The sequence below is a fragment of the Pseudophryne corroboree genome, chromosome 8 (assembly GCF_028390025.1).
Source record: "Pseudophryne corroboree isolate aPseCor3 chromosome 8, aPseCor3.hap2, whole genome shotgun sequence".
Lineage (NCBI taxonomy): Eukaryota > Metazoa > Chordata > Amphibia > Anura > Myobatrachidae > Pseudophryne > Pseudophryne corroboree.
In genome coordinates this window covers 444,725,485-444,797,573 of record NC_086451.1, presented here as the reverse complement: position 1 = coordinate 444,797,573, position 72,089 = coordinate 444,725,485, and the positions used below count along the sequence as shown (strand labels likewise).

General features: G+C 48.1%; 2 protein-coding genes across 2 annotated transcripts; both read right to left on the bottom strand.

Moving 5' to 3' along the window:
* Positions 1-4,329: 4,329 nt before the first annotated feature.
* Positions 4,330-21,804, bottom strand: PRRT1 (proline rich transmembrane protein 1). Its single transcript, XM_063938150.1, has 4 exons — positions 21,602-21,804; positions 20,442-20,761; positions 19,897-20,073; positions 4,330-6,331 (listed from the first exon to the last, which is right to left on the bottom strand). Exons 1-4 carry the CDS (start codon positions 21,618-21,620, stop codon positions 6,155-6,157), a joined length of 693 nt encoding a protein of 230 aa, XP_063794220.1. The 5' UTR covers positions 21,621-21,804; the 3' UTR covers positions 4,330-6,154.
* A 10,926-nt stretch (positions 21,805-32,730) lies between these two features.
* On the bottom strand, positions 32,731-61,453 carry LOC134949524 (carnitine O-acetyltransferase-like). The gene is made up of 14 exons (XM_063938149.1): positions 61,259-61,453; positions 59,446-59,676; positions 59,167-59,285; positions 58,840-58,893; positions 58,028-58,193; positions 57,292-57,466; positions 57,032-57,210; positions 56,682-56,782; positions 55,687-55,815; positions 42,746-42,868; positions 42,516-42,651; positions 36,548-36,610; positions 34,181-34,318; positions 32,731-33,650 (listed from the first exon to the last, which is right to left on the bottom strand). The coding sequence occupies exons 1-14, from the start codon at positions 61,301-61,303 to the stop codon at positions 33,435-33,437; spliced, it is 1,875 nt and encodes a 624-aa protein (XP_063794219.1). The 5' UTR covers positions 61,304-61,453; the 3' UTR covers positions 32,731-33,434.
* Positions 61,454-72,089: the final 10,636 nt, after the last annotated feature.

Sequence of the window (72,089 nt, the reverse complement as noted above, 5' to 3'; positions counted from 1 at the left end):
TGCCACGTGTGTGTCCCTCCTTCTTCCTGAAGAAAGCTGGGAGGTATGCACCCCTGCCTGTGCCATGCCCACACTATCTGCTTCTGCTCCTAGTCTCCTATAGATTTGGCCAGATCTGTGACTCATTTGACTAACTCCGCCCAGTGTTGTGACTCCGCCCAGCGTTAGCAAATGAGTCACAAAGTCACAGATCTGGGCTATTATATAGGAGATATTGAACCCCAGAAAGGCATGCAAGGGCTAAGGGGGCATAGCCCCTTGCGACGCTGTGAAGAGCGCCCGTGGGGCGCGATGAAGCACCTAGTAGTATTAATATTGGCTGAGCTACATACAGTACAGGCAGTTAGCAAATCATTGTTTTTATTTTTTATAGTGCAGGATCTTGGACGGTAAATCTATTGTCTAAGGGTGTGTACACACGGTGAGATATTTTCTTTCGATTTTGACTATATAGTAAAAATCGCAAGAAAAGTTAGTGCAGATCGCAAGGTGAAAGTCACCTTGCGATCCTGATTCGATCCCGATGCGCGGTCCCGCCAGGTCGGCATCGCAAGAAAAGATAGACTGTGCAGGCAAGTCAATCCTTGCTAGATCGGTGTACTATCTAGTTCATCTCACATGTCAATGACATCTCACATAAGCCAAAATCTCACATAAGCCAAAATCGTAAGCACACATAGTCCATATCTCAAGAAAAGTTAGTCAAAATCTGTCCTATCTGGGCTCCAGGGAGTTCAAGGGAAATCGCAAGTAAAAATCGGGCATAGCAAGGATCTCCGTGTGTACACACCCTTAGTGTGTCCATAAGTATCACACTGGTGCTGAGCATTAACCCTTGGTACAACTGAACACTGGTGTATTTATTTGTCACTGCCCGCAGTGCAGCTGCAGCCTATACCTCCAAATAGGGCAGCATTAACCCTTGGCGCACAGCACACTGGTGTATTTGTCACTGCCCGCGGTGCAGCTGCAGCCCATAGCTTCATATAGGGTAGCATTAACCCTTGGTGCAACTGCACACAGGTGTATTTATTTGTCACTGTCCACAGTGCAGCTGCAGCCCATAGCTCCATATAGGGCAGCGTTATCCCTTGGTGCACAGCACACTGGTGGTTTTATTGAGTTTTCATTTGTGAAAAAGTTTTAAAAAATAGTTTTGTATTTTACAACTTGCGTGTGTGCTGTAGTTGCCGTACCCCACTACATTCATAAATATAAGCACTGTGACTCCGCAATGTGAGTAGTCATTTGCAAAAAGAGGAAAAAAAGTTTTTTATAACTTGTGTGTTCAATAAAGCTCAATAGGTGCCGCACCCCACTGAGTTCACATAAATATAAGCACTCTACAACCCAGGGGGGAGAAAGTTTAGGGAAGGGCACTTGAAATCGAAATCTTTCATTATGTAATAAAAAAAAGGGGAAGAGGTGTCACATTAAAAACGGATGAATCAGTGCCCCAAAAAAAGAACACTAAGGCTGAAGAACAAACATATCCCTGAGGAGAGTCTAGGGCAGGCATGTCCAAACTGCGGCCCTCCAGCTGTTGAGAAACTACACATCCCAGCATGCCCTGACAGCTTTAGCATTCTCTGACAGCAAAACTGTGTCAGGGCATGCTGGGATATGTAGTTTCACAACAGCTGGAGGGCCGCAGTTTGGACATGCCTGGTCTAGGGGAACACCAGAATGATTGATTGATTGATTGATTGACTGATTGATTGACTGATTGATTAAAATTAACATGTGAGGTCTAGATCAATAGCTGTCATCTGTTTTACAGCAAATGAAGAGAGAATAGGCAATAAAAGAAGAATTTTCGATACCGTCCCCAATGCCCCCATTGATTAAAGTTTTCTGAATCAAAGAATGAAAGCACAACTCAATCCTTCCTTCTGATCTAGTTATTGATTAATGAAAACATTCTTGGTTACTGTCTATGGGGTTGTATACTTTATTAAACTGCCACCCTGTCTGCCACTGCAGTGCCACTCTGTTTCCTAGATGTGCCATGCTGCAAGTTGAAGTGCCACATGTGTGTGCCGCCCACTCCTGCCGCTTAGCTTAGTCATCCAGCTAGCTCGGTGCAACCTTTTGGCCTATACTGGATGAAATAATAATGTGAGGTGGTTTAAACTGACTGGAAAGTAATGTTGTTTTGGTTAATAATACTGTAGGAACAAAAAAAAAAAAGGCCCAAATTATGTGATTTTAGCTGTTTTTATAAATTTTTGAAGAAAATACAGACCCAAAACCAAAACCAGTGATGGCAGTTTTGGCAAAACCAAAACCCAACGACGCATTAGAACCAAAACCAAAATACGGGGCGCCCATCTTTACACGTTACGTATGTTATCCGTTTTGTTTTTTCATTTATGTACTTGGGCGCTGCGAATCCCTTGTGGTGCCATATAAATAAATGATAATAATAATAATAATATGGTGCTAGAGCCAATCAGCCTTACTGTAATTTTTTTCAAACTCATGACAGGTAGCAGCTGATTGGCTGGAGCACCATTTATCATACGTAACGAGTTAAACGCTAAAACTCATAAAAAATGGGCCACTTGATTAGTTGCTGTGGGTTACAGCACTGTACACTTTGTACCACTGCACTAAGTGATCTCCAGGGAGACACAAATGATCATAAATCACAGCAACGACGCAGCTATAAATTTGGAAGAAAATAGGAACAGAAGGATTTATAATATAATTTAGCCTTTTGCTACACACAGTATGGAGAAGTGTCACAGCGGCACTTACACTGAGCCTGTTCTACCCTCCCTGGCTGTTCAGCAGATGGAGCATTAATCAATATGTCTGTATGAATGAGAGACTTCCCCTCACACTGCCTGAGCTCTGTACTGATTTCATTGTGCTGAAAAATGCTTGTGTGGGAGTGGAGCGGCGGGCAGCAACTCCGCACCACATGGGGTACTGTCAAATGTTTTCCTAATTCACTTTAGTTATGAGAAGTAAAAGAACGTTGGCACAGCTGGGCTCCGTGTCCATGATGCAGTGGCCATTTTGATAGAGGCCGTTTGATAGGCCTGGTGAGAAGAAATTCGGTAGCTAGAGTCAGCTTCCACAAAGCACAGCTTATAATTCCGGGGGAACCGCAACACGCTTAGGTAACCGGCGGTTTTCCAGCTCTTGTGAAACTACAAGTCCCAGCATGCAAGCTGAAACTTGAGGTTAGACAGCAGTTGCTAGGACACCGGACGCTAAAGCTTGCTTTAAAAGCATCATCAAACACCCCATGCGGGCCCTAGAACCAAAATCACTTTCTCCAGAGTTTGCGTCCAATTAAATTCTGAGTAGAACGTTGAGATATAATTATTTTGATTATTTTCTACATTCAGGTTTTCAGAATGGCACTGCCAGAGGAATCTGCTGTAAAAAGATGCCCACTGGTGCCTTTTCTGATCCGCTGTCTGCATCCGAAGATGTAGCATTGGATCACCATTGTGCACATAGGCCGACCCTAAGGTTTCTTAGACAAGGGGCTTATTAAAAGAGGAGGGGGCCCGTGTGGCATCTCCATCTGGACCCCCTCCTCTTTAACTGGCAGCAAATTACAGACTCTGAGCACTAGGGTCTCTCGGAGACCCTAGTGCTGTGCCAGTCTAGTGCACATGCGCAGGTCTCCATGTAAATAGTGGCAGCCATTTTCCCAGTGATTTTCCTACTGAGCATACGTGAAATGCCGGAAAATGGCCACCACACCATTTTCCAGGCGATTTCTGCAGTGCTGCTGCTGCTGGCACAAAATTCCGGAGGGGTAAGTATTCAACAAATAGGTGCAGGGTGTGCAGTGTGTGGGCTGGTGTGCTCCACACACTTTGGACCCATTATAGATACCCCCACTGTCTCAGGCTGTCTGGGAATCTGCGTCAGAAGATGCATACACTGGCTTCGGCACGCCCCCAAAATGGAGATGAAACGCCTCAATTTTTGAGGACCACTCGTGTATCCTACCCCGTGATTGACATACTGCAGCGTGCAGGGCACTGCGACCTACTTGTAGTAGCATCGCAGCAAATGAGCAGTCCCAAAACCGTTGGTCACTTGCGACTGAAGAGGGACTTTGTGTGGTTGTGAATCAGGCTCTCTGAGAGGGAGGCTACAGCTTGTGTTGGTCATCGACCATCAATGGTTTGCTAATAAAGTTTTCAAAAATGTCCCCAGAGGATCATCTTACCTCAGTGCAGTATATAACCTCAACAAAGCCTTTAATAAATATTTGGTTAAAACTTGTGCCATTTCCTCCCCAAAAATGTTGCACCCTGTCTTTTAGTAGACATTTTTCAGTAAAGGTTTGACAGAGGCCAATGAAATAGATTTTGGATTTTATTATAGATAATGCAGCTAATTAACCATTCCAAATGCTAATGAATAAATACCCACAATGCAGCCCTCAAATAAATAAATAAATAAATAAATAAATAATAATAATATTAAAGAATATTAATCAGAACCAGAACCATTAATATATTTTTTTATCACAGAAATAACCCCCACCCCCCTATAATACTGTTCTTAAATATAGCAGCTGTCTCTTTATTACGCACTCAGACTTCCACTGTCTCTCGCTTTCATGCTCCTATATCCTCGTATGGGTTTCCCATGCAGGTGGGATAACCATATCATGTGACACTCAGGCTGCAGGGCATGCTGGGATTTGTTGTTCAAAGCGAGCTGGGCCCCCCATGTACTAATTGTGAAATACAGTTTAATATTGCAAACTGGATTGTAAGGACCCTGCACCCCTAAAACATGTTATGATGTGTGTTAGGTCGCAGGGGTGGCTACGGATCTCACCCCCCTTTTCTAGGTGCCCGGAAACAAGCTCTGTATAATGCAATTATAAGCTGAACAAGACTATGAAACCACACTGATGGTAAATATGGTCGCCTCTCACGCACGGGTGGCTGTCTCACCATCTCCCGCATCTTCTCTGACCTAGATGTTTCAAGCGCTGATAAAAAGGCTCTAAAAATATCTCCATATTAGAGTTATGAGAAAAGCCAGTTGATCAAATTGTCAAGAAGATGTCTCTGCTAAAATAAGGGAATGGGTCAGCCATGGAGCCTGTCAAGTCCATCTGTCTGACCAGATGTACGTACAATGCACACAGCACGGCACCACTAATGGTTCGCGTCTCAGCATAAGCCTGCATATGAGGGTCACCACCTGCTTTCCACCGAATGGCTTCACCGTAGACATGTCTATCCAGGGCCGGTGCAAGGTTTCCCGGCACCCAAGGCAAAGCTTCAACCTACTGAAATTCCCCCCCCAACCACCTCCCCACACACCAATACACACTTTCCAGCTCCTCAGGTGGAAGTGTGGAGGAGGCGTCTTAGAAGTTCCACACCTGCATTATGTTTAACAAAGATGTCTATCTCAGAGACATCCTTGATTTTGAGACGCTGTAGGCAGACTCAGTGGAGCCCCCAGATCCCGGTGCCCTAGGCAGCTGCCCTGTGTCTATCCCGCCGTATCTAAGAGCTGCCCACCTTCTCACATCACGCATTCACTCCAAAAGTCTTCTCCACTCACTCCACGTGTCTTATTACATTTGCATGGCGTCCACGCCGTGTCTGTCTATAGGACTGACTGTCTCCTAGGCCACTTATTTTCCTGTATTCGTTGCCGTCTCTTCGTCTGTCTCTCACAGCTATCTCCTAGAGTCTAGATTCTCTGCCCACTGGTCTCCTGCACCCTTGAAACATAGCTGTAAAATACCCCAATGAAACTCTTACACCCCGCAACACCCCTAGATGGCACCTGTATTACGTATAACAAGGGAGGTGGAATGGGGAGTTGAGTGGACGGGTAAGAGTAGGGGAGATAGAGATCACTGGGGTAGGTAAGAAAAATGGGAGACGAGAGAGGCAACATGGTCAACAGAGGGAAACATGGTAACTAGAAGATGGAACCTAAGAAGGAAGAATGCAGAAATTATACATACGGGTAGATGGAGAGAACAGAAGAAAATGAAAAGGAAGACGTTCAACAACAAAAAAATGAAAAAGGATTAAAAAAAAAAAGAATCCAAAAAATGGACTGAAGAGAGAAGAGTTAAGAAAGTGCTGGGAGAGATCTTGGTGGCTTGGCCTGTCCTCCAGTTGCCCCCAAGTCCCGGAGGAATAACTCAGTTACCCCAGTCATTTTCATGATGCTGAGCTGCGATGATAATGACCACTGTGAGGATGGTGCACAGGACCATGGCGGCTATGCCCACTGCCAGGCTGATGAAGGAGAAGTTCCGAGCCTCGCGGGAGGCTATTTCTGCAGACATCAGGTCCCCACGGGCCAAGGCTGTTCGAACCTGCGCGGACAAAAGGAAAAGCATACTGTAAATAAGCAGTGGAAAAGAGGGCGTGATTCAAGAATGTATGATATTTGAGTGATTATTGGCTAACTGCACATGTGTGTGCACTCGCACTGCACATAAGCCAAGGTGCCTTAGTGATGCTGCTCGCAAAGAGGACTTATTCACAAAGTTATTGACAGTTAGGCTTATTGCAACCATTTTCGGGGAGTATCTCAGCCTACAACTGCGATCCAGTACACAGAAAACATGGAGCCAGCGTCTCATTTCCAGCAGCCATTCTGCATGACCTTAGGGATAGATGGTTATCGGAGGATCTGCAAGCACCACTGCGTGTTTGTATGCAGTTGCTTGGCTCTGCAGGGCCGCCAGTGGGTGTCTCAATCCATTTCCAGGCGGCTGCAGCATTAGTATATTTTTGCACATCAGCCACGTACAGGATTGCAGCTGCAAATGCTTTAACCTCCATCAATGAATCAGGCCTTCTGCTCACAATCAGTGCAGAAGACAGATGTCTATAGGGAGATAGAGAGTCTGGTGCAGGATATATGTGCCTCCACCTGTCCAATTACAGTACAGTTCAATCTCAGACTGTTTATGAACACTGAATTTAGGTGCAAAATTTGCTTTGAACCAATCAGCTTTTCAGCTGTCTGGTACAAGCTAGGCAACAAAGTGTTTGGCCATTTGCTGGGGTTCACTGAAAGCTTGGCACCTAAATGCAACGTTGGCAAAAGTGGCACTTCTGAGGTATCTGGATGAATGCAGGTCAGCAGTGCTTAATGTCGACAGGTACAAAAGATCGACGTGACAGTGGTCGACAGTGACACACAAATGTTCGACACATGCTTTTGGCAGTTTTCACATGTTTTCCCACCATTTGCTTGATTTACTATCCAGGTGAAAATGTTTTGGGAATAGTAACCTGTGGCAAGCGAAGCAAGCCCACAAGAGTCTATGGGGGTCATTCCGAGTTGTTCGCTCGTTATTTTTTTGTCGCAACGGAACGAATAGTCGCTAATGTGCATGCGCAATGTCCGCAATGCGACTGCGCCAAGTAAATTTGCTATGCAGTTTGGTATTTTACTCACGGCATTACGAGGTTTTTTCTTCGTTCTGGTGATCGTAATGTGATTGACAGGAAGTGGGTGTTTCTGAGCGGAAACTGGCCGTTTTATGGGAGTGTGTGAAAAAACACTACCGTTTCTGGGAAAAACGCGGGAGTGGCTGGAGAAACGGAGGAGTGTCTGGGCGAACGCTGGGTGTGTTTGTGACGTCAAACCAGGAACGAAACTGACTGAACTGATCACAGATGCCGAGTAACTCTGGAGCTACTCAGAAACTGCGAAGAAGTGTCTATTCGCAATTCTGCTAATCTTTCGTTCGCAATTTTGATATGCTAAGATTCACTCCCAGTAGGCGGCGGCTTAGCGTGTGCAAAGCTGCTAAAAGCAGCTTGCGAGCGAACAACTCGGAATGACCCCCTATGTTTGTACTGATGATGGTGACATAACATGGAATATACAAGATTTGGCCTAAAAAACAAAAACAAAAAACTTGTGTCGACCATTTTTGTGTTGACCATTATCTCAACAACCTTTTCACCATGTCGACCCTTTGTACTTGTCGACCTTAACCAGTGTCGACCTTTCATCAGTTGACCTTTGTACCTGTTAACCGAATACATGTAGAACATCTGTTGTCTAGTGTTCACTCTAGGCTGTTTTAGCAGGGCGCCGCGCCCTGCCCGTTTTTTAGAAGGCAAAGCCCGCCCTGCCCCTTTTGCAGCACCCTGCTAGAACAGCCGCCCGCTTCCTGCCCTCCCAGCGTGTAAAGATGCCGTGCGCATGCGCGCGGCATCCATTCACGCATTGGGAGAGAGCTGGGGGAAGCCCAGCACTGACGGAGGTGCTGGGCACGCCCCCAAAAGTGACGTCGACGGCCACAGACGCCCTCTATAGTAGCGTCTGTGGGCCGCACCGCCCACTAAAATGATGGTACGTGGCCACGTCCCCTAATTTGCATGGCCGCACCCCCGTTCCGGGTGCACGCACGGCGAAGCTGCGCGCGCGCCAATGTGCCCCCGTACTTCGGCACCCTGCCCCTGCCTCATCCTAGAAGGAACACTATTGTCAATCTACTGACTGTCTACCTAGACATTGTAGATCTGTTATACCATACCCCACTTCTAACACCATAATGTTAAAATATTGAAAACAGTCTCCTCCCACTCCAACAGGGTCACAGAGTGGTTCATTTGGAAAACCTCAGTAGTGTGGACACACAGTGCCTGCGCTCGCTGACTACTGATTGGTGTGTCTGTATACGCAACCATCGTCGCATCATCGCAACTTGCACCAGCGCTATGACAGGAGCAGTTTCTCCATTTGACCATGGCTCTCGTGCGTCTTTGAATACAGTTCAGTCATTTTGCATTGATCAGCCAGTGACACTACCATAATATGTCCATTGAATGGACTATGTTTGCGTGCAATACTAGCCATCGCCCAGGAACGCACACCACTTTTCCAACACCTATCTGTTTTTGCCTTGAAATGATTGTCGATTTAAAAATATGGGCATTCTCACACAAACTCCTGCACCTCCAGCTTCTCGCACCCTATAACTTTTACCCCATGGGGTGGAAAAGCGTTCCTTACTCTCTAAAACCATTCATATATGCAAATCAAATACATATGGTCAGCAAGATCAAACCTCCCTTAGAGCGACAAGCTGGATAACAAATTCCTTGTGGGTATGTGGAAAAAGGTTAAAAAAAAGCACACTAGTGCAATCCTGTATACACACTGACATTAAATTGTGCACAAACACAGAAATGTACACACAATTGCACTCACAAAATGAAAAAGGGGTGTGTCCTCATGTCTGTTAGGCCATGCCCCCTGTTTTGTGACACTTCAAGGGGTGTGGCATGCGGTCGTCACGATGGGGTTGAGCCTGGCACTCCGGCAGCTGTTGGGATGCCCCCAGCCTCTTCCTGGCACTGAATGGACCATTCACCGCTGCTCTGAAGCTAGACACTATAGAGCAGTGCCAATGACTCCCACCCTTCATGCCGCTCTTGGGACACTGTGGCCTACGGGTAGGACAGCAGGACTGTGCCCAAAAAACAGGATTGTCCTGCTGAAATCTGGACTTTTGGGAGGTATACTCAAAATATATAAAAAAATAAAAGGTATTGGCTGCCTACTGGATGTGTAGATGAATAATCACATCAAACAAACCCTTACGTCATAGTTCCGTCTGGTTCACGGATGTTTTATTCAGACACAATCCATGGGGAGGCACAAGTCCTTCAGGTCAACTCAACCCGTTTTGAATGAACGTTCACACTTTTCAGAAAGAACATCCATGCGAAATGCGTTAAGCTGAAAGAGGAGGAGGCCACTCCTGTCCATGACGCACGAACAGTGTGCACAGCGTTGAATGGATAAGGACATTTTTTGACCTTCACAATATTTTTGGAAACAATGATTTAATGTCCCTGGAGCTGATTCTCCAGATTGTTTAATATGATCAATTCATGAACTGGTTATATTTGTTTGAGAAACCCAAGGTAAATAACATTTCCTCAGCCAAATGCTGTTTTGTTAGGATAAAAACAACCATTATATACAGTACATATAATAATAATAATAATAATAATAATACTGATATTAACTGTTTCTTTGCCTCCTAAATACGTCCTTGTGGTAGTGAAACTGGAAGATTCATAGTAAAAAAAAAAAGCCAGGCCCACTTTGCCGGGAAAAACAACCCTGGTCGGGATCCGGTCATGTGACCGGCACTCGGGATCCCGACTGTCACCATGCCGACGCAGGGATTACGAGCAATCAAAATGCCTGCGAACACAATGCCGACCCACAGGCACTATTCCCACTAGTGGGCGTTCACGACACTCATAGAGTGGGAACAGAATCTGTGGTGAGCGCAGCGATCCACCGTGCCCATTGCGTGGCGAGTGCAGCAAGCACCCACCAGCTCCCGCCGGCATTCTGCAGCCGGGATCCCGCGGTCGGTATGCTGACCGCTGTGGATACCCATCGCCAGTCTCCCAGCCCCAACCCGCTCCTGAAAATGCTCCATCTCACCCTCTTATCTATTTAAATAATCCTGTCCAGCAAAACTAACATGATTTTTCCATTTCAGTATAAACCAATTGCCCCTACAAAACCTACTCTTCTCATTGGCTGGGACATTTTGTATATTTGCAGAAATTACCTTGACTTAACATAAACACAGAAGAGCTGTAGAGTCTTAACGCAGCGAGTAACAAAATGTCCAGTGGTGGATTTCCCACAAGGCACTTGAGGCACATGCCTAGGGGCACCACTTGCTAGGGGCGGCACAGTAGATACCCCAGTATCAGAGTCCCGGTAGGACGGTGGCTTTATGGGGCCAGCTAAAGGCTAGGTGATTCCTTTTGTTTGTTTCTGTGTTATTGCAACTTTTTGTTTCTTATTTCTCATCTGGCGGGGGACACGGGTGGTGAATTGTGCTGCGGGATTTGGATGGGAGGGTGAGTTTGGAGCTGCCTTGGCTGCCCTGAGGCAGCCGGACCGGCAAAAACATAAAGGAGCTAAGCCTGCAGTGACGTGATGTGTGGGCAGCGGCCAATAATGCTGTGCCTAGGGGTGGCCTGGCCCCTAAATTCGCCCCTGAAAACGGGATCCGGTCTGAAAATCGACAGTCTAGGTCGACAATGTTTAGGTCGACCACTATAGGTCGACAGTCACTAGGTCGACATGTTTTCAAGGTCGACAGGGTTTCTAGGTTGACATGTTCTAGGTCGACAGGTCAAAACGTCGACAAGTTTTTTTTTTTTTTAAACTTCTTTTTTTGAACTTTTTCATACTTACGATCCACGCGGACTACGATTGGGAATAGTAACCTTGCCCGAAGCATGGCGAGCGAAGCGAGCCATGCGAGGGGACACGGTGCACTAATTGGGCTTCCCGATCACTGTACGGAGAAAACGACACCAAAAAAACATGAAAAACTCATGCCGACCTTTTGACCTGTCGACCTGGAACATGTCGACCTAGAAACCCTGTCGACCTTCAAACCATGTCGACCTAATGACTGTCGACCTATAGTGGTCGACCTAAACATTGTCGACCTAGACACTGTCGATCTAATGATCCACGCCCCCTGAAAACGTCAGCTATGTGCACAATAGGGCAGCGATAAAAAATGCAAGGAGCCTGTAACTCCACCCATGCAGTAAGAACATACCACACACGCACCTGGGATAATTGTTTGGTCGGGAGAGACTATAGGAAAAATGAAGCAGGAATATTTTGTGCAATATTCGTGGCTATGTGGCACTCTTAAATAAAAAGTGAAGATCTGAGTAGGCTTAAGCACTCCATCCAAGTGCACGGGAGACAGGAGCGTTTCTGAGCACAGACAGGTTGCATTGCTATATATGGTCCTGATGTCTTAGGGGTCTATTTACTAAGCTTTAGATGGAGATAAAGTGGATGGAGATAAATGACCAAACAATCAGCTCCTAACTGCCATGTCACAGGCTGGGTTTGAAAAATGACAGTTAGGAGCCGATTAGCTGGTACTTTATCTTCAACTAGGGCTTAGTAAATAGACAGCTTGGATTTTGAAAGTAAACATCTCACACTTGCTCTGGAACGCTGTGTAAACATGAACAATGACTGTCATACAGCCCTTTATCCTGTAACTTCCCGGTACTATGAAACTGCTGTATGCTTGTGAAACGAGCAATAAAATATCAGTACTTTCAACAAGATGTAATAATGTGGGAGCGAGAGAGACTGACACGTCAGGGAATAAGTTTATATCACTGTGCACCCATAATGAACGGGCAGTGCCGATATGTGAGATATTGCGTTCGCATGTTTGAGCTAAGCAAACCACGTACACAGGATAAATCTGTGTCTTAGGCGTCTGTCTCTCTACACAGAATGTTGCAGTGACACAAACAGAACAGTGCTAGGTGTCTCTTCTCCCAGAAAGGAGGACCCAGTGATATACAGAAGAGTTCTAGGTGTCTCTTCTCACAGAAAGGAGGACCCAATGATATACAGAAGAGTGCTAAATGTCTCTTCTCCCAGAGAGGAGGACCCAGTGATATACAGAAGAGTTCTAGGTGTCTCTTCTCCCAAAGAGGAGGAACCAGTGAAATACAGAAGAGTGCTAGGTATCTCTTCTCCCAGAAAGGAGGACCCAGTAATATACAGAAGAGTGCTAGATGTCTCTTCTCCCAGAAAGGAGGACCCAGTGATATACAGAAGAGTGCTAGGTGTCTCTTCTCCCAGAAAGGAGGACCCAGTGATATACAGTAGAAAGCTAGATGTCTCTTCTCCCAGAGAGGAGGACCCAGTGATATACAGAAGAGTGCTAGGTGTCTCTTCTCCCAGAAAGGAGGACCCAGTGATACACAGAAGAGTGCTAGGTGTCTCTTCTCCCAAAGAGGAGGAACCAGTTATATACAGAAGAGTGCTATGTGTCTCTTCTCCCAAAGAGGAGGAACCAGTGATATACAGAAGAGTGCTAGGTGTCTCTTCTCCCAGAAAGGAGGACCCAGTGACATACAGAAGAGTGCTAGGTGTCTCTTCTCCCAAAGAGGAGGAACCAGTGATATACAGAAGAGTGCTAGGTGTCTCTTCTCCCAGAAAGGAGGACCCAGTGATATACAGAAGAAAGCTAGATCTCTCTTCTCCCAGAGAGGAGGAACCAGTGATATACAGAAGAGTGCTAGGTGTCTCTTCTCCCAGAGAGGAGGACCCAGTGATATACAGAAGAGTTCTAGGTGTCTCTTCTCCCAGAAAGGAGGACCCAGTGATATACAGAAGAGTGCTAGATGTCTCTTCTCCCAGAAAGTAGGAACAAGTGATATACAGAAGAGTGCTAGATGTCTCTTCTCCCAGAGAGGAGGACCCAGTGATATACAGAAGAGTGCTAGATGTCTCTTCTCCCAGAAAGGAGGACCCAGTGATCTACAAAAGAGTGCTCGATGTCTCTTCTCCCAGAGAGGAGGACCCAGTGATATACAGACGAGTGCTAGATGTCTCTTCTCCAAGAAAGGAGGACCCAGTGATATACAGAAGAGTGCTAGGTGTTTCTTCTCCCAGAAAGGAGGACCCAGTGATATACAGAAGAGTGCTAGGTGTCTCTTCTCCCAGAGAAGATGACCCAGTGTTATACAGAAGAGTACTAGATGTCTCTTCTCCCAGAAAGGAGGTCCCAGTGATATACAGAAGAGTGCGAGATGTCTCTTCTCCCAGAGAGGAGGACCCAGTGATATAAAGAAGAATGCTAGGTGTCTCTTCTCCCAGAAAGGAGGACCCAGTGATATACAGAAGAGTGCTAGGGACCTGTCCTCCCAGAAAAGAGGACTCGTGGGGAGATGTAACAAACCTTCAAGAGAGGTAAAGTTGAGTAGCAACCAACTTATACCTGACATTTATCTAGCACAGCCTGTAAAATTACAGAAGCTGGTTGGTATGGGCAATTTCTCAACTTTCTTGAAGACTTGATACATCTCCCTCCAGTAATTCATAGAAGGGTGCTAGAGGTCTTCCCCCCAGAAAGAAGAGTGCTGGAGGTCTGCCCTCCCGGAAAGGAGAGTGTTAGGGACCTGTCTTTAAAAATAGAGAGTGCTAGGGGCCTGTCTTTCCAGAAAGGAGAGTGAAAGGAGATTGTCCTCCCAGAAAGGAGAGTGCTAGAGGCCTGTCCTTCCAGAAAGAAGAGTGCTAAGGGCCTGTCCTCCCAGAAAGGAGAGTGCCTGAGATCTGTCCTCCCGGAAAGGAGTGTGCTAGAGGCCTGTCCTCCCAGAAAAAAGAGTGCTAGGGCCTAGGGTCCTGTCCTCCCAGAAAGGAGAGTATCTGAGGTCTGTCCTCCCAGAAAGGAGAGTGCTAGGGTTCTGTCCTCCCATGAAGGAGATGTTAGAGGCCTGTCTTCCCACAAAGGAGGGTGTTAGAGGCCTGTCCTCCGAGGCAGGGGCGTATCTACCCATTGGCTAGGATGGCACTCCCCAGGGGCGCCGGACAAGAAGTGGGTGCCATCCGGTGGTGCCACTGGCAGCCAGGGGGTACAATTACATAGTGGTTTTCAGTATAGACAAAACCAAGGACCACCCCTTAGCAGTTGCCAGTTACAAGCTTCTGCAGTCTGCACGCCCAGGCAGTGGGCGATGCCAGTCAGATGCTTACGCTGGCCACAGTCACAATGGCGGATTTAGCCGGGGATGAAGCACTGCATCCCTTCCCAGCAGTACCACATGGTCTGCCAAATGCAAGCTGCCCTATATAGCATACGATCCTTGCTGTAGCTGTACTGCACGGTCTCACCTTTCAACATAATCCACTGGAGCTCTGTATGGAGAGGTACGAAGTCTGGGGGACATATGGGTAGCTAGACTACTGACTGCCCGTCCAGCTGTGTTAAGATTACAAGTCTCAGTTTCCCGCACCCTCCCTGTATTTCCTGTTCAGTGTCCCTGCCCTCAGCCTCTCTGTAACTCCCTCCCAGTTTCCCTTCCCTCACCTTCCCTGTAACTCCCTGAAGTGTCCCTGCCCTTAGCCTCCTTGTTGCTCCCCCAGTGTCCCTGTTGTTAGCCTCCCTATAACTCCCCCTCAGTGTCCCTGCCCTCACCTTCCCTGTAACCCCCCCTTCCCCCCCCCCCCAGTGTCCCTACCCTCAGCCTCCATGTAACTCCCCCTAAGTGTCACTGCCCTCAGCCTCCCTGTAACTCCCTCCTTGGTGTCCCTGCCATCAGCCTCCCTTTAACTCACCCTCAGTGTCCTGCCCTCAGACTCCCTGTAACTCCCTCCTTGGTGTTATTGCCCTCACTGTCTGCGTATCTCCCCCTCATTGTCCCTGCCCTCACCCTCTCTGTAACGCCCTCCCAGTATTCATGCCATCAGCCTCCCTGTAACTCCCTCCTTGGTGTCCCTGCCCTCAGCCCCCCTTCGGTATCCCTGTAACTACCTCCAAGTGTCCCTGCACTCAGCCTCCCTGTAACTTCCCCCCAGTGTCCCTTCCCGCAGACTCCCTGTAACTCCCTTCTTGGTGTTCTTGCCTTCACTGTCTGTGTATCTCACCCTCAGTTTCCCTGCCCTCATCCTCTCTGTAACTCCCTCCCAGTATTCCTGCCCTCAGCCTCCCTATAACTCCCCCCAGGGTCCCTGTCCATAGCCTCCCTGTAACTCCCAGCAGTGTCCCTACCCTCAGCCTCCCTATAACTCCCCCCAGGGTCCCTGTCCATAGCCTCCCTGTAACTCCCAGCAGTGTCCCTGCCCTCAGCCTCCCTATAACTCCCCCCAGGGTCCCTGTCCACAGCCTCCCTGTAACTCCCAGCAGTGTCCCTGTCCTCACCCTCTCTGTAACTCCCTCCCAGTATTCCTGCCCTCAGCCTCCCTATAACTCCCCCCTGGGTCCCTGTCCATAGCCTCCCTGTAACTCCCAGCAGTGTCCCTGCCCTCAGCCTCCCTATAACTCCCCCAAGGGTCCCTGTCCATAGCCTCCCTGTAACTCCCAGCAGTGTCCCTGCCCTCAGCCTCCCTATAACTCCCCCCCAGGGTCCCTGTCCTCTGCCTCCCTGTAACTCCCAGCAGTGTCTCTTCTCTCAACCTCCCTGTAACTCTACCTCAGCCTCCCTGTAACTCCTCCTCTGGCCCGGGAGGAGAGGTGGGGGGGGGGGGGGGGGGCAGTCCCTTACTTTGCCAGGGGAGCTAAGACCAGTAGATACACCCCTGGTTAGTGGTTTTTCCTACAAGTACAAGAAAGGAGAGTGATTGAGGCCTTCCAGAAAGGAGTGTTAGGGGCCTGTCTTCCCAGAAAGGAGAATGCTAGTTGCCTGTCTTCTCAGAAAGGAGAGCGCTTGATGTCTATCATCCCTGAAAGAAGAGTGATAGAGGCCTGTCTTTCCAGATAGGAAGTGCTAGAGGCCTGTCCTCCCAGTAAGGAAGTACTAGAGGCTTGTCCTCCCAGAAAGTAGAGTGCTAGAGATCTGTCCTGCCAGAAAGGAGTGCTAGAGGCATGTCCTCCCAGAAAGGAGAGTATAGGGGGCTGTTTTCCTTGAACGGGCCTGTCCTTGCAGAAATAAGATGATAGAGGCCTGTCATCCCAGAAAGGACAGTGCTAGAGGCCTGTCTTCCCAGAAAGGAGTGTGCTAGAGACATGTCCCCCCAGAAAGGAGAGTGCTAGAGGCATGTCCTCCCAGGAAGGAGAGTGCTAGGGGCCTGTTTTCCCAGAATGAAGATTGCTAGGGGCCTGTCCTTGCAGAAAGGAGATGATAGAGGCCTGTCATCCCACAAAGGAGTTGATAGAGGCCTATCATCCAACAAAGGAGTACCCAGTCATACACAGGAGAGTACTAGGGGCCTGTCTCCCCAGAATGTAGCGTGTTAGGTGTCTGTTTTTTCAGATCAGAGATTGCTAGAGGCCTGTCCTACCATAAAGGAGTGCTAGATGCCCGTCTTCCCAGAATGTAGAGTGCTAGGGGCCTGTCCTCCCAGAAAGGTGAGTGCTTGGAGCCTGTCCTCCAAAAAAGGAAAGTGCAAGAGACCTGTCCTCCCAGAAAGGTGAGTGCTAGAGGCATGTCCTCCCAGACAGGAGAATGCTAAAGCTCTGTCCTCCCTGAAAGGTGTGTGTTAGAGGCCTGTCTTCCCAGAAAGGTGAGTGCTAATGACCTGTCTTCCCAGAAAGAAGAGTGCTAAATGCCTGTCCTCCCAGAAAGGAGAGTGCCAGAGGCCTGTCCTCCCAGAAAGGAGAGTGCTAGAGGCCTGTCTTTCCAGAAAGGAGAGTGCTAGAGGCCTGTCCTCCCAAAAAGGAGAATGCTAGAGGTCTGTCCTCCCAGAAAGGAGAATGCTAGAGACCTGTCCTCCCAGAAAGGAGAATGCTAGAGGCATGTCCTCCCAAAAGGGAAAGTGCTAGAGGCATGTCCTTCCAGAAAGGAGAGTGCCTGGGGCCTGTTTTCCCTGAACGGAGATTGCATGGGGCCTGTCCTCCCAGAAAGGAGTATGCTAGAGGCCTATCCTCCCAGAAAGGAGAGTGCTAGAGGCCTGTCTTCCCAGAAAGGAGAGTGCTAGAGGCCTGTCTGCCTAGAATGGAGAGTGCTAGAGGCCTGTCTTCCTAGAATGGAGAGTGCTAGAGGCCTGTCCTCCCAGAAAGGAGAGTGCTAGAGGCCTGTCCTCCAAGAAAGGAGAGTGCTAGGGGCTTGTCCTCCCAGAAAGAAGAGTCCTATTTATTATTATTATTACCAGTTATGTATATAGCGCACACATATTCCGCAGCGCTTTACAGAGAATATTTGGCCATTCACATCGGTCCCTGCCCCAGTGGAGCTTACAATCTATATTCCCTACCACATGTACACGCGTACACATTCATACTATGGTTAATTTTGGGGGGGGGGATCCGATTGACCTACCAGTATATTTTTGGATTGCGGGAGGAAACCGGAGTACCCAGAGGAAACTCACGCAAGTACGGGGAGAATAAACAAACTCCACACAGGTAGAGCCATGGTGGAAATCGAACCCATGACCTCAGTGCTGTGAGGCAGTAATGCTAACCATTACACCATCCGTACTGCCCAAGATGCCTGTCTTCCCAGAAAGGAGTGTGCTAGAGGCCTGTCCTCCCAGAAAGAGTGTTAGGGGCCTGTCTTCCCAGAATGGAGAGTGCAGGGACCTGTCTTTCCAGAAAGGAGAGTGCTAAGAGCCTATCCTCCCAGAAAGGAGAGTGCTAGAGGCATGTCCTCACAGAAAGGAGAGGGATGGGAGCCTGTTCTTCTAGAATGGAGATTGCTGGGGGCCTGTCCTCCCAGAAGGAAGAATGCTAGGGGCCTGTCCCCCCAGAAAGAAGATTGGTAGGGGCCTGCCTTCCCAGAAAGGAGACTGTTAGGGGCCTGTCCTCCCTGAAAGGATAATGCTAGAGGCCTGTTCTGGCAGAAAGGAGAGTGCTAGGGGCCTGTCATCCCAGAAAGGGGTACCCAGTCATACACAGGAGAGTGCTAGAGGCCTGTGTACCTAGAATGTAGAGTGCTAGGGGCCTGTCCTCCCAGAAAGGAGAGTGCTAGGGATCTGTCCTCCCAGAAAGGAGACTGCTAGGCAAGGGTGTAACTACAATAGGTGCAGGCAGTGCAGCTGCTATGGGGCCCAGAGCTGAGAGGGGCCCACCTTCCCTGTCAAAGTTACGTGTTATATACATTTTCGTGATTGGGTGGTACATACGGGTCCTTTCAATCTTCTTCCTTGGGGCTTGCAATATATCTAGGTATGCCACTGGACTTGCTCATTGTAGTGTGGTATAATATGAACTGGAGGGCATTTTTGTGATTTTATAATATATGAACCGGGGCACTGTACGGGGAGCACTATATATTATAATGTGGGTTGGGGGTACTGTGTGGCAAAATGTGTACTGGCAGCTCTGAAATATGACATAGGGTGAACTTAAGCACTACTACAATTCATAAAAGAAACTAGGGCACTACTATGGGGCATAACATTAAATAAGGCTCTACCATGTTTCAGAAAATTAACTAGGGCACTATTAAAGGGCATAAAATTAACAACTGCTGCAGAGAAGTGTCTCTCTAGAAGCATTGGGACGGGGGCCCCTTCAAAATGTTGCTATGGGGCCCACGAAGTTCTGGCTACGCCCCTGCTGCTAGGGGCCTGTCCTCCCAGAAAGGAGAATGCTGTCCTCCCAGAATGTAAAGCGCTAGTGGTCTGTCTTCTCAGAAAGGAGAGCGCTAGTGACCTGTCATCCCAGAAAGGAGAGTGCTAGAGCCCAGTCTTCCAGAATGGGGAGTGTTAGGTGTCTGTCTTTCCAGAAAGGAGAGTGCTAGGGTCCTGGTTTCCCAGAATGGAGAGTGCAAGGGGCCTATCTTTCCAGAAAGGAGATGATAGAGGCCTGTCATCCCAGAAAGGAGTACACAGTCAGACACAGGAGAGTGCTAGGGGCCTGTCCTCCCAGAATGTAGCGTGTTAGGGGTCTGTCCTCCCAGACTGGAGAATGCTAGAGGCCTATCCTACCAGAAAGGAGTGCTAGAGGCCTGTCCTCCTAAAAAGGCGAAGACAGCTGTACACAGAAATGTGCAAGGGGCCTTTCTTCTCAAATTATATTATATTTGTAGAGATCTGTCCATCCAGAAAGCGTGGCCTGGTAATATGAATTACTGTCCTAGAGGTTTATGTTTCAACATTATACAGGAAATAGCTAGGTGTCTTCCAATCCAGAAAAGCATCACCTAAAGACAGAAAGGAGAGCGCTAGAGTCCTGTCTTCCCTGAAAGGATAGTGCTAGAGTGGCCTAGTGACCTAGGAGAGTGCAAGAGTGGCCTAGTGACACACAACGGTGAGAACTTCCAGAAATATTGCCCCAGTGACACACACAGAATTGCACAGGATAGCCTAGAGACACATAGAGGTAGTCCATGGTTCTCCATGTATTCATGGTTCAACGGATAATCCGGGTTGTTCTTACACATGTTTTGGGGTACGGTTACATGGATATGATTGAGATGCTCTCCTGACGCACGGTGTCACACTCACCTGCACAGCTTTTATGATGGCAATGACTCCAGTGGGCCAGAAACAGCAGATTGTAGTAAGCACAGCAATCGGCATGTAGTCATGAGGAGGGCGTCGTGGCTCTAGCAGAGCTAATCCTGGGGGAATCTGAGGAGGTGGGACCCCCGGCTGTGGTGGAACAGTTCCAGTTTGGTATTGCTGATGAATGGACAACATAAGTAGTGTTAATGACAGGACAAAGTACACAGTACTGCCCAGCAATTGTGTCTCCCCCCCTTCAGCACCCCTTCCATAATAAGGTATTTTATATTAGGCTATATGCATACTGGACTTCCTGTCCATAATCCTAATGAAAGACAATGCAAGTAGACTTTCAATGCATTAAATTACTGATAACAGCTTTTGCAAAACTATATACAGTAGGAGATCCTTTTCATATTGGATGAGTGTGGATTTTTGTTTAGATGCCATTTAACTTTTCCTTCCTCATTCTAACAAATCGTTTTTATTTTCCTTCTGCTCTGTCAATTGTTCATTTTATTATCCTCAAACACCTCTTTACTCACCGTTCCCATGGGGTAGACAGGGACATAGGCAGTGCACGGCTGCAGGTGCATCGGATACCCTGTCGCTTGTTGCACGTACCCTCCCACTGGCATGGTCCCCGTATTTGAGTGAGTCTGCACCACATATCCTTGGGGGGCAGGTTGCTGTCCAGAAAACGGGGTCTCCTGTAGGTATCCCTGGGCATCTTGGCGTGTCAGGGTGGCAGTGGCTGGCTGTGGTGGAGGATCATTATACCCTGGTATAACTCCATTGCAGGGACCCTCCCCCCCTTGTTGGTTATAAGGTGGGGGGGAACTGTGGGATCCCGAATCTGGAGGGCCTGTAGAGAGGAAGGAGGTAGAGCAAGAGGGGGTGAGAGACAGAGAGGGAGAGAGAGAGAGAGGACACTGTCACACATAGAGCTACATTCTACCCCCTGGGGCAATAACAGGTCTGATCATATAAGAAGTGACAGGGACAACCACACAGATCTATATATAGACAGACGCACACAGAGACATGTATACACACACTGTATGTATTGGATATAATGCAAATATATAAATAAGAATGCATAAATATTGCACGTAATTATATAATTGTCAGCCTAGAATGTCGTTGCTAATATGAGCACACATCTGTAGAGCAGCATAAGAAGTAATGCACACACACTGTGATTGCACATTATACACATAGGTGTATGCAATGTATCATAGCACCCCGCAGTGTAACACATAGGTGTATGCAATGTATCATAGCACCCCGCAGTGTAACATATAGGTGTATGCAATGTATCATAGCACCCTGCAGTGTAATGGCCTAGCACCTGGTCCTTTACCTCCACAATCACCTCCTGTGCCTCAGCCGCTCATTCCTCCACCGCACCCCACATTCCCTGCTCCGTCCTCTGCTCCTCAGCAGTGACCGGTAAACATGCTGTGATGATGAAGATGGTCATCAGACAGACATGGGCAGAGACATGAGATGAGAGACACATACAGATGACAGGTACATAGACAGTGACATTACAATGCAGGGGGAACACAGGTGCATTTATGGGGAATTCCTGCCAATATACTACCCCCCCCCCCCCTCCAAACACACTTACACACACCCCACATTTCCATCAGTCATTTTCCTCCCACCATGACCTCATCTGTATATCCTCTCCATCTCTCACCTGCTTTCTCGCTGGACATGTCTCTGCGGAGAGGGAACTGAGCTGTTTTTTGGGGGGGTCCTTAGATGGATCTGGCAGGATTGGGGGTCTCTCCTTGCCCCCTATCACTGTCTCCCCCCCTCAGTTCTCCTTTTCTGATGCTGCACCAATTCTTTCTGCAGCAGCCTGTCTCTCTTGCCCTCCCCTCTCTCCTCCTCCTCCTGTTTCTCTCACCCCCTCTCCTCTCCTCCTGTGATTCCCTCCTCTTTCCTCTAATTCCCTTTCTCTGTGTTCCCACTGTTCCCTCTTCTCCTCCTCCTGACATCCTCTGTTTCCACTTCAGTCTCCCCTCCTTCTGTCCTTTCATTCCTCTTTAGTTTTGATCATTCCTCTTTCCATCTCCTCCCAAAGGTCACATTGATCCATTTGTCAAAACAATGGGTCAGCGTCAAATATTGTGTCAACATTTTTAGTGAAAATGACAATTCCCTCCCTCCCCTTCCCCAAATTCTGATCCCTAAAATGTACATACTGTAACACAATCCTTTATTTGCTGAGTAAACGGTGCTTCCCATCTTTCTCCATCCCCTGACGTGGTAGAGGCTTCTCATTCTACATCAGTTGCACATTCCCTTGTTCCTTGTGGACAATATTGCACAAGGAAATAAAAGCAGGTGATATAAACCAAACTGTTCGTGTCTGAAGTTATTTGCAGGAATAGAATTTCTCTCACGATTGAAAATGTTCAGTAATGAGGAATCACACGACGTTAATGTCATTCCACGTATATATCACAGACTGTGTGTTTCTGAGTTACTGATACAATTGGGGCAGATGTATTAAGCCAGGAGAAGGGATAAAGAAGTGATAAACCATGGCTGCAATGTGGACTCACAAAACAGCATAGACATATAGAATTTCTCTGACGTCCTAAGTGGATGCTGGGACTCCGTAAGGACCATGGGGAATAGCGGCTCCGCAGGAGACTGGGCACAACTAAAGAAAGCTTTAGGACTACCTGGTGTGCACTGGCTCCTCCCACTATGACCCTCCTCCAGACCTCAGTTAGGATACTGTGCCCGGAAGAGCTGACACAATAAGGAAGGATTTTGAATCCCGGGTAAGACTCATACCAGCCACACCAATCACACCGTATAACTCGTGATACAATACCCAGTTAACAGCATGATAACAACTGAGCCTCTCAAAAGATGGCTCAACAATAACCCTTTAGTTAGGCAATAACTATATACAAGTATTGCAGACAATCCGCACTTGGGATGGGCGCCCAGCATCCACTACGGACTACGAGAAATAGATTTACCGGTGAGTAAAATCTTATTTTCTCTGACGTCCTAAGTGGATGCTGGGACTCCGTAAGGACCATGGGGATTATACCAAAGCTCCCAAACGGGCGGGAGAGTGCGGATGACTCTGCAGCACCGAATGGGCAAACTCTAGGTCCTCCTCAGCCAGGGTATCAAACTTGTAGACTCTTGCAAAAGTGTTTGAACCCGACCAAGTAACCGCTCGGCAAATTTGTAAAGCCGAGACCCCTCGGGCAGCCGCCCAAGAAGAGCCCACTTTCCTCGTGGAATGGGCTTTTACAGATTTAGGGTGCGGCAGTCCAGCCGCAGAATGTGCAAGCTGAATCGTGCTACAGATCCAGCGAGCAATAGTCTGCTTAGAAGCAGGAGCACCCAGCTTGTTGGGTGCATACAGGATAAATAGCGAGTCAGTTTTCCTGACTCCAGCCGTCCTGGAAACATATATTTTTCAGGGCCCTGACTACGTCCAGTAACTTGGAATCCTCCAAGTCCCGAGTAGCCGCAGGCACCACAATAGGTTGGTTCACATGAAAAACTGATACCACCTTAGGAAGGAATTGGGAATGAGTCCTCAATTCCGCCCTATCCATATAAAAAAATTAGATAAGGGCTTTTGCATGATAAAGCCGCTAATTCTGATACACGCCTGGCCGACGCCAAGGCCAACAGCATGACCACTTTCCACGTGAGGTATTTTAGCTCCACGGATTTAAGTGGCTCAACCCAATGCGACTTCAGGAAATCCAACACCACGTTGAGATCCCACGGTGCCACTGGAGGCACAAACGGGGGCTGACTATGCAGCACTCCCTTAACAAAAGTCTGAACTTCAGGTAGTGAAGTCAGTTCTATTTTGGAAGAGAATCGATAGAGCCGAAATCTGGACCTTAATGGAACCCAATTTTAGGCCCATAGTCACCCCTGACTGTAGGAAGAGCAGAAATCGACCAAGCTGAAATTCCTCCGTTGGGGCCTTCCTGGCCTCACTGCACGCAACATATTTCCGCCATATGCGGCGATAATGGTTTGCGTTCACTTCTTTCCTAGCTTTAATTAGCGTAGGGATAACTTCCTCCGGAATGCCCTTTTCCTTCAGGATCTGGCGTTCAACCGCCATGCCGTCAACGCAGCCGCGGTAGGTCTTGGAACAGACAGGGCCCCTGCTGCAGCAGGTCCTGTCTGAGCGGCAGAGGCCATGGGTCCTCTGAGATCATTTCTTGGAGTTCTGGGTACCAAGCTCTTCTTGGCCAATCCGGAACAATGAGTATAGTTCTTACTCCTCTCCTTCTTATTATTCTCATTACCCTGGGTATGAGAGGCAGAGAAGGGAACACATACACCGACTGGTACACCCACGGTGTTACCAGAGCGTCCATAGCTATCGCCTGAGGGTCCCTTGACCTGGCGCAATATCTTTTTAGCTTTTTGTTGAGGCGGGACGCCATCATGTCCACCTGTGGCCATTCCCAACGGTGTACAATCATTTGGAAGACTTCTGGATGAAGTCCCCACTCTCCCGGGTGGAGGTCGTGTCTGCTGAGAAAGTCTGCTTCCCAGTTGTCCACTCCGGGAATGAACACTGCTGACAGTGCTAACACATGATTTTCCGCCCATCGGAGAATCCTTGTGGCTTCTGCCATCGCCATCCTGCTTCTTGTGCCGCCCTGTCGGTTTACATGAGCGACCGCCGTGATGTTGTCTGACTGGATCAGCACTGGCCGGTGTTGAAGCAGGGGTCTAGCCTGACTTAGGGCATTGTAAATGGCTCTTTGTTCCAGAATATTTTTGTGTAGGGACGTCTCCTGACTTGTCCATAGTCCTTGGAAGTTTCTTCCCTGTGTGACTGCCCCCCAGCCTCGAAGGCTGGCATCCGTGGTCACCAGGACCCAGTCCTGTATGCCGAATCTGCGGCCCTCTAGAAGATGAGCACTCTGCAGCCACCACAACAGCGACACCCTGGCCCTTGGAGACAGGGTTATCCGCCGATGCATCTGAAGATGCGACCCGGATCACTTGTCCAACAGATCCCACTGGAAGATCCTTGCATGGGACCTGGCGAATGGAATTTCTTCTTAAGAAGCTACCATTTTTCCCAGGGCTCGCGTACATTGATGCACCGACACCTGTATTTGTATTAGGAGGTCTCTGTCTAGAGACGACAACTCCTTGGACTTATCCTCCGGGAGAAACCCTTTTTATCCTGTTCTGTGTCCAGAACCATACCCAGGAACAGTAGACGCGTCGTAGGAACCAGCTGCGACTTTGGAATATTCAGAATCCAGCCGTGCTGTTGTAGCACTTCCCGAGATAGTGCTACTCCGACGAACAACTGCTCCCTGGACCTCGCCTTTATAAGGAGATCGTCCAAGTACGGGATAATTTTTTCGGCCATTACCTTGGTAAATACCCTCGGTGCCGGGGACAGACCAACGGCAACGTCTGGAATTGGTAATGACAATCCTGTACCACAATTTTGAGGTACTCCTGGTGAGGAGGGTAAAAAGGGACATGCAGGTAAGCATCCTTGATGTCCAGTGATACCATGAAATTCTCCAGGCTTGCAATAATCGCCCTGAGCGATTCCATTTTGAACTTGAACCTTCGTATATAAGTGTTCAAGGATTTCAATTTTAGAATGGGTCTCACCGAACCGTCTGGTTTCGGTACCACAAACATTTTGGAATAGTAACCCCGGCCTTGTTGAAGGAGGGGTACCTTGATTTCACCTGCTGGAAGTACAGCTTGTGCTTTCTTAGGCTGTGAGGAAACCTGAGGTAAAAAAATTTCTTCCCAGCTGTTGCTGTGGATACGAGGTCCCAGAGACCATCCCCAAACAATTCCTCACCCTTATAAGGCTGAATCTCCATGTGCCTTTTAAAGGCAGCATCACCTGTCCACTGCCGGGTCTCTAATACCCTCCTGGCAGAATGGACATTGCATTAATTCTGGATGCCAGCCGGCAAATATCCCTCTGTGCATCCCTCATATATAAGACGACGTCTTTAATATGCTCTATGTTAGCAAAATAATATCCCTGTCTATGGTATTAATATTATCTGACAGGGTATCAGACCACGCTGCAGCAGCACTATTTATGCTGAGGCAATTGCAGGTCTCAGTATAGTACCTGAGTGTGTATATACAGACTTCAGGATAGCCTCCTGCTTTTTATCAGCAGGCTCCTTCAAAGTGGCCGTATCCCAAGATGGCAGTGCCACCTTTTTTGACAAATGTGTGAGCGCCTTATCCACCCTAGGGGATATCTCCCAACGTGACCTATCCTCTAGCGGGAAAGGGTACGCCAGCAGTAACTTTTTAGAAATTACCAGTTTCTTATCGGGGGAACCCACGCTCTTTACACACTTCATTCACTCATCTGATGGGGGAACAAAACACTGGCTGCTTTTTCTCCCCAAACATAAAACCCCTTTTATGTGGTACTTGGACTTGGGTTCATGTCAGAAATGTGTAACACATTTTTCATTGCCGAGATCATGCAACGGATGTTCCTAGTGGATTGTGTATATGTCTCAACCTCGTCGACACTGGAGTCAGACTCCGTGTCGACATCTGTGTCTGCCATCTGAGGTAACGGGCGTTTTTTGAGCCCCTGATGGCCTTTGAGACGCCTGGGCAGGCGCGGGCTGAGAAGCCGGCTGTCCCACAGCGGTTACGTCATCCAGCCTTTTATGTAAGGAGTTGACATTGTCGGTTAATACCTTCCACCTATCCATCCACTCTGGTGTCGGCCCCGCAGGGGGCGACATCCCATTTATCGGCCTCTGCTCCGCCTCCACGTAACCTTCCTCATCCAACATGTCGACACAGCCGTACCGACACACCGCACACACACAGGGAATGCTCTGACTGAGGACAGGACCCCACAAAGTCCTTTGGGGAGACAGAGAGAGAGTATGCCAGCACACACCAGAGCGCTATATAATGCAGGGATTAACACTATAACTGAGTGATTTTTCCCCCAATAGCTGCTTGTATACACATATTGCGCCTAAATTTAGTGCCCCCCCTCTCTTTTTAACCCTTTGAGCCTGAAAACTACAGGGGAGAGCCTGGGGAGCTGTCTTCCAGCTGCACTGTGAAAAAAAATGGCGCCAGTGTGCTGAGGGAGATAGCCCCGCCCCTTTTCCGGCGGACTTCTCACGCTTTTTCTGGAATTCTGGCAGGGGTATTTTTACACCTATATAGCCTTCCTGACTATATATGGTGTATATTTGCCAGCCAAGGTGTATTATATTGCCCTCAGGGCGCCCCCCCCCCCTAGCGCCCTGCACCCATCAGTGACCGGAGTGTGAGGTGTGCATGAGGAGCAATGGCGCACAGCTGCAGTGCTGTGCGCTACCTTGTTGAAGACAGAAGTCTTCTGCCGACGATTCTCCGGAACACTTCTTGCTTCTGGCTCTGTAAGGGGGCCGGCGGCGCGGCTCCGGGACCGAACATCAAGGTCGGGTCCTGTGGTCGATCCCTCTGGAGCTAATGGTGTCCAGTAGCCTAAGAAGCCCAAGCTACCACCAGTTAGGTAGGTTCGCGTCTTCTCCCCTTAGTCCCTCGCTGCAGTGAGTCTGTTGCCAGCAGATCTCACTGTAAAATAAAAAACCTAAAATATACTTTCTTTCTAGGAGCTCAGGAGAGCCCCTAGTGTGCATCCAGCTCAGCCGGGCACAAGATTCTAACTGAGGTCTGGAGGAGGGTCATAGTGGGAGGAGCCAGTGCACACCAGGTAGTCCTAAAGCTTTCTTTAGTTGTGCCCAGTCTCCTGCGGAGCCGCTATTCCCCATGGTCCTTACGGAGTCCCAGCATCCACTTAGGACGTCAGAGAAATTCTATATGTCTATGCTGTTTTGTGAGTCCACATTGCAGCCATGCGCTGGGGGTGCTATATGTTATACAGTGTTTCAGTCACAGCCTTAGGGCAGAGGTTCGCCAACGCAGTCCTCAAGGCACCCTAACGGCCCAGGTTTTAAGGATAACCAAACTTGGGCACACAAAGGTGACTTAAATAGTACCTCAATCAATTTGATTTAACGATCTGTACTGAGCCATGGATATCCTTAAAACCTGAACTGCGTTTGAGAACCTCTGCCTAAGGGCCTCAGAGACTTACACAAATGCATTGGCAGTACGCAGGGGTTGTGCAAACATATGCCAATGTTGCAGCCGCCGGGAGTTGCATAAAGACGCCCATTACCGGAGTCTCTGATCCGCCGCTTGCGCACAAAGCTGCAACCGACAGTACGGGATCGCAGCCGTAGCACAACCCCCAAACGGTCGCTTTTGGATTCTCCCAGTGTTTGCTAGGACCAGTCATGTCACGCTGCTGTCAGGATGTAGGCTACCTGGAACAGTGGTGTATATATAGATCAGTGCCCCTCACGGCAATTATGTGGTGCAGTAATATTACCACCGCCGTAGCACGGGTTACAATGCTCCAATATGAAACTTTAATCAAATTGTCAGTGCCTGTAGCAGCGGTGTCATTAATCTCTCCGGCTTCCTCTCCTCTATTCCCTGTGCTCTCTGCAGGTGACCTGATTTTCCATCTTTGGAGTCAATGCGGCAGGTATACAATCTTACATCTCTGCCTGGGCTCAGAGTACAGAGAACGTGGGGAGATTTACTGTAAAGGAGTACATTGAAAATCATGGCAAGATCTGAGAACTGGCTTACAGGCCCTCTATACAGTAACTGTGCACCTGCCGCGCAGGCTAAACAGGAATGTTTTGTAAGTTTCACAGACAGGAACAACTAAGGAGAGAAGCCAACGCAGAGCCCATGGATTGCAGGGTATATAAAGGGTCTGCATTATATAAACCAGATCATCATTGCTGCAGAAATTGCTATGGTTATTTCTGAATCTAATCAGGAATCTTCACCCTATGAGATCTTGATGAAATCGTGTACCCACAATATATCGATGTCTCATATTGGGCGGTCGATAGATCGTCTGATCTTTCAAATGTCCCAGTAGAACACTCATGATAATAGTACCAGTTCATTCACTGAGAACCAGAACATGATCATTTGATGTTTAATTAGAACCATCGGTCAAATGGTTCCGATGGTCAATGTTAAACGCTGCAGTGGTGAGGATCCAGTGTTTCCTCCACATCACTAGGTTTCTCCCCCAATGTTTTCTGTCGATGTCCCATTCCTATCATGATCCGATTCCTAGCAAAAGGTCAGGCTGCATGCTGGCTCCGCCCACCAAATAGATTGCACCAAATGAGTGAGTGCAGGGGACGGTTCCACTTTCATTCTGATGTATGAGGAAAATATGTCACCGTCACATTGCAGTCACCTTTCAGTCAAACAATGCAGGACAGCGTACCACAGGTATATACATACACTAATACCTACGATTTATTATCACTCATGTAGCAGCACCATATAATGTAGCGCAGTATAGAGACTATTTGTTATTCACATCAAACACTAAAATTAATTTAGATAGCAGCTGAATCACCTACACGTATGCTTATTGAGTCTAGGCGGAAAATTCCCAAAACAGAGAGAACATAAAAACTCCACACCAGCAATGCCCCGCTCAGGGATTGAACTTGTGACCCCAGTATTGAGCAACATACTGTGTGTATGAGGGCTTACAGATATATACGTATGTAGTGAGTAGGATTACTGCCTCAAATTTCACTGGGTTAGGAGTTGAATTCTGAACAGGGCCTGGTGTGTATCTACTATGTTCTCCTTGTATTTGTGTTGGTTTCCTATGGGAGTTCTGATTTCCTCCAAACACATTCTGATAGTTATACAGGGTCGAGTCACATGATTATGACTATCAGCTAATAGTAACCGCCGTGTGCAGCACGGACAGCAGATAGACGTGCTGAAGTGTCGTCTGGTAGCCCCCAGGTTTGTTTTGAGGGTGAGCTGCTCCATTGTAGCATGTCGGTTAGCCCTCATGCACCCTCGTAACTGACGTTCACCTCTCACATCAATGGCACGTGGTGCTCCGCAGTTTCCACGTCGTTTATATATATTGTAAGTGAGTAGAAGGAACTTAGATTATAAGCGCCAATGGGACATATTAGTAATATGTTTGGACCTGTAAGAATAATAAAAGCACTAGAGATGTGCGCTGGCCCAAATATTGGGTTTTGGGTTCTTGTTTCGGATCTGTATTTTTTTTTTTTTAAATCATAAAACCAGCTAAAAATCACAGAATTTGGGCGTGTGTGTGTTCCTACAGTATTATTAACCTCAATAACATTCATTTCCGGTCGTTTCCAATGAATTTTGACCACCTCACAGTTCACAATATTGTTTTCATACATTTTAGGCCAAAGGTTGCGGCGAGCATACTGGTCACTAACCGACACAACAGAGGCAAAAACATGCAGCAGTTTATAGCACATCTATGAAACATTGCCACACGGCTGTGCAGAAATGAAAAGTGGTGCAAGATGGAATTTTTCTTGGGCCCTCCCTCCCACCCTTATGTTGGATATTAAAAAGGATGTGCAGTTTAACAAAGCAAGCACTTCAGTGACAGGGACATACACTTTTGTGGCTGAAGTGCTTGTTTGTTGGGGCCCCCACAAAACAATTTTTTTGAAGGACTAGCTCCAATCACTAATGATGAGGATGTTGATGATGAGGGTATTAATTACATTATAATCTTGTACAATAAATTTCATGTCTTCGCCGCAAATAACGTAACATGGAGGAGGGGCCTAGATGGCTAACGTCCCTACCTTTACTAACTTTGGCCTCACAAATGGAGCAGATGCCTTCACAAACATGGTTAGGATTTGGGGAAAAATAATCCCACACCCAAGAGGTGGCTTTTTTGGTCTTATGCCTAAGCATCACAATGGCTTTCTTTTTATCGCGGGAAACAACTGCAGCCACTGGTGGCTGACTTACACAAACAACATAATCATCAACATTCTCACTGTCAGACAGTACACACATATCCCCCTCATCCTGTCCCACTTCCACATACGAATCCTCAATTTCTATTATGTCCTCATCACCACCATCTTTACTTGTACTGCTCCCCACATGTGCAGGTGGTGCAGAAATGGTGGAAGGAGGAGGCTTCTTTATGAGGACAGTGGGAGAAATGTCAGACTCACACATAGCAGATGTGGACACCCCTAAACATTCCTCAAGAATGTCTGAGGGTTCTGAATGCACAGTTTGTCTTACTGCCTCTGCAGCTAACTTTCCTTTTGATGTTTTTCCTTTACCACTGTAAAATTAAATAGCTTTTTTTGATTTTACATGCCCTGAGTTAAGCCCTCTATGCCCCTTGGCATCAGCCTTAGTCGATGACGACCTAGAATCGTCATGACTGGTGGCAGCACCTGCACCACTAGGATGTGCTTCCTGCTCTCCTCTCAATTGTTCCTCCTCCATATCGATTCACAAACACGAATGAAGTGAGGTACAGCACACACCACAATTTGTAATAGTCAGAAATAGTAATCATACACTGCGGTTTCATTTCACCAACAGTGTCGCACAATACGTGTATGAGTCAGAAATAGTAATCAAACACTGCGGTCTAGTTTCACCAACAGTGTCGCATAATACACGTATGAGTAGGAAACAATGATAAACTGCGGTCTGACCTGCAGTGTCACAATAGTTCTGAAAATAAAATAAACATGTATAGTACACTGGGGTACAGCACAAACAAACACAAAAAAAAAAGATTTTTTTAGAATTATATTTTAGGCTTTTTAGCTTTTATTATTTACATTTTACACTGGGGTGTAGCCCCTGGATGAATGGACAGATCACTCCTTGTTGTGAGATACACCACCAGACGACAGACAGAGCACCCCTGGACTGATACACCAGCCCTACAGCAGCCCCACACCACACAACTGCAGCACTCAGATGGACACGTCCGTTCAGTGCACTCTCCACAGCCGGAGTGAAAATGGCGCTGATCATCGGGACCTTTATAGAATCCAAAACCCCACAAGAATCCGACAGCGGGATGATGATGTTTTGCCTCGTTTTGGGATCAGAGTCTGTCAGGAACCGCCGAGCCACACTTGGAATGCATAGTTTGGATGGGTCCGGTTCTCGCAGAACCACACCGCTCATCTCTAAAAAGAACTTTAAATGGCTTTGAAACATTTTCTTAAATGCTGTAATGTGTACACAGGGGTGTTGCCAACGGGAAGCAGTTACTTTCCCGACGGCTGGGATCCCGGCGGTCAATATACCAACGCGGGGATCCCGAGGGTCCACATACCAACGCTGATCGGGATGCCGACTTCACATTACCGACAGCCAGCATCCCGATCATCCTCACAGTGAGACGCGCTGGAGTCTGGCCGAGGGGTGGGGGGAGGTTAGGTTTAGGCAGGACAAGGGGGGGTTAGGGAGCATGGATGGGGAGGTTAGGGAGTGGGGAGGGTTAGGGTTAGGCACCAGGTGGGGAGGTTTAGGGTGAGGCACCCAGAAGGGAGGGTTAGGGTAGGGAAAAGGTGAGGGTTAGGGGTTAGGGGGCTGAATGGGGGGCTGTCGGGATTATTATGGACAGGATGCCGCTGTCGGTATACTGACAGCCGGCACCCCGTCCATCGGCTAATCATACTGAACCAGTTGCCGGCTTCCTCCATTCATACTGATACATAGTGATTAATGCAGCATGCAGTCATTCCCAATAGGTGGTGTATAATAGTCTGGACGTGTAGGATTTCCATAGACGGTCAGACTTTATAGGGGCTTAAAGCACAGACACAATATAAAATAACTATACATACATTACAGACCACTCGTCTGTAACAATGAAGTATGTACTGGACTCAGTAAGACACAGACTCAGTATATGTTGCTTACATTTACCATTTTATTTTTATTTTTTCTGCCTTTAAACAATATCAGACCACATCCTTAATAGAATTAAAGCTTTGGTTACCTTTACTTTTGACCTTTATTCCTGAACAATAAGGAAATGTACAAGACGGGGCTTTAATGTAACATGACCACTTGCATTCTTTAAATCCTAGGACACACCTAGGCCGATACGAGGACTACCACGTAAGCCATTCCTGCGTGGTTCGCATACTGTAACAGTGCGGTCCACCAAGGCTCTTTTCCCCCCTTCATGCCACTACAACGGCCACACAGGAGCTGGGGGAGAAGGCTCTAGAGATATAATCAGCGGCTGGGACTCTTGTCACATTATCAGAGCAGTCTGACAAGCCAAGAGATGCCACTGATCTTCAGACACTCACGTGAAGCATAAGAAGTACAGAGAAAGGGGAGGAAGAATGGATTTTTCTTCTTCGGTAAACACCAGTTAGAAGAACGACTTTTGATGAACACTCCCAGTTACTAGAACGAGGAAACACCTGTGATAATAATCAGATTTGCATACGGTGTACCTCCTATCACGCTGCAGCCGAAGTTCTTACACGGTTATAAATATGCAGCAACATTCTCTGCATCATCTACTGAGGGACGGCTCATAGTACTGTATGTAATAAAACAGGTAGGCTCGGCAGCAAGAGTGAGGCAAACGCAAACCGCTATTCCTCTCCAGGCCGGCACTCCAGTATGAGAGCACGCATGCCTCTCAGAGCACCCTGCAGACTGTCCGACAGTCTCTCCGCATCGGTCTCCTGACAGCAGTCAAAAGCGGAGACGCACACAGTAATACTGTTCTGAGAGGGTGCAAAGCAGACGCTGTATCCATCGGGAACCAGGGGTCCGTAACAGATCACGCAGTCCATAGGAGAGGACACCTGGTATGGAGAGAGAGGGAGACCGAGAGAGAATGTTAGCTCTGTGGGTTATAGGAGGTATGAAAATAATCTGGAATATGTACAATCCCCTAAACTTCACCTGGTAGAAATCCAGAGTTAAACCTGTACAACCAGTATGTCAGAAAGAGGGATATTACCAATGGGGTTTCTCTTCAAAGTGAAAAATATCTTTACAAATACCAATGTATGGTCTAGAAATCAGTTTCCAGGACTGATTTCTCCTCATATAAATCTATTTATTTATTTTTTTACACACATCGTGGCGGCCATTTTGTGGACTGAATCAACATGGCTGAGAAAGCACATGCCAATAAATCTCATTTAGTCACTCACATTGGCTCCCTCTACAAAATGGCTAACACCCCTTTGTGCAGCCAACAGGTGCACTGTATATAGCCCTAAGGTCATGTATTATGGGATAACATTAGCTATACTGAAACCATGGCCTGTTTGGGTACTTGAGGGAAGGATTGTGGAACTTGAGTCTTCAGTTACAGTTTCTGCCAGACCTGTCCTGTGAAGAGCTTCCAATGAGAGGACACGGCATAGGACGTATCCATGAGGAGCGAGGGGAGAGCCAGACCAGAGGAAATGCACATCATCTTCAGAGCCAGGATAGCGCCATCCACAGACTGCCCCTGTAACACCTACAAGAACACGATGATTTACAGTCAGCTTCTTAAGTGGCGATTTACAGCGGAATAAAAGCGTCAATATAAAATAGAAGACATTTTAAAACCCTGTGAAAGCGACATTATGATAAATGCCCTGTGCCGCAGGCCGACCTGTCATGTCTGGGAACTATGTAATTCACAGATATATCGGATGTACACACCCGCCAATCAGCGAGCGATGTATCGTTTGATCGCTTGAATGATATATAGACCAATGTGTGCCCAGCCTTACACTAGAACACTGCCCAATCTGTCCCCTTCCTAACATCCATAACAAAGTCACAGGCATTAGGAAGTAGGGATGGCCATCGATGGTACCATTAAAGGGTAACCTCAATGATGTGAAACTATCTGTAATGAAACCATCTATGGTTTCATCCACCGATGGTCACCCATGCTTTACATTGCATTAGGCAGTGGGTCAATGAGAGCCCAGGGGCGGAACTTTGCAGGAGTGTTGAGGGCGGAGCTAGGCTCAGTGTTCAGCCACCTTGAGAAAAAAACAAAACAAAACCGTATATATTTAGTGGTTGTGTATCATCGATGGTGGGGAACCATCTGGTTCTCCGGTGGAAAAACTATTCTACATCGGCCTCAAACCATGAATGAATTTGAATAATTGATGGTCAACCCTATTAGGAAGGTACAATAGCAAGAAGAGGATCATACAGGTAAGTCATAAGTGATCAAGGTGTGTCTAGAACACACAGCAAGCATGGTGTATAGATTAGATACTACTGTATCAGCAGGGCCGGTTCTAAACCCTTTGGCGCCCCGGGTGGAAAATGGGGGCGTGGCTTCATAAAGGGGGCGTGGTCAGTTACGACCCCTGTACAGTGGAGTAGCGCCGCTGAAAAAAAAAAACTTACTATCCCCGCTCCCGACAGCTGCAGGTCTCCGCCGGCGCCGCTCCTTTCCTCGGATGACAGACACTAGAGGTCAATTATGACCCCTAGCGTCTGTCATTCCCACAATGCTGTGCGGTGCGCGATGACGTCATCGCGCACCGCACAGCAAAGGTCCTCTACACGAAGGGAAACTAGACGCGTATAGTTTCCCTTCACAGTGGGGGGCAGCGGGGGGCACAGCAGTAGCGGATTTTGCCATGGTGCGGCGCCCCCCTGATGGCGCTGGCGCCCTGGGCAGAAGTCCTGCTTGCCCGTGGCAAGATCCGCTACTGTGTATCAGTATGTGTTGATCACTGTTGCACTTTGGAAAGGAGGCAAACTAATAAATCTAACTGGGTTGCAGGATATCACAGAACTGTACACACAACACATGCAACCACACTGTATACACACACACACACACACACACACACACACACACACACTCATTTATGGATGGGTCCCAATTGGGGAAAAAGCCAACAACAAAAAAACTACAACACAGTATAACAGACAGCAACATAAACAATGCAAACACCGTATAAACAATAAAAGCACCTTATGAAATGTTGCAATCCATTCCTAATCCAAATGTATGAAAAACGTTCCTATATACAGACATGTCCTCATACAATGAGCATCTTTGCGCCATACAGGGTGAGGTACCCGGTGTGACTGGGGCGCACCAAAAGATGAAGTGTAACCATATAGTTCGTTAAACCTTGTCTTTTAGTCGCATCCGCGATGCAGCACAAACCTGCTCAGTGCACCAGAGACACCGGGCTGCAACTTTAACCACCCAGGAAATGGAGTTCCACACCCACAGTTACAGATGAAGCACAACTTACAGTATAACACCACAGGCCAGATATTAAATGCCTGATAGGAACCTTAACTGGGTGCTCTGTCTTCTGGTCAGCCTGCAGGTCTCACAATGTCCGGACTAGCCAGCAATACATGACAGAGAGAATGTTCAATCACTTTCCGTGTGTCTCAGTCACATTGAAGGTTATAGACTGGTGACCCCCACAAAATGGACTATACGACTGCATTACAAAGGACCTAATACAGAGTACTTATAACCACAGCGGCTCCTACACATGCTGCTATTAGTAAGAGACATACAGACAGAGCAAAGTACAATATCAGAAATAGACTAGCACCACCTACTGGTTATTTTTGGGAAACGCAACATTATGAATTTTTTTGAAGAAACCACATTTTCATGGTAAGCAGCATTTAATGTGATTTATAAAACAGAGAGGTGGAGACTATAGAGACTATTACAGCAATATGGGATGTATGGAGATCTCACCTGCTCCGTAGCTGCTTGGTGACTCTCTACAGCTCTCAACATGAGAGACAACTTCTCTTGTGCCTTGGTCACAAAACACACAGGATACAGAAAGAGAGAGATATTATATTATTATTAGTCAGAGGGCACAAATCACCTACAGCCAGTGAAAATGAGTTTTATGGTGAGAACTTACCCTTGTTAAAACTCTTTCTGCGAGGTACACTGGGCTCCACAAGTCTGGACAATGGGGTGTAGAGTAGGATCTTGATCCGAGGCACCAACAGGCTCAAAGCTTTGACTGTTCCAGAATGCACAGCGCCGCCTCCTCTATAACCCCGCCTCCCAGCACAGGAGCTCAGTTTAGTTAACCAGCCCAATGCAGTAGCAGGAAAAGAGACGACAACGGTTAGTAGCCACATACACCACACTCTCACGACAGGAGAAGTGTCAGCGGCTAATGCCATATCAACCCAAAGAAGCTAAGTGCGTCAGGGTGGGCGCCTTGTGGAGCCCAGTGTACCTCGCAGAAAGAGTTTTAACAAGGGTAAGTTCTTACCATAAAACTAATTTTCTGCTGCGGGGTACACTGGGCTCTACAAGTCTGGACAATGGGGATGTCCAAAAGCAGTTCCTTATGGGAGGGGACGCACTGTAGCGGGCAGAAGAACCCGGCGTTCAAAGGAAGCATCCTGGGAAGCGGCAGTATCAAAGGCATAGAGCCTTATGAACATATTCCCGGAGGACCAGGTAGCCGCCTTGCACAATTGGTCAAGGGTCGCACCACGTTGGGCCGCCCAAGAAGGTCCAACAGACAGAGTAGAATGGGCCGTAATGTGAACAGGAGCTGACAGACCAGCCTTCACATAAGCATGCGCAATCACCATTCTAATCCATCTGGCCAGGGTCTGCTTGTGAGCAGGCCAGCCACGTTTGTGAAATCCAAACAAAACAAAGAGAGATTCAGACTTTCGAATAGAAGCAGTTCTCTTCACATAGATATGGAGAGCCCGTACCACATCCAAAGACCGCTCTTTGGGAGACAAATCAGGAGAGATAAAAGCTGGAACCACAATCTCCTGATTAAGGTGGAACGAAGAAACCACCTTAGGTAAATATCCGGGACGAGTCCTAAGAACCGCCCGGTCACGGTGAAATATCAGATATGGGGAACTACAGGACAAGGCACCCAAATCCGACACTCTTCTAGCAGAGGCAATAGCCAGCAAGAACATCACCTTAAGGGAAAGCCACTTAAGGTCAGCTGAACCAAGAGGTTCAAATGGAGGCTCCTGCAACGCCTCCAAAACCACCGACAAGTCTCAAGGAGCCACAGGCGGGACATAGGGAGGTTGGATACGCAACACACCCTGAGTGAAAGTATGAACATCAGGTAAAGTTGCAATTTTTCTCTGAAACCACATCGACAAGGCAGAAATATGAACCTTGAGGGAAGCCAGACGCAGGCCTAAATCTAGGCCCTGCTGTAGAAAAGCCAAAAGTTTGGCTGTACTAAACTTGGAAGCGTCATAATGGTTAGATGCGCACCAAACAAAGTAGGAATGCCAGACCCGATGGTAAATCCGAGCAGGAGGCCGGTTTCCGGGCCCGCAACATAGTTTTAATGACCCCTTCAGAAAAACCCTTAGCTCTTAAGACTGAAGCTTCAAGAGCCACGCCGTCAAAGACAGCCGGGCTAGGTCCTGGTAGACACAGGGGCTCTGAACGAGGAGGTCTGGGCGTTGTGGAAGTAGAAGTGGACGCTCTGACCATAGGCCTTGCAGGTCTGAGAACCAGTGCCGTCTGGGCCACGCCGGAGCTATGAGAAGCAGATTTCCTTTTTCTTGCTTGAACTTCCGAATTACCCTGGGCAGTAGTGACACCGGAGGGAACACGTACGGCAGTCGAAACCTCCACGGCACTGCCAGCGCATCCACGAATGCTGCTTGAGGATCCCTTGTCCTTGCTCCGAAGACCGGAACCTTGTGATCATCATCAGATCCACATCTGGAAGACCCCACCTTTCCACGAGGAGTTGAAACACTTCTAGATGGAGGCCCCACTCGCCGGCATGCACGTCCTGACGACTGAGAAAGTCCGCTTCCCAATTCAGGACTCCCGGAATGAATATTGCCGATATTGCCGGTAGATGGCGTTCTGCCCAACGTAGAATCCGTGAGGCTTCCTTCATTGCCAAACGGCTTCGAGTGCCGCCTTGATGATTTATATAAGCCACTGTGGTGGCGTTGTCCGACTGTACTTGAACAGGACGGTTCTGAATCAAATGCTGGGCTAGGTACAACGCATTGAAGACCGCCCGCAATTCCAGAATGTTGATCGAGAGGAGAGATTCCTCCTTGGTCCACCGACCCTGCAAGGAGTGCTGCTCCAGCACCGCGCCCCAACCTCCTAAACTGGCATCTGTCTTCAACAGGACCCAGTTGGATATCCAGAAGGGATGGCCTCTGCACAATTGTCGGTCCAGGAGCCACCAGAGCAGAGACAGACGGACCTCCGGAGTCAAAGAGATCATGTGAGACCTGATCCGGTGAGGCAGGCCGTCCCACTTGGCTAGAATCAGCTTCTGGAGGGGGCGAGAATGGAATTGAGCATACTCCACCATGTCGAATGCTGACACCATGAGGCCCAGCACTTGCATTGCCGAATGTATCGACACTTGCGGACGAGAAAGGAAGCAACGAATCCTGTCCTGAATCTTCAGGACTTTCTCCTGAGACAAGAACAACCTCTGGTTGTGAGAGTGTCCAACAGCGCTCCCAGATGCACCATGTTCTGAGCAGGGACCAGGGAGGATTTCTTCCAGTTGATGAGCCACCCGTGGGCTTGTAGAAACCGGACCGTCATATCCAGATGACGCAGGAGAAGATCTGGGGAATTTGCCAGGATTAACAAGTCGTCCAGATACGGCAGTATCCTGACCCCTTGACGGCGGAGTACCACCGTCATCACTGCCATAACTTTGGTGAAGACTCGCGGAGCCATTGTTAAACCAAAAGGTAACGCCCGAAACTGGTAATGGAGGTTGCCAATAACGAACCTCAGGTATTGTTGATGTGACACTGCTATAGGAATATGCAGGTAAGCATCCTGTATGTCCAGGGAGACCATGTTGTCCCCAGGTTCCAAGGCCAGAACTATAGAGCGAAGGGTTTCCATACGGAACTTGGAAACCTTCACAAATTTGTTCAGTGCCTTGAGGTTGAGAATGGGCTGGGAGGACCCATTCGGTTTCGGGACTAGAAACAGCGGAGAATAGTTCCCCCCGGCCCCTCTGAGCAAGAGGCACCTGTACTACGACTCCTGTATCCAGGAGGGTCTGTACCACCGAATACAGTGTGTTTTACTTTGTCTGGTCCGACGGGACGTCTGTCTGGCAAAAATCGATGAGGGGGTCGGTTTTTGAAGGCTATGGCGTAACCTCGAGTGACGACTTCCCGTACCCAGGCATCTGAAGTGGTCTTCAACCATTCCTGGGTATACCCTAGAAGCCGGCCCCCCACCCTGGGATCCTCCAGGGGGAGGCCCGCCCCGTCATGCGGCAGGCTTATCGGTCTTGGCTGCTGGCTGACGGGCAGCCCAGGCTCTTTTGGGCTTCGGCTTACCAGGTTTGGAAGTGCGGGCCTGCTTATGGTACGCCTGACCTTTTGCTTTACCTGAAGGGCGAAAGGACGTGCCTTTGGCCTTCGACACAGAAGGAGCTGTATTAGGCAGACAGGCAGTTTTGGCAGTAGCCATGTCAGCCACTATCTTATTTAAGTCCTCCCCAAACAGAATATCCCCCTTGAAAGGGAGTACCTCCAGGGTTTTTCTAGAGTCCAGATCCACAGACCAGGATCTCAGCCACAATATCCTGCGAGCCAGGACTGACGTAGTAGAGGCCCTGGCTGCTAGGATACCGGCATCAGAAGCCGCCTCTTTAATATAGCGAGAAGCTGTGACAATACATGACAAGCATTGTCTAGCATGGTCAGAGGAGATTTCAGCCTCTAACTCCAAGGCCCATGCTTCAATAGCCTCTGCCGCCCATGTAGCTGCAATAGTGGGCCTTTGTGCAGTACCCGTGAGGGTGTAAATCGCTTTTAGACAACCCTCGACACGTTTATCCGTAGGCTCTTTTAGAGACGTGACGGTAGTGACAGGTAGAGCTGAGGAAACCACCATCCTAGCCACATGTGAGTCTACTGGAGGAGGCGTTTCCCAATTCTTAGACAGCTCTGGCGCGAGGGGATAGCGAGCCAGCATCTTCTTTTGAGGCACAAACTTCGTACCCGGGCTTTGCCAGGGTTCCTGACGTATATCCACTAGGTGGTCAGAGTGAGGTAAAACTTGTTTAATCACCTTCTGACGCTTGAACCTATCTGGTTTCTTAGGAGGAATGGATGGCTCGGGATCATCCGTAATCTGCAGAATTAACTTAATAGCCTCCAAAAGATCAGGAACATCCACATGTGAACTACCCTCCCCATCAGCCGTATCTGAGTCAGAACCTGTGGGGTCAGTGTATGTGCTGTCTTCATCAGACGAGGTGTCAGTGACAGCAGTGGATTGTGAGGAGACGAGCGCTCGCTTAGAGGACCTCTTGGACTTAGGCGAGCGTTGGTCAGACTTTTTAGTAGTCAGGGACTGGTTCAACTTCTTTAAGTGAGCAGATAAATCGTCCGCCCACGGCGGGTTAGCTGCAGGGACCACATACGGTTGTACCGGCATTGGGGGTCCCATAGGGGGTGTTAGTTTATGAACTAGCGTATGCAGAAGCATGGAAAAAGCGGCCCACGGAGGTTCAGTATGTGCCTCCGTTGCCACAGTCCCACTGGGGGGCAAGGAGCCCCCAGAACCAGAGCCCACAGCTGCTATATTCTCCTCACAGGGATCTGTGGCTTCAGCAACACCAGCAGTGTGTTCTGCCCCAGAACCGTTACCCTCAGAAGCAGACATGATATAACTTGCAGTATGAGGTAACACAGTACAATTATTAGCAGCACTATACCTCTAAACCCAAACCCCTGCGCAGTGTAGTCAGCACCAGCAAAGATAAAGGAGAGATATGGTGACTAAATCACAGATAAAAATACGTAATACAGTATATCTTTGTGAAAATCCTATATTAAATAAGACCTGACGCACCAAGCCCCCTCAGGTTATAGAATATAGGGATAGCAAGTTGAGTGAAAGACACGAGATGGACACCACTCAGCTATCAATGCACACACAAATAGTCACAGTTTGTGCAATGCAGAGGTTATTACAGACCCACTTACCACCTCCCGAAGCGCGGCCACGCGATCCTGGAGAGCCCCAGCCGTGTGTGCCCAACGTGAAGTAAACCGGAGCCTCTGCTGTAGGTACCCGGCAACCAGGGCTCGGGAGTGTACAGCGCCGCTGGGGAGAGCTGGAGCCGCAGCAGTGAATGTCAGAAGACATTTACCACCGCTGCTGCCCTTGAAGTCTTCACTTTTTACCTCCTAAAAAGCTTTTCTTAGGACTGCCTGGAGCAGCCCCTCTGTTAAGTGCCTGCTTACTGCAGCGCCAACTTACAAAACTGAGCTCCTGTGCTGGGAGGCGGGGTTATAGAGGAGGCGGCGCTGTGCATTCTGGGAACAGTCAAAGCTTTGAGCCTGTTGGTGCCTCGGATCAAGATCCTACTCTACACCCCATTGTCCAAACTTGTGGAGCCCAGTGTACCCCGCAGCAGAAAGTAACCATTCTATACACAATGGAACCTATTAATTAATTGAAGACCAGTGACACCACTGAGAAAGCAGTTGCCTGAGTGATCTCTCTGGTCCCTAAGGCTCTGATAGGCCGTGATCTCATGAACAGGGGTTTAGCCCCCAACAAGTATGCTTCTAGTGAATGTAGCTGATTGGTGCACTTTAAGGCTACTCCTACAAAGATCATGTTATCCTGTAACTCCTCCCATTAGGATCCAAAGTCATGTCACATGACTCTTTTGCAACCCATAAATTACCGATTTGTTGGGATCATCTGCAGCTTGTACAAATTCCAGCGCCTCTGGGGAGGAGCAGCGCACAACATCCAAGCGCCCCCTATGAAATGCTCTGAGCGAGACGCCCTCACAAGTGGCACAAAGAGAGCCATGTAACCTGGGCAAGAGGGCAGAATAAACGTCAGGCACGCTAGACAAGGACCCAATTACCTGTAAGTACAGATAAGCTCATCCTCCTCTAAATACCCTACCTATAATACGCCAGCTGGAGGCAGATTTGCAGAAAAGCTCCAGGTCTCATGTTGTGCCTCTGGGGAAATTTCTTCCCAAAATCAGGAAAAGAGAAGCAGCAGATGTCAAGGTCATTGACCAATCTGGTGGCGAAAAGACAAAACAAGCCGTCAGGTACAGGGATATCACATATATTAACAAGCTGTATGTATAAATGTAGGAGGGTGTGATACCACACTCTTCCCACAACAGATGCACAGGAGCCTCACATGATTACACTGTGCTGCTGATAAAGCTTACAATGGCCACATGCAGCTCCTGCCACTTTACACATGGCTACAGGGATCACCTCTCCTGAAACGACACCTTAACCAAACTCTAGAAACGGCACTTGATGAAGTGGCTCCAGCTACCCATCACACTTAGATGTCAACCGTGGCACTCTAAATACACTAGACACCTACAAAAACTCTCACGTAAAGTAGAACGCCAGTGGCGTAAATCTCGTCGTTCAAGTTACTTTCTCACATATAAGACCACCTACCACTCTTATCGTAATGCTCTGGACACTGCCAAATAAACATATTCCCAATCTCTCATCTCTGCTCAAGCCTCTAACCCCAAGCGACTTTTTAATACATTTAAATATCTTCTTGTCCCTCCCTCACCCAACCCACCAGCCACTGTCAGTGCCCAAGATCTTGCTTCCTATTTCAAGAACAAGATCCGAAATGAAATGGTATGCTCTTCTACAGCCAGTGACCTGCTCAATTCCCTGCCTGTACCCTCTAACACCGTCTTCTTCCTTTGATCCTACAAATGAAGATATAGTATCTGCACTCTTTTCATCTGCCTACTCTTATACCTCTCCCGTTGACTCTATACCCTCACATATTAGTAAAGCTCTGTCGGCTGTGCTCATCCCAACCTTAACGAAAATCAGTAATCTCTGTCTACTGGTATCTTTCCTTCTCTATAAAAGCATGCAGTGATTACTCCCATTCTGGGGGAAAAAAACAAACAAAAAAACTCTGACCCGAACTCTCTCTCAAACTACCGTCCCATCTCTCAGCTCCCATGCCCCTCCAAGCTACTTCAGAGACTTGCCTACACTCGCCTCACACACTTTCTTAACTCACACAGCCTACTGGACCCACTTCAGTCAGGATTTCGTGCCCAACACTCCACAGAGACAGCACTGACTAAGGTAGTGAATGATTTGGTCACTGCTAAATCTAAAGGACATTTCTCTCTACTTATTCTCCTTGATCTCTCTGCTGCTTTTGACACTGTTGACCACTTTCTTCTCATACAAACACTACAATCCCCAGGTATTCAGGACACAGCCCTTTCTTGGTTCTCATCCTACCTATCTAATCGCTCCTTCAGTGTTTGTTTCTCTGATTCCACCTCCTCTTCGCTACCTCTCTCAGTTGGAGTACCGCAAGGCTCAGTCCTAGGTCCTCTGCTTTTCTCTATCTATACCACATCTCTTGGCAAACTAATCAACGCTGTCGGATTTCAGTACCAGCTGTATGCGTATGATACTCAAATCTACCTATCCTCCCCTGATTTGTCACCATCTGTATTGGGCCGTGTCACTGAATGCCTCTCTGCCATTTCATCTTGGATGACATCTCGCCACCTCAAACTTAATATTTCCAAAACAGAATTAATTATATTTCCACCGACCAATAGTAGTTTCCAACCTGATATCTCTATCACTGTTGAGAACTCGGCAATCACCCCTACCCCACAAGCTCGCTGCCTAGGTGTCATTCTTGCCTCTGAACTGTCCTTTGTTCCCCACATTCAATCTGTCTCAAGATCATGTTACATACATCTAAGAAACATATCCAAAATACGACCATATCTTACACAAGGCACTGCTAAAACTCTAATCCATGCTCTCATTATCTCCCGCATTGATTATTGTAATAGTCTCCTGACCGGTCTTCCCAAACATAGGCTCTCGCCACTACAATCCATTTTGAATGCAGCTGCGAGGCTAATCTTCCTCGCTAGACGTTCATCGTCTGCTGATCCGCTCTGTCAGTCCCTCCATTGGTTACCGGTATTAAATATAAAATACTTTCACTGACATACAAGGCTATTAATCAAACTGCACCAACATACGTCTCTTCACTCATCTCAAAATATCTCCCTACCCGACCTCTCCGCTCTGCACAAGATCTACGTCTTTCATCCACACGTATTACTTGGTCACACTCAAAATTACAGGACTTAATCCGGGCTTCACCCAATCTGTGGAATGCCCTCCCACGCACAATAAGACTCGCCTCTAGTCTCCAAACCTTTAAACGTTCCCTGAAAACTCATCTCTTCAGACAAGCCTATCAAATTCCAGACCCACCCACATAACCTTCAGTGCTTCCCTATCTAATTACATCCTCTCTGTACAGTATACATAACATCACACATTTTGACACATTTGTCATCATACAACCCATTAAGAACCTAGCAATCTGGTGGACCATTATGCAATAGATAGCATCTATCCTTGTGTATCTATGCCTATTTCCCTATAGATTGTAAGCTTGCGAGCAGGGCCTTCCTACCTCTATGTCTGTCTGTTTTTACCCAGTTTTGTTCTATTACTGTTGTTCTAATTGTAAAGCGCAACGGAATATGCTGCGCTATAAAAGAAACGGTTAATAAATAAATAACATCTCTAATAAACTAAAATACACTCATAATTATCATTTTTATAACTTGCTGATTGACTACAGACCTAGTCTATGGATGGACATATCAAATAATGTTCGACAACCACCAATATTCAATGAAAATGCTTTTTCCATTTGATATCGAGTTTGCAGTAGTTGCCACTTTCTTATTCTGGCTGCAGATAGCTCACCAAATAGCCCAATACTACACCTGCAGTATGGTGTACTAAGCAGCATGTTTGTACAGGCGTACTCACTGTTACATACAATCAGTAACGGCCTCTGGGCAGGTGTGCATCTAGAGAAGGGGAGGCCAGTGTAAAAGGGCTCCGTCTGGTCCCCCTCCTTTCCAGCCAGCAGGCTCTGGGCACTAGGGGACCCTAGCACTGTCTCAGAATCTAGTGAGCATATGCAGGTCTCTGGGAAAATGGTGCAATGCCTATTTTCCCAGTGATTTCTTTACATTCATGAAACACCAGGAAAATGGCTGCCGTGCCATTTTCCTAGCAATTTCTTCAGTGCTGTTCTTGTCGCCGTGGAACTCTGCACACACGGCACCCATTATAAATACGCCAGTGCTTCTGGGAGCGAAGTGGAACACAACAGTGTCTCACTGTAGCACTCTAACACAGTGACAAGATGGTGCAGCGTATGCTTAGAAGACCAAACGGCGACCATCTTAGTAGAGGATTAATGCTTCCATAAAGGCGCATCATTCTCTAAAGGGAATATAAAGTATGTCCTGTTGAGCTGTTGCGGCAGGATAAAGTAAGGAGAACATCACACTATAAAGAGGATAAACATAAACTGTATTGGCAGCCACAATATTTATTATATTATAATGTATATTGACAAACTTTATATACATGACAAACTTTAAATGATCTTTATTTCATTACTGCTATGGTGTTTATCAGACAGAGTATAATGGTATATGTGGGTTTCTACATCTTGATTTTATTATGTTTCTAAAAACACAACTCTGGGCCTAATTCAGACCTGATCGCAGCAGCAAAATTGTTCTCTAATGGGCAAAACCATGTGCACTGCAGGTGGGGCAGATGTAACATGTGCAGAGAGAGTTAGATTTGGGTGGGGTGTGTTCAAACCGAAATCTATATTGCAGTGTAAAAATAAAACAGCCAGTATTTACCCTGCACAGAAACAAAATAACCCACCAATATCTAACTCTCCCTGCGCATGTTATATCTCCCCCTCCCACACACACACCACCTGCAGTGCGCATAGTTTTGCCCATTAGAGAAAGATTTTGCTGCTGTGATCAGGTCTGAATTAGGCCCTGAACCCAGAAGATGCGAGACCAATTTAAAGGAGGAACACAACAGACGCTGTATGAGTGAAATAATCCTTTTAGCCTGATGATGGGCTCTTTGTTTCCAGTAATATTATAATTTCTATTAAATTAGTGACCCAGATCCGCACAAGGGCTCTTTATGTGACAACAGAACGATCCTTTGAGCACACACCATTACATGGGCAGAAATAAATTATTTCTCTATATACAAATATCGTTTTTCACTGTAAGGGAGATCTTAGTCGGCTATGTACGGATGAGATGGGGCGTACTGGAGGATATAAAGGCCTCTGATTAGGGTGCTGTTCTTCCTGGATATTTTGTTCATTAAAGTAACTTCTGTAGCGCCGGCATATACCATTGCGCTTTAGAACTGGGCACAAAACAGTGATTAAAAACAGTTATTAAAACGTAACTGAAGAACAAGAGGCAAAGAGGTAAGAGGGCCCTGCTTACAATTTGCCGACAATCAGAATGTCAACATCAACGGGAAATCAACGTCATGTCAGCATTGAAAGACTGTCGACGGGCAGCATGATCATTGTACGTATGCCCATAGCAGTGGTGAGTATTACTGATGCTAACCCTAACATTGCCCTAACTTTCCACAATGGGCCTAATTCAGAGATACACATAAACCCAGGGGTGTAGCGAGGGTGGCTCCGGGGGAGCACGAGCTCCAGGCGCCAGAAAAGTTAGAGGACGCGCCGCAGAGCAGGAGGAGAAGGAGCAGAGGAGGCGCACACTGACTCGGAGATTAGAGCAGGTAGAGGCGTCAGCAGGAGACATTGAAAGACAGCATATGCTGGAGCTCTCTCTGCCCCTCAAGCTGCTGCGGAGCAGCTATTTCTGCCACTCATACAAGTCTGGGACATTATTTTTGTTGAGAAATTGGGAGATTATCAGATCTGGGGAGGTTGTCAGTTTTGGGGCATTATTTTCACTAAGGGATTGGGGAGTTGTGAGGTCAGGTCAGTCAAGGGGCATACATAGTGTTTTTAAATTAATTGAATTAAAAAAGTAAATAATTGAATACAGCTACTTCCATAGTGGCTCTACTGTTGTGTAACGTGTATGAGGGTCTTTACCATGGCATAACGTGTATAAGGGGCTCTACTGTGGCATAATATGTATAAGCAGCTCTACTGTGTGATGTAATGTGAATAATGGACACTACTGTGCAGTGTAATGTGAATTCGTACTATTATGTGGCCACGCCCCAATATTTTAGTTGCTCGCCCTCGGCGCGCACTGTCCATATTTTATAGATGGGGGCACCCAAAAGGAAACTTTCGCTATGAGCTCTACAAGGTCTAGAACTGACCGTCACCAATTTAATTATTGTTTCATTTCAAATGTAAAATGTTTTCACATATTGGCCAGGCCCCCAATTCAGTATAGGGGAGAGGGGTGCAAAAAAATAAGAATTTACTTACCGATAATTCTATTTCTCGTAGTCCGTAGTGGATGCTGGGGACTCCGTAAGGACCATGGGGAATAGCGGCTCCGGAGACTGGGCACAAAAGTAAAGCTTTAGAACTACCTGGTGTGCACTGGCTCCTCCCCCCATGACCCTCCTCCAAGCCTCAGTTAGGATACTGTGCCCGGACGAGCGTACACAATAAGGAAGGATTTTGAATCCCGGGTAAGACTCATACCAGCCACACCAATCACACCAGATAACTTGTGATCTAAACCCAGTTAACAGCATGATAACAGAGGAGCCTCTAGAAAAGATGGCTCACTACAGCAATAACCCGATTTTTTGGTAACAATAACTATGTACCAGTATTGCAGACAATCCGCACTTGGGATGGGCGCCCACCATCCACTACGGACTACGAGAAATAGAATTATCGGTAAGTAAATTCTTATTTTCTCTGACGTCCTAGTGGATGCTGGGGACTCCGTAAGGACCATGGGGATTATACCAAAGCTCCCAAACGGGCGGGAGAGTGCGGATGACTCTGCAGCACCAAATGAGAGAACTCCAGGTCCTCCTCAGCCAGGGTATCAAATTTGTAGAATTTTACAAACGTATTTGCTCCTGACCAAGTAGCTGCTCGGCAAAGTTGTAAAGCCGAGACCCCTCGGGCAGCCGCCCAAGATGAGCCCACCTCCCTTGTGGAGTGGGCATTTACAGATTTTTGGCTGTGGCAGGCCTGCCACAGAATGTGCAAGCTGAATTGTACTACAAATCCAACGAGCAATAGTCTGCTTAGAAGCAGGAGCACCCAGCTTGTTGGGTGCATACAGGATAAACAGCGAGTCAGATTTTCTGACTCCAGCCGTCCTGGAAACATATTTTCAGGGCCCTGACAACGTCTAGCAACTTGGAGTCCTCCAAGTCCCTAGTAGCCGCAGGCACCACCATAGGTTGGTTCAGGTGAAACGCTGAAACCACCTTAGGGAGAAACTGAGGACGAGTCCTCAATTCCGCCCTGTCCGAATGGAAAATCAGATAAGGGCTTTTACAGGATAAAGCCGCCAATTCTGACACGCGCCTGGCCCAGGCCAGGGCCAACAGCATGACCACCTTCCATGTGAGATATTTTAACTCCACAGATTTAAGTGGTTCAAACCAATGTGACTTTTGGAACCCAAAAACTACATTGAGATCCCAAGGTGCCACTGGAGGCACAAAAGGAGGCTGTATATACAGTACCCCTTTTACAAACGTCTGAACTTCAGGGACTGAAGCTAGTTCTTTTTGGAAGAAAATTGACAGGGCCGAAATTTGAACCTTAATGGACCCCAATTTCAGGCCCATAGACACTCCTGTTTGCAGGAAATGTAGGAATCGACCCAGTTGAAATTCCTCCGTCGGGCCTTACTGGCCTCGCACCACGCAACATATTTTCGCCAAATGCGGTGATAATGTTTTGCGGTTACATCCTTCCTGGCTTTGATCAGGATAGGGATGACTTCACCTGGAATGCCTTTTTCCTTCAGGATCCGGCGTTCAACCGCCATGCCGTCAAACGCAGCCGCGGTAAGTCTTGGAACAGACAGGGTCCTTGCTGGAGCAGGTCCCTTCTTAGAGGTAGAGGCCACGGATCCTCCGTGAGCATCTCTTGAAGTTCCGGTTACCAAGTCCTTCTTGGCCAATCCGGAGTCACGAATATAGTGCTTACTCCTCTCCATCTTATAATTCTCAGTACCTTGTGTATGAGAGGCAGAGGATGGAACACATACACTGACCGGTACACCCACGGTGTTACCAGAGCGTCTACAGCTATTGCCTGAGGGTCGCTTGACCTGGCGCAATACTTGTCGAGTTTTATAAACATGTGGAAGACTTCTGGGTGAAGTCCCCACTCTCCCAGGTGGAGGTCGTGTCTGCTGAGGAAGTCTGCTTCCCAGTTGTCCACTCCCGGAATGAATACTGCTGACAGTGCTATCACATGATTTTCCGCCCAGCGAAGAATCCTTGCAGCTTCTGCCATTGCCTCCTGCTTCTTGTGTCACCCTGTCTGTTTACGTGGGTGACTGCCGTGATGTTGTCCGAATGGATCAACTCCGGGTGACCTTGAAGCAGAGGTCTTGCTGAGCTTAGAGCATTGTAAATGGCCCTTAGCTTCAGGATATTTATGTGAAGTGATGTCTCCCGGCTTGACCATAAGCTCTGGAAATCCCTTCCCTGTGTGACTGCTCCCCAGCCTCGCAGGCTGGCATCCGTGGTCACCAGGACCCAGTCCTGAATGTCGAATCTGCGGCCCTCTAGAAGATGAGCACTCTGCAACCACCACAGGAGAGACACCCTTGTGCTTGGTGACAGGGTTATCCGCTGATGCATCTGAAGATGCGACCCGGACCATTTGTCCAGCAGGTCCCACTGGAAAGTTCTTGCGTGGAATCTGCCGAATGGGATTGCTTCGTAGGAAGCCACCATTTTTCCCAGAACCCTTTCATTGATGTACTGAGACTTGGCTCGGTTATAGGAGGTTCCCGACTAGCTCGGATAACTCCCTGACTTTCTCCTCCGGGAGAAACACCTTTTTCTGGACTGTGTCCAGGATCATCCCTAGGAACAGAAGACGAGTCGTCGGAATCAGCTGCGATTTTGGAATATTGAGAATCCAATCGTGCTGCCGCAACACTACCTGAGATAGTGCTACACCGACCTCCAACTGTTCCCTGGATCTTACCCTTATCAGGGAATCGTCCAAGTAAGGGATAACTAAAATTCCCTTCCTTCGAAGGAGTATCATCATTTCGGCCATTACCTTGGTAAAGACCCGGGGTGCCGTGGACCATCCATACGGCAGCGTCTGAAACTGATAGTGACAGTTCTGTACCACAAACCTGAGGTACCCTTGGTGAGAAGGGTAAATTGGGACATGAAGGTAAGCATCCTTGATGTCCCGAGACATCATGTAGTCCCCTTCTTCCAGGTTCGCAATCACTGCTCTGAGTGACTCAATCTTGAATTTGAACCTCCGTATGTAAGTGTTCAAGATTTTAGATTTAGAATCGGTCTCACCGAGCCGTCCGGCTTCAGTACCACAACAGTGTGGAATAATACCCCGTTCCCTGTTGCAGGAGGGGTACCTTGATTATCACCTGCTGGGAATACAGCTTGTGAATGGCTTCCAAAACTGCCTCCCTGTCAGAGGGAGACATCGGTAAAGCCGACTTTAGGAAACGGCGAGGGGGAGACGTCTCGAATTCCAATTTGTACCCCTGAGATATCACCTGAAGGATCCAGGGGTCTACTTGCGAGTGAGCCCACTGCGCGCTGAAATTCATTGAGACGGGCCCCCACCGTGCCAGATTCTGCTTGTAAAGCCCCAGCGTCATACTGAGGGCTTGGCAGAGGCGGGAGAGGGCTTCTGTTCCTGGGAACTGGCTGATTTCTGCAGCCTTTTTCCTCTCCCTCTGTCACGGGGCAGAAATGAGGAACCTTTTGTCCGCTTGCCCACGAAAGGACTGCGCCTGATAATACGGCGTCTTCTTATGTTGAGAGGCGACCTGGGGTACAAACGTGGATTTCCCAGCTGTTGCCGTGGCCACCAGGTCTGAAAGACCGACCCCAAATAACTCCTCCCCTTAATAAGGTAATACTTCCAAATGCCGTTTGGAATCCGCATCACCTGACCACTGTCGTGTCCATAACCCTCTACTGGCAGAAATGGACAACGCACTTAGACTTGATGCCAGTCGGCAAATATTCCGCTGTGCATCACGCATATATAGAAATGCATCTTTTAAATGCTCTATAGGCAATAATATACTGTCCCTATCTAGGGTATCAATATTTTCAGTCAGGGAATCCGACCACGCCAACCCAGCACTGCACATCCAGGCTGAGGCGATTGCTGGTCGCAGTATAACACCAGTATGTGTGTAAATACATTTTAGGATACCCTCCTGCTTTCTATCAGCAGGATCCTTAAGGGCGGCCATCTCAGGAGAGGGTAGAGCCCTTGTTCTTACAAGCGTGTGAGCGCTTTATCCACCCTAGGGGGTGTTTCCCAACGCACCATAACCTCTGGCGGGAAAGGATATAATGCCAATAACATTTTAGAAATTATCAGTTGTTATCGGGGGAAAACCACGCATCATCACACACCTCATTTCATTTCTCAGATTCAGGAAAACTACAGGTAGTTTTTCCTCACCGAACATAATACCCCTTTTTGGTGGTACTCGTATTATCAGAAATGTGTAAAACATTTTTCATTGCCTCAATCATGTAACGTGTGGCCCTACTGGAAGTCACATTTGTCTCTTCACCGTCGACACTGGAGTCAGTATCCGTGTCGGCGTCTATATCTGCCATCTGAGGTAACGGGCGCTTTAGAGCCCCTGACGGCCTATGAGACGTCTGGACAGGCACAAGCTGAGTAGCCGGCTGTCTCATGTCAACCACTGTCTTTTATACAGAGCTGACACTGTCACGTAATTCCTTCCAACAGTTCATCCACTCAGGTGTCGACCCCCTAGGGGGTGACATCACTATTACAGGCAATCTGCTCCGTCTCCACATCATTTTCCTCCTCATACATGTCGACACAAACATACCGACACACAGCACACACACAGGGAATGCTCTGATAGAGGACAGGACCCCACTAGCCCTTTGGGGAGACAGAGGGAGAGTTTGCCAGCACACACCAGAGCGCTATATATATATATACAGGGATAACCTTATATAAGTGTTTTTCCCCTTATAGCTGCTGTATTTTTAATACTGCGCGTAATTAGTGCCCCCCTCTCTTTTTTAACCCTTTCTGTAGTGTAGTGACTGCAGGGGAGAGCCAGGGAGCTTCCCTCCAACGGAGCTGTGAGGGAAAATGGCGCCAGTGTGCTGAGGAGATAAGGCCGCCGAGAAGGGGGCGGAGCCTATCTCCCGTTTTTCTGTGTATTCTGGCAGGGGTTAAATTCATCCATATAGCCCAGGAGCTATATGTGATGCATTTTTTTGCCATCCAAGGTGTTTCTATTGCGTCTCAGGGCGCCCCCCCCCAGCGCCCTGCACCCTCAGTGACCGGAGTGTGAAGTGTGCTGAGAGCAATGGCGCACAGCTGCAGTGCTGTGCGCTACCTTGTTGAAGACAGGACGTCTTCTGCCGCCGATTTTCCGGACCTCTTCTGTCTTCTGGCTCTGTAAGGGGGCCGGCGGCGCGGCTCTGGGACCGAGCTCCATGGCTGGGCCTGTGATCGGTCCCTCTGGAGCTAATGGTGTCCAGTAGCCTAAGAAGCCCAATCCACTCTGCACGCAGGTGAGTTCGCTTCTTCTCCCCTTAGTCCCTCGATGCAGTGAGCCTGTTGCCAGCAGGTCTCACTGAACATAAAAAACCTAAAACTAAACTTTTCACTAAGCAGCTCAGGAGAGCCACCTAGTGTGCACCCTTCTCGTTCGGGCACAAAAATCTAACTGAGGCTTGGAGGAGGGTCATGGGGGGAGGAGCCAGTGCACACCAGGTAGTTCTAAAGCTTTACTTTTGTGCCCAGTCTCCTGCGGAGCCGCTATTCCCCATGGTCCTTACGGAGTCCCCAGCATCCACTAGGACGTCAGAGAAAATACCCTTGCTCTGGGCACCATGGCATCTAGCTACACCTCTGCATAAACCCAATGCTTTACGTACAGCTACAATGTTTGAGGGTCTGCACATGTGCAGAACGGGTCCTGAGTTGTAACTTGCAGATCCTCCCCTAGCTGCAGAATGATTGACATGCATTTGGGGGGCAGAGCAGGGGACAGCGTTGCCCTCGGTTTGTAGGAGTATTGAGGCCAGAGGCTGCATGTTTGGATACAGATTTCCTGGCCTGGGAGAGGAGTTTCGGTGGCCAGTGGGAGTAAGCTGAGGCTCCCGGATCATCGCTGCATAGAGAAGGTGTGTTGTTTCCTGCAGGCGCCCCCCTGTGGCATTAGCATATTTGAGCAGCGCTGGAACAGTCCTGTAACTGGGAATGGGAGCAGGTAATGAATGTATGAGAGACTCAATATTGTGCAGAAGGGGCACCACTACTATGGGCTCTACATAAGGGGCACTACCACTACAGTGGGCATTGCATAAGGGGCACTACTACTGTGGGTGCTACTACTGGGCTTTGTGTATAAGGGGCACTACTGTGTGTCATAACATGAATAAGGGACACTACTATCGGGTGTAATGTGAATAAGATTGTACTACTGTTCGGTATAATTTGAATTAGGGGTACTATTGCGTGACCACGCCACTTTCTTTTTGAGGACACGCCCCTTTATTGCATGCGTGTGCAATCCCTTTATTAGATAGGCACCTGGGGAGAGGAGAGGCGAGTTCCACCACCACTCTAGGTCGGGATCCCGGCGGTGGAAATAGCGACGCCGAAATCCCACCAATCGGAATTCCGACCTGGAGAGCAGCGGGTTCCCTTGAAGGCTCGCTGCGCTTGCCACGCTTCAGGCTTGGTGGCGAGCTTCACTTGCCACATTATTATATTCCCCCACGGGTGGTGGTATGGACCACCACCCGAGTGGAAATACAGAGCGGCGGGCAGTATTTCGACCGCCAGGATCCCTTCATTCGGGGAAATTAACTGCGTCCCTCTAGGACCACTTAAGCACTGGGCAGCAGTAAAGGAACATTTTGCAGGGAAGATTAGTATTGCAGCTGCATTCAAAATTGATTGCATTGGGGGGGGGCTGTTTAGGTGTTTAGTCTATTGCAATGTTGTAATGAGTGTATGAATTGGGATGCGGTCAAGATCCCGCCAGACGGAATCCTGGCGGTCAGAATACCGACACCGGAATCCCGACTGGCACAATCCCGACATATTCTCCCTCCGTGGGTGTCCACGACACCCATAGAGGAAGAATAAATTAGTGTGCCGAGCGTAGCGAGGCACCGTGCCCGCAGTGTGGCGAGCGCAGCGAGCCCGCAAGGGGCTGCGTTCTGCTCGCCACCCGTCGGGATTGTGCTGGTCGGGATTCCGGTGTCAGTATTCCGACCGCCGGGATCCCGTCCAGCGGGATTTCGTACTGATCCCTATGAATGTAGTGTCGTGTTTGCTGAGGGCCGCATGACATGAACAGGAAGCGTTTCTCAGCATGAGTCCAGTCAGTAGCAAACAGCAGATGAGGTATACTCAATTACGGCGGCCATTTTGTAGTCTGAACCAGTATTCGTGTGAGGGCGGCCTATCAATGTGCTAGGCGGCTAGGGACATCACTGATGCACTTTGCAGTTATGTAGAGAAATAATCTGTGCAAATGATTTCTCTTTACACGTTTTACTGATAATCCATAGAAAAATAATGAAGACATTTCTCCATTAGTTACATTACTATGGTACTCCTGCAATGCCAGACCAGCATTCATTATGTCAGTGTTACATGATTAAACAGAGCTCAGAACGGTCGTCAGGCTTTATGTCCATATTCCCCATGGTTACAGTATTTATTATAACCCCACACCCCCATGCATAGAACCACTCCCCCCCCCCCCCCCCTCCCCTCCCCTCCTCACTCACATGTCCAGGTTCTGCTTGGCTTGCTCTATGTGCTGTTTGGTCTCAGGGGGGAAATTGAAGTACAGCTTCCTTGGGGGAGGAACCCTGGTGATAGGAGTGCGGGGTAGCAGCAGACTGGGACCCCTGGAACTAATGGAGGAGTAAGAAGAGTGATGAAACTATACTTTGAGCAGGATACCGTGTCGCCTTTGGGTAAAAGCCTTCATAAAGTGGTAATATTTCAAAAGCAGCCTGTAACATGGCACTTAGCAGCTGATAGGAGCTGGTTGGTTGGTACTTTATCTCCCTCCAAGGATTAGTACATAGACCCCTCAATCACAAATACTCACTATGGGTAGGTCCTACACTACATGACATCACATTAAACTCCTCACCTTATCCAGGGTACCACACATACAATATAGGGGGAGATTATATCAAAACCTGGAGAGAGATATAAAAGGGGCCTTTGTACTAAGCCATGGAGAGAGATAAAGTACCAGCCATCAGCTCCAGTCATTTTCCAAACGCGGCCTGTAACATGGCAGTTAGGAGCTAGTTGGCTGGTACTCTCTCTCTCTCTCTCCAAGGCTTAGAACATAGGGGTCTATTTACTAAGCTTGGATGGAGGTAAAGTCCACGGAGATAAAGTATCAGCCAATCAGCTCCTAACTGCCATGTCACAGGCTGGGTTTGAAAAATTACAATTGATTGGCTGGTACTTTATCTCCGTCCACTTTATCTCCCTCCAAGGCTTTAGTAAATAGACCCCATAGTCCCCAAAGTATCAAACAACCAGCTCCTAACTGTCATTTCCCACACACGGCCTGTAAGATGATAGGAACTGATTGGTTAGTACTTTATCTCTCTCCAAGGTTTGCTAAATCTCCGCATACTCTCCGATCATCATCATCATCAATAGGCATCCTGGAGGTAAGGAGTTATTACAAAGTCTAGCACTACACTAACATATTATATTGCACACCTTATACCATACATTCCAATATATCACATACCAGTAGTCCAAAACATGGCGCAGCATCGTCACCACCGCCGAGGCATCGGCCGTCGCTTGGTCGTATATCAGGCCGCATGTTCCATCTTCTCCCACCACGAACTGCAGGGGTCATACTCAGTGTCACTGCAAGCAGTGGCGCTGCAAGGCGTTAGTAGTATTTGGGGCGATGTAGTGAGGCATTAGTGAAGAGTAGTGTAGGGAACAGATGTGTGTAATGAGGGGATAGAGCGATAACGAGCTTTAGCTGCAGGCATTATTTGAACCCAATAATAACTTTTGGAAAGTTCCTAATTAGTGCAATGGAAAGATAAAGCGCAGGATGTATGGAGGAAACACTTGTGCTCACACCTGCAAGGTCTTGTCAAACCAGCGGTTGCCGCTATTGGCATGGCTCCCCCCTCCGTGCAACATCTGCGCGGCTGTGCGGCTGCTGTACAGGTCCTCGGAGAACTTCAGTGCCGTAGCATCCAAACACACGGTCATGATGCTGCGCTGGATGCTGCGCACGGAATCCCTGTTCAGCCGATCTGGGGGGCAGACACATAACAGAGTCACGCTTAGTCCTCACTACACCACTGACCAATCACTGTGCAAGCCTCTAAACTCACCCCGGATGAGGGAGCTGTACGCACGCCCCCAGCTATTGCGGTGGTCGGTGGTGAGCACCCCCACTGGCTCCTTGTCGGTCTTCTTGGAGTGCGCTCGCAGAAACAGCATCTGCTGGTGGATCTGATCTTCGGTCAGCGGCGAACCATCACTGTTGTACACATCAAGCTCGAAAAACTGATGGAAGATGGCAAAGCGGCTTATATATTCATTTGAAACAAGACAATGTATTTATTAATAATGATAGGTTGCAAAGTGCAATGATATAATGTAATCTATAGCACCCAATCGGATATCAGCTACTAAATGTCTAAAGTAGCCTGACAATGAAAGATGATAGCCGATTGGTTGGTATGCGCTATGCAATGTCAATCACCCACTGTAGACTCCCTGCAGTGTCCATTAAAGGCCTTAGGGGTCTATTACGAAGCCTTGGATGGAGGTAAAGTGCATGAGATAAAGTACCAGCCAATCAGCTCTTAACTGCCATTTTTCAAACACAGCCTGTAACATGGCAGCTGGGAGCTGATTGGCTGGTACTTTATCTCCATCCAAGGCTTTGTAAATAGACCCCTTAATGACAGGAAGTCCGATATGTTCAGGGGGAAAATTCCTCCTACTCTAGTGATTTAGCGCCAGTAATATTAATACTTCCTGTATATGATATAATGTACATTTGATGATGCTATCAGCCACCCTGTTACAGGACGCATCCAGGCAGGCGCGACGTGCCCTCACCTGGTAGTTCCTGCAGACAGTCACGTGATGAGGGGGAGATTTGTTTGGCGGCTGCAGAAGGACCCGATCCCTCTTGTAGCCGGGCTCTCTACAGGATCCAAAGAACTTGTGATACTGATCAGGGCACAATCTGCGTCCCCGCCATAAGTCTTCCAGACCCTCGGGGCTGTTAGGTAAAAGTAGGAAGAGGGACTTATTCCTTTCGCATTAAGCAAATGACATCATTAGTAAATCAGCTCAATATGAGGACCTTCATCAGGACCACCACAGTGAGCAGATTACAGCAGTAGATTTAATAGATTAGTAGTTATATGATGGGGAGTCGAGCACTTGGAGGACAGAAGCTCATCTAGGTACCTTAAGCTGCTAGGACGAGATGTGCATATCGAATGTGTCACCTGACAGCATAGCCAGGGCTAAATGTCCAATCAGAGGTGCCCCATTCAGTACACACCTCCTGTCCATACAAGTTTAAAGATTCATACCAATACAGATCTGCAGCTGGAACCGGGAAACCAGGGTAGGATAGTCTCACTGGCATTGCTGGTACAAAGCTCAACGGTTCCCCTAGCTTTTAATTTAGAAACGTATAACAGTATCCCAGGTGCACCTCTGTGCGTTGCTTTCCTATATGGTTCGCTGTGTAATGTACCCCACATAGTGTATGTGGGAACCGTCCTCTTACAGGGGTCATGTGCCAGTAAGAGCCCGGGGACGAGGAGCCACCTCTCACTCCAGCAGTGGGTGAGGTACAGGACGTGCGATAAGTAAGCGGGGAACGAGACGGCGCAAGATGGAAATTATAAACTCACCTCTCGATTTTGGCTTTGAAATCCAGGACACCAGAGATCAGTTTAGAAGCAAATCTGAAAACAAAAGGAACATATTAAGAGACCCCGAAGATTAATCAAGGATACAGCGCTCCCACCTCCAACGTGCAGCAGTGTCGGCGATGGGGGACATTTAAACCTTGGGAGACTGGGACATCAGCATTTAGGAATAAGGTCGTGAATTTATTCTTTCTACACATACGGCATAAAGAATAGCCTCACAGTGTGTAAATAGATGATATAGGAGGGTGTGTACTGTACTGTACTGTACTATACTGTGTATGTCAGTGGCCGCTCTGCTGTACTGACCTCAGCTGTCCCCTCCAGTCTTTGTGTTCCTGCTGGGGGAGAATGACAGCTGGGCTGGAGTGTACTGGGAGCGGCAGGTGGTTCTCTAGGTAAACGCACTCTTGTCTCCAATCTGTTAGCTGAGGAGGCAGAAAAAGGTGACAGGTAGATCAGCGGAGATTGGGGCAAGAGAGAAGGGGTATATCAGAGGACATGCAAAGACAGAGGATAAGGGGTGCACATTACAGGGGGGGGGGGGGGGTCAGATTGTGATGAATGACATTTCGGGAAGTTGCTCACCCAGTTGTCAGTGCGCTCCGCTCTCTTCTGTAGCTGATGCTGCACCTCCTCTCCCTGTCCTCTGGGACGTAGAAATTCCTCCACCATTTCCCGGGTGCTCTCCAGCTCATCTTCACTTACCAGGGGCTGGAGGGAGCGCAGGTAATGGGCGAGGATCTGCCGGAGGTCAGGGACTGGCTGGCGGGCAAGCGTAGGGGGAGTGTGTAACCTACGGAGGAAAGAGAAGGGGAGCTGCGGAGGGGAGAGAGCGGTAATCGGGATTAAACAGTCTATTTCTACTAAAAAAGAAGAAGGCGCAAGATTACAGGAATTAGAATTCCCATTATGGGGCAGATTTATCAAAGCTTGGAGAGAGAGATAAAGTACCAACCAATCAGCTCCTAACTGCCACTGTACAGGCTGTTTGAAAAATGGCAGGAGCTGATTGGCTGGTACTTTATTATTTATTAACAGTTTCTTATACAGCGCAGCATATTCCGTCGCGCTTTACAATTGGAACAACAGTAATAGAAGAAAACTGGGTAAAAACGGACAGACATAGAGGTAGGAAGGCCCTGCTCGCAAGCTTACAATCTATAGATCTCTCTCCAGGTTTTGATAAATCTGCCCATGTACCTGTAACCAGATAAACTAAAAGGGAATCATTCCTTTGACAACTACAGCTTTCTGTCTTCATAACCCCCTCCCTTACTGCACTCACTTACCATCAGGTGTATTCCCTGCACACAGGTACATTCAAGTGTATCAATGATCTTATGCGTCAACCTTTTAACAATGCCGCCCTAAGCTATAATGTTGTTTTTACATACGCTTTAGGGTTCTAAAGTGCGATCAGTGCTTTATATAACTCTGAAGAGTATGGAGGCTGCTATAAATGTTACATCCACCATAGGTGGGTGCTGCTACCTCATACTTGCCTACTTTTGAAAAGGCATTTCAGGGAGATGTGAAAGTAACACCTATCAGCGCGGATGTGTACTGCTGTATCTGAGAGGCGTGTCATGAAAATGACTTACATCCAAATGTAAATGAGCCCCAAAGTTAGTAAGATCTACTTGTTAAAGAAAAGACACTGATATTTCGCAGGATTTGTTCATGTAATGTGTTTTACGAGAGGTTCCATATACTGTAAGTGGCCATGAGAAACCTTATTTAAAATGCATGTAGCCATAGGGATCATTGTGCCTTATAACCAATATAGGGAAATGGCACGGATGATCCCATTTGAATGTATATAGCTCTGATTTCTTTTTTTCCCCAAGAATGTAAAAAGGTGCAATGAGGGAGATTGCTGAACTATTCAGGGAGTCTGCTGCTATTTCAGGGAGTCTCCTGCAGAATGAGGGAGGGTAGGCAACTATGTCTACCTTTTCCCAATACAAAGAACCGATTACTACAATACAAAACAATGATATTATAATAAGAATGTATTCCAGACTCACAGCACCTTACGTACAACTGCCTAACTAATACACGCTGACTACAGTCTCTACATAGGAAGCACAGTACTGGGAGTTGCAATGCACATGTAGTAAGGACAGCAGAGCTATTAACACTGAAGGTGCCGCAATGCTCTGCATGTTTTGAGGAAACTCTGCCAAAGCTGTAAACATACAGTAGTTGCAATGCTTTAAATCTCCCTAACAAAACATTAATGCAACACAGGTCCCTAAAGCCAAAATACCATGCTGGTGCCTATTGCATGTAATTACACAGCAGTCAGAAAGCTGCAATGCTCTGCAAGTCTGTCTTATCATCATGAAGTGTGATAGGCTGCAGGCATTTAGAAAACAGGAATAATGTGATATCTCACCGAAACCCTGAGAGGTGCTATGTAATATATCATATTCCGGATCATCCTGCCAGCTGCTGGCTCCCCTCCTCCTCTCTGGGACAAGGGGAAATTTACCCCCAGGAGTTGTCCACGGCAAGTGGTGTGGGGGAAGGAATAGGCCTGAGTGGCATGGGTGGGACAGATCCACACTTCCTGCTGGGTGGAGCCTGCATGAGAGGATAGCTTGTACACACACACGTGTGTGGGAAACATATGTTGTGGTGGATATATAAAGTGACCTTCTATATGCAGGCAGTGTGAATGTCTGACCTCTGGTAATGTGATGTCACTGCTTTGTCATTACACTTCTTGTGAGCAAGGTACTGGTTTATAAGGGTCACTAGAAGAACACAATGTGCAGAGATGCAGGACACTGCCTTGTGGTGAGATCCTGCACACAGACTGGGCTCAGGGAAAGCATGCTGCCTGCAGTGTCCAGCCCCCAGCCCCTGATTGTGTGATGCTGAGGCATGCACATTCCATAGCTGCCCACAGTGCCCAGGAAACCATGCCCAGCCCTGCCCAGAGCATGTTAAATAAACACTGTGTGCTCGCCCTGACCATGCATACAAAAATCTAGAGTCATACATATTTCTCATACGTCCTAGAGGATGCTGGGGATGCTTCAAGAACCATGGGGTACAGACGGGATCCGCAGGAGACATGGGCACACTATAAGTCTTTGAATGGGTGTGAACTGGCTCCTCCCTCTATGCCCCTCCTCCAGACTCCAGTTAGATTCTGTGCCCAGTGAGAGTGGATGCACACTGAGGAGCTCTCCAGAGTTTCTCAGAAAAAGACTTTTATTAGGTTTGTTATTTTCAGGGAGACCTGCTGGCAACAGGCTCCCTGCATCGTGGGACTGAGGGGAGAGAAGCAGACCTACTTCTTCTGAGTTCAAGGGCTCTGCTTCTTAGGCTACTGGACACCATTAGCTCCAGAGGGTTCGATCACTTGGTACGCCTAGCTGCTTGTTCCCGGAGCCTCGCCTTCACCCCCCTCACAGAGCCAGAAGACAGAAGCCGGGTGAGTATGAGAAGATCAGAAGACTTCAGTGACGGCAGGAAGGGGAGGCACAAGTGATTTGGTGCTAAATTATATACAGTATATGGAAAGCGCTAACAGGTCTGGGCAGTCTCGTTACTTGCTTCAGTACCGGGATAGGCGCTGGGTGTGAGCTGGCTGAACTCTCTCTGTGTCTCTCTGCCAGGCTTCATTGTGGGTCTGTCTCCTATAGCCCCAGTGTGGTTGTGGGTGTCGGTGTGTGTGTCGACATGTCTGAGGCTGAATGCTCTTCCCAGGTGGAGGCTGGAGTGGGGACAGAAAATACTGTGAGAGTGGCCATGTCGGCACCGCCGACGGATGATTGGGTGAATATGTTGAGTGTTTTAAACGAAAATGTGACTAGATTGACTAAGAGATTTGACAAATCTGAGTCTAAGAACCAGACATGGAGGAAATCCATGGAAGATGCTTTGTCACAGGCCCAGACCCCTTCGGGGTCACAGAAACGTGCCTTTACCCAGATAGCAGATACAGATACCGACACGGACTCTGATTCCAGTGTCGACTATAGTGATGCCAGATTACATCCAAAACTGGCTAAGAGTATTCAGTACATGATTGTGTCGATAAAAGAAGTATTACATATCACTGAGGACCCTGCTGTTCCTGATACTAGGGTCTGTATGTTTAAAGGAAAGAAACCTGAGGTAACGTTTCCTCCCTCTCATGAACTGAACGCATTTTTTGAAAAGGCTAGGGAAAATCCTGACAAGAAGATACATGTTCCCAAAAGAATTCCAGTGGCATATCCGTTCCCCTCTGGGGACAGGGAAAGGTGGGAGTCAATCCCCACGGTAGACAAAGCTTTATCGCGTCTATCCAAAAAGGTGGCGCTTCCGTCCCCTGACACGGCAGCCCTAAAGGATCCTGCTGATCGTAAGCAGGAAAATACACTAAAATCCATTTACGTTACTACAGGGTCACTACTCAGGCGTGCCGTTGCTTCGGCATGGGTGAGTAGCACTATTGAAAAGTGGGCCGATAACTTGTCATCTGAGGTAGATACCCTAGACAGGGATAGTGTGTTTTTGACTTTGGGTCACATCAGGGACGCTGCAGCATATTTAAAAGAAGCTGTAAGGGATATTGGCCTATTGGGATCAAGGGCCAATGCCATGGCAGTCTCAGCAAGGAGAGCATTGTGGATTCATCAATGGAATGCTGACGCTGACTATAAGAAGGCGATGGAGTCTCTACCGTTTAACGGTAGGGTCTTGTTTGGTGACGGCCTCACTGACCTGGTGTCTACGGCTACCGCGGGTAAGTCTTCATTTTTACCTTATGTTCCTGCACAGCAGAAGAAACCGCCTCACTATCAGATGCAGTCCTTTCGGCCCAATAAATTCAAAAAAGGACGTGGGTCCTCCTTCCTTGCTGCGAGGGGGAGAGGACGGGGAAAAAGGTCACAGGCTGTGGCAAGTTCCCAAGAGCAGAAGTCCTCGCCGGCTTCTACCAAATCCACCGCATGACGCTGGGGCTCCTCTGCGGGAGTCCGCACCGGTGGGGGCACGTCCCCAACTCTTCAGTCAGGTCTGGGTGCACTCGGACCTGGATCCTTGGATAGTAGACATAGTAACCCAAGGGTACAAGTTAGAGTTTCAAGATGTGCCCCCTCACCGATTTTTCAAATCGGCCTTGCCAGCTTCTCTTCTAGAAAGGGAGATAGTAAGCGCTGCGATACTAAAGTTGTGTCAAAATCAAGTAATTGTCAAGGTGCCCCCGTCACAACAGGGGGAAGGCTTTTATTTGAGACTGTTCGTGGTCCCGAAGCCGGACGGCTCAGTCAGACCAATTTTAAAATCCCTCAATTTCTTTCTGAAAAAAAATCATATTCAAGATGGAATCTCTCCGAGCAGTGATCTCCAGTCTGGAAGAGGGGGATTTTATGGTGTCGGTCGACATAAAAGATGCCTACTTACATGTCCCCATATATCCTCCACATCAGGCTTACCTGAGATTTGCTGTGCAGGATTGTCATTACCAATTTCAGATGTTGCCATTTGGTCTGTCCACGGCTCCGAGGATTTTCACCAAAGTAATAGCGGAAATGATGGTTCTCCTGCGCAAGCAGGGAATCACAATTATCCCGTACTTGGACAATCTCCTCATAAAGGCGAGGTCCAAGGAGCAATTGTTGGGGAATGTTGCCCTTTCACTGACGATTCTGCAACAACACGGTTGGCTCCTAAATTTGCCAAAATAACAGTTGGATCCGACGACACGGCTGTCGTTCCTGGGTATGATTCTGGATACAGAATTGCAGAGCGTTTTTCTTCCAGTGGAAAAAGCTCTGGAAATACAGAACATGGTAAAACAGATTCTGAAACTGGCAAAGGTGTCAGTTCTTAAATGCACTCGGTTGCTGGGGAAGATGGTGGCGGCCTACTAGGCCATTCCGTATGGCAGGTTCCATACCAGGGTGTTTCAGTGGAACCTGTTGGACCAGTGGTCCGGGTCTCACCTGGACATGCACCGGAAAATAATTCTATCTCCCAGGACCAGAATCTCCCTTCTGTGGTGGCTGCACAGTTCTCACCTTCTGGAAGGACGCAGGTTCGGGATTCAGGATTGGATCCTGGTGACCACAGATGCAAGCCTCCGAGGCTGGGGAGCAGTCACACAGGGAAGAAACTTTCAGGGAAAGTGGTCGAGCCAGGAAGCTTGTCTACACATAAACATTCTGGAATTAAGAGCCACTTACAACGGCATACTGCAAGCAGAACATCTTCTTCAAGGTCTTCCTGTCTTGATTCAGTCAGACAACGTGACAGCAGTGGCGTACATAAACCGCCAAGGCGGAACAAGGAGCAGAGCGGCAATGGCCGAGGCCACGAAGATTCTTCGCTGGGCGGAAAGACATGCCAGTGCTCTGTCAGCAGTCTTCATTCCAGGAGTGGACAACTGGGAAGCAGACTTCCTCAGCAGACACGATCTCCATCCAGGAGAGTGGGGTCTTCATCAAGAGGTCTTTGCAGAAGTGACAAGTCGTTGGGGAGTTCCTAAAGTAGACATGATGGCGTCCCGCCTCAACAAGAAACTTCAGAGATATTGTTCCAGGTCAAGGGACCCTCAAGCGATAGCGGTGGACGCCCTAGTGACACCGTGGGTGTTTCCGTCGGTATATGTGTTCCCTCCACTTCCACTCATTCCAAAGGTGATAAAAATTATAAGAAGAACAAGGGTTCAGGCGATCCTCATTGTTCCGGATTAGCCAAAAAGGGCCTGGTATCCAGATCCTCAGTAATTGCTCATAGAAGATCCCTGGCCTCTTCCTCTTCGGGAGGACCTATTACAACAGGGGCCGTGCGTTTGATGGCGTGGTGGTCGAACGCCAAATCCTAGCCCGGAAGGGTATTCCCAGTGAAGTCATTCCCACACTTCTTCAGGCTAGAAAAGAAGTAACGGCAAAGCATTACCACCGTATTTGGAGAAAATATGTGTCTTGGTGTGAATCCAAGAAGGCTCCTACGGAAGAATTTCACCTGGGGCGTTTGCTCCATTTCCTACAAGCAGGTGTGGATGCGGGCCTAAAGTTAGGCTCTAGTAAAGTACAGATTTCGGCCTTGTCGATCTTTTTTCAGAAAGAATTGTCTTCTCTTCCAGAAGTTCAGACCTTCGTAAAAGGTGTGCTGCACATCCAACCTCCATTTGTGCCTCCTGTGGCACCGTGGGATCTTAATGTGGTGTTGCAATTTTTGCAATCACATTGGTTTGAACCTTTGCGAAAGGTTGAGTTAAAATTCCTTACTTGGAAAGTGGTCATGTTGTTGGCCTTGACGTCCGCAAGGCGACTGTCTGAATTGGCGGCTTTGTCTCACAAAAGCCCCTATTTGATTGTGCATGCGGCTAGAGCAGAGTTGAGAACTCGTCAACATTTTCTGCCAAAAGTGGTTTAATCTTTTCACGTAAACCAGCCTATTGTGGTGCGAGTGGCTACTGAGGCCTTGGCGGAGTCAAAGTCTCTCGATGTGGTCAGAGCTTTGAAAATTTATGTCGCCAGAACGGCTCAGATTAGGAAAAATAAGAATTTACTCACCGGTAATTCTATTTCTCGTAGTCCGAAGTGGATGCTGGGAACTCCGTAAGGACCATGGGGAATAGACGGGCTCCGCAGGAGACTGGGCACTCTAAAAGAAAGATTAGGTACTATCTGGTGTGCACTGGCTCCTCCCTCTATGCCCCTCCTCCAGACCTCAGTTAGGGAAACTGTGCCCGGAAGAGCTGACACAACAAGGAAAGGATTTGGAATCCAGGGTAATACTCATACCAGCCACACCAATCACACTGTACAACTTGTGATAACCATACCCAGTTAACAGTATGAACAACAACTGAGCCTCATTTAACGGATGGCTCATAACAATAACCCTTTAGTTAAGCAATAACTATATACATGTATTGCAGAGAGTCCGCACTTGGGACGGGCGCCCAGCATCCACTACGGACTATGAGAAATAGAATTACCGGTGAGTAAATTCTTATTTTCTCTGAAGTCCTAGTGGATGCTGGGAACTCCGTAAGGACCATGGGGATTATACCAAAGCTCCCAAACGGGCGGGAGAGTGCGGATGACTCTGCAGCACCGCATGAGCAAACTCAAGGTCCTCCTCAGCCAGGGTATCAAACTTGTAGAGCTTAGCAAACTTGTTTGACCCCGACCAAGTAGCAGCTGCCCAAGAAGAGCCCACCTTCCTTGTGGAATGGGCTTTCACCTATTTTGGATGCGGCAATCCAGCCGCAGAGTGAACCCGCTGAATCGTGCTATAGATCCAGCGAGCAATAGTCTGCTTCGAAGCAGGAGCACCAACCTTGTTGGCTACATACAGAATAAACAGCGAGTCAGACTTTCTGACTCCCGCCGTTCTGGAAACATAAATTTTCAAAGCCCGGACTACGTCCAGCAACTTGGAATCCTCCAAGTCCCTAGTAGCCGCAGGCACCACAATAGGCTGGTTCAAATGAAACGATGATACCACCCTAGGGAGAAATTGGGGACGAGTCCTCAATTCTGCCCTGTCCATATGGAAGATCAGATAAGGGCTTTTACATGACAAAACCGCCAATTCTGACACACGCCTAGCCGAAGCTAAGGCCAATAGCATGACCACTTTCCACGTGAGATATTTTAGCTCCACGGTCTTAAGTGGCTCAAACCAGTGGGATTTCAGGAAATCCAACACAACGTTAAGATCCCAAGGTGCCACAAAAGGAGGCTGAATATGCAGCACCCCCGGAACAACGTCTGAACTTCAGGCAGTGAAGCCAGTTCTTTTTGAGAGAAAATGGATAGGGCCGAAATCTTTACCTTTATGGATCCTAATTTTAGTCCCATAGTCACTCCTGACTGTAGGAAGTGCAGGAATCGACCCCGCTGGAATTCCTCTGTAGGGCCTTCCCGGCCTCACACCAAGCAACCTATTTTCGCTATATACAGTGAAAAAGTCTTGCTGTCACGTCTTTCCTAGCCTTTATCAGCGTAGGAATAACTGCATCCGGAATGCCCTTTTCCGCTATGATCCGGCGTTCAACCGCCATGCCGTCAAATGCAGCCGCGGTAAGTCTTGGAACAGACAGGGCCCCTGTTGCAACATGTCCTGTCTGAGAGGCAGAAGCCCTGAGTCCTCTGAGAGCATTTCTTGCAGCTCCGGGTACCGAGTCCTTCTTGGCCCATTCGGAGCAAAGAATATTGTTCTCACTCCTCCTTTTATTACAATTCTCAACCCTTGGGTATGAGAGGAAGAGGAGGGAATGCATAGACCGACTGGAACACCCACGGTGTTACTAGTGCGACCACAGCTATCACCTGAGGGTCCCTTGACCCGGCTTAAAACCTTTTTTAGCTTTTTATTGAGGTGGGACGCCATCTAGTCCACCTGAGGCAGTTCCCATCAATTTGCAAACTGCGTGAAGACTTCCTGATGAAGTCCCCACTTTCCCGGGTGGAGGTCGTGCTTGCTGAGGAAGTCTGCTTCCCAGTTGTCCACTCCCGGAATGAACACTGCTGACAGTGCACTTACTTGATTCTCCGCCCAGCGAAGAATTCTGGTGGCTTCTACCCTCGCCACCCTGCTCCTTGTGCCGCCTTGGCGGTTTACATGAACCCCTGCGGTCTGACTGGATCAGAACCGGTTGGTCGCGAAGCAGGATCTCCGCTTGACTTAGGGCGTTGTATATGGCCCTTAGTTCCAGGATATTGATGTGAAGGCAAGTCTGTTAACTTGACCACAGACCTTGGAAATTTCTTCCCTGTGTAACTGCCCCCCACCCTCGGAGGCTTGCATCCGTGGTCACCAGGATCCAGTCTTGAATGCCGAATCTGCGGCCCTCGAGAAGGTGAGCACTCTGCAGCCACCACAGAAGAGACACCCTGGCCCTGGGGGATAGGGTGATTAACCGATGCATCTGAAGAGGTGAGCCGGACCACTTGTCCAGTAAGTCCCATTGGAAGGTCCTCGCATGGAACCTGCCTAAGGGGATGGCCTCGTATGATGCCACCATCCTTCCCAGGACTCGAGTGCAGTGATGCACTGACACCTGTTTTGGTTTAATAGATTCCTGACCAGTGTCATGAGCTCCTGAGCTCTCTCTATCGGGAGATAAACCCTTTTCTAGTCTGTGTCTAGGATCGTGCCTAGGAGAGGCAGATGAGCTGTAGGAACCAACTGCGACTTTGGAATATATAGAATCCAGCCGTGTTGCCGTTACACTTCCAGAGAAAGTGATACGCTGTTCAGCAACTGCTCTCTTGATCTCGCTTGTATGAGGAGATCGTCCAAGTACGTGATAATATTGACACCTTGCTTCCGCAGGAGCACAATCATATTCGCCATTACCTTGGTTATGACAATCCCGTACCGCAATTCTGAGGTACGCCTAATGAGGTGGATAAATGGGGACATGAAGGTATGCATCCCTTATGACCCGATTCACGATAAAGTCTCCCTCTTTTTAGGCTTGCCCTGACCGCTCTTAGCGATTCCATCTTGAACTTGAACCTTCTCAGGTATATGTTCAGGGATTTTTAATTCAATATGGGTCTGACCGAACCGTCTGGTTTCGGGATTACAACATGGTCGAATAATAACACCCTCTTGTTGAAGGAGGGGACCCTTGACCACCACCTGTTAAAGATACAATTTGTGAATTGCAGTTAACACTGGCTCCCCCTCTTGGGGGGAAGCCCGCAGGGCCGTCGGTGAGGGGGCATCTTCTCACAGTCCAGCTTGTATCCCTGAGACACAATATCTATTGCCCAGGGACTTAACAGGGAGTGAACCCACTTGTGGCTGAACTTACGAAGGCGTGTCCCCACCGGGCCTAGCTCCGCCTGTGGAGCCCCAGCGGCATAGGTGGATTTTTGTAGGGGCCGGGGAGGACTTCTGTTCCTGGGAACTAGCTGTGTTAATCCCGGCTCTGACAAGAAAGGACGCACCTCAGACTTTCTTGTTTCTTTATTCGAAAGGCTGCATTTAATAATGTCGTGCTTTCTTAGGCTGTGCAGGAATATAAGGCAAACTAGCAGAATTACCAGCTATAGCTGTGGAGACCAGGCCCGAGAACCCTTCTCCACACAATCCTCAACCTTCCATATGCCTCTTAAGTCGGCATCATCTGTCCAATGCATATTCTACAGGACACGTCAAGCAGAGATCGACATAGCTTTGACTCTAGGACCCAGTATACTCATGTCTCTTTGGGCATGCTTTATAACTATATATCTATCACTTAAGACAGCATCTTTAATATATTTACTAGGGTCTCAATCTCTGCTGATAAGGTACCTGTCCACGCTGCCACAGCGCTATAAACCCTTGCCGACACAATCGCCGGTCTGGGTAGTATACTAGAATGTGCACGCTATCTGCAGGATCCCTGAGAATAGCAAGTGCTACCGTCTGTGCAAACAGGACACCCTAGGGGAAGATTCTCAGCACATCCTGGCCCTAGTGGGGAAAGGATACAGCCTGAGAATTCTCTTGTGGGAAGCTGCCGTCTCTTGTCTGGAGATTCCCGCTCTTTTTCCTCATGAGAGGAGGGAAATTTACCTCAGCATTCTTCCCCTTAAACATGTGTACCCTCGTGTCAGGGACAGATGAGTCATCAGTGATATGCAAATCATCTTTTATTTCAATATCATATATTGAATACCTTCTAGCCATCTTGGCTGTAACTTTGCATTATCGTAGTCGACAGTGGAGTTAAACTCCATGTCGATACCAGTTTTTGTTATTTTGGATAGTGAGCATTGTGAGACTCTGAAGGTCTCTGTGACATAGGGACAGACATGGGTAGATTTCCTGTCTGTTCCCTAACCATTTGTGCAATAAATTCACCTTAGCACTTACACATATCCAAACAGGTGTCGGCATTGTCGACGGAGACACCCTCTCACATACATATCCGCTCTATCACCTCCTTAGAGGAGCCTTTTACCTCAGACATGTCGACACACGCGTACCGACACACCACACACACAGGGGATGCTCTATTTGAAGACAGTTCCCCCACAAGGCCCTTTGGAGAGACAGAGAGAGAGTATGCCAGCACACACCCCAGCACTATATAACCCAGGGATTACACTACAACTCCGTGTTTACCCAGTAGCTGCTGTATATACAATTTTTGCGCCTAAATTTATGTGCCCCCCCCTCTCTTTTCACCCTTTGTGTACCAGGATACTGCAGGGGAGAGCATGGGGAGCTTCCTTCCAGCGGAGCTGTGAAGAGAAAATGGCGCTGGTGTGCTGAGGAAGAAGGCCCCGTCCCCTCAGCGGCGTGCTTCTGTCCTGTTTCTGACTATAAAATGGCGGGGGTTTTACACATATACAGTCACAGACTGTATTATGTGTATTTTTATGCCAAAGGTATTTTTATTGCTGCCCAGGGCGCCCCCCCCCCCCCCCCCAGCGCCCTGCACCCTACAGTGACCGGAGTGTGTGGTGTGCTGTGGGAGCAATGGCGCACAGCTGCGGTGCTGTGCGCTACCTTAATAAAGACAGGAGTCTTCAGCCGCCGATTTCATCGCTTCTCTTCTGTCTTCTGGCTCTGCAAGGGGGACGGCGGCGCGGCTCCGGGAACGGACGATCGAGGTCAGGCCCTGTGTTCGAACCCTCTGGAGCTAATGGTGTCCAGTAGCCTAAGAAGCACAAGCTAGCTGCAAGCAGGTAGGTTTGCTTCTCTCCCCTCAGTCCCACGTAGCAGTGAGTCTGTTGCCAGCAGATCTCACTGAAAATAAAAAACCTAACAAATACTTTCTTTCTAGCAAGCTCAGGAGAGCCCACTAGGAGCACCCAGCTCTGGCCAGGCACAGATTCTAACTGAGGTCTGGAGGAGGGGCATAGAGGGAGGAGCCAGTGCACACCAGATAGTACCTAATCTTTCTTTTAGAGTGCCCAGTCTCCTGCGGAGCCCGTCTATTCCCCATGGTCCTTACGGAGTTCCCAGCATCCACTAGGACGTCAGAGAAACAGAGGCTCTGTTTGTCCTGTGGGCTCCTGTGGCCGGAGAGACTAGCCAGCCACACGTGTAATGGCGTCTGCGGCACTGAAGGGGTTAACCCTCGTGCCCAGCGCCATGTTGCGGACTGTTTAAAAGTTTGTTGAATGATGTGTTTTAACATGTCATATGTAGTGCTCTGTGCACCATTGCAGGAAGACATGTTTAAATGTATTTATTTTATATTCAAGACAGGCTTGGTGTATATTTAAAGGGAAACACGTGTTTAAATGAAATGTATTTAAAGGAAA

Coding starts and splice junctions, on each gene's coding strand:
- PRRT1 (XM_063938150.1), bottom strand. Junction 20,074..20,441: donor CTGTCTACCCCATGGGAACG/GTGAGTAAAGAG, acceptor TCCATTCATCAG/CAATACCAAACTGGAACTGT. Junction 6,332..19,896: donor CCATCATAAAAGCTGTGCAG/GTGAGTGTGACA, acceptor TTGTCCGCGCAG/GTTCGAACAGCCTTGGCCCG.
- LOC134949524 (XM_063938149.1), bottom strand. CDS start 61,303: ATGATCCGGAATATGATATATTACATAGCACCTCTCAGGGTTTCG. Junction 59,677..61,258: donor TAGCACCTCTCAGGGTTTCG/GTGAGATATCAC, acceptor TCCCCTCCGCAG/CTCCCCTTCTCTTTCCTCCG. Junction 34,319..36,547: donor ACCAAGCAGCTACGGAGCAG/GTGAGATCTCCA, acceptor GTGTTCTTGTAG/GTGTTACAGGGGCAGTCTGT.